This window comes from Juglans regia, chromosome 14, assembly GCF_001411555.2.
Source record: "Juglans regia cultivar Chandler chromosome 14, Walnut 2.0, whole genome shotgun sequence".
NCBI lineage: Eukaryota > Viridiplantae > Streptophyta > Magnoliopsida > Fagales > Juglandaceae > Juglans > Juglans regia.
Window position 1 is genome coordinate 18,533,869 of NC_049914.1, and position 72,089 is coordinate 18,605,957.

The window sequence follows — 72,089 nt, forward strand, 5'->3', positions numbered from 1 at the left end:
GAGGAAGAAGCTCGATACTCAATTTCCTACCGCTTGGATTAAAAAGATAATGCAAGCTGATGAGGATGTTGGGAGTTGGCGGTGCCCGTTTTAGTTTCTGAGATACTCAAATTTTCTCAGAAACCAGAAGTGTAGAGGAGAAAATAATTTTCTGCATATAATTGTATTGGACACTCTGCAGTGGAAATGGGCTTGGACGTTTTCCTTCCCGAAATGGGTTCTGTCTGAGGTCGAGGTCGAAGAGCTATTTGAGAGAGAGCTGTTTGAGAGGTGGTGCTGCTGCATTCACTAGGGTTTTCTCAAAGCCTCTTGCTTCTGCAGCTCTCTCCAATTTCCCCTCTCGTTGGGACATAGAACAAGATCATGGGACACTCTAACGTATGGAATTCTCACCTCAAGAACTACGACCCTGGCTCTCGCGTTTGCCGGGTTTGTGGGAATCCCCATGGGTTGATCAGGAAGTACAGCCTCATGTGTTGTAGGCAATGCTTCGATAGCAACACCAAGGAAATTGGCTTCATTAAGTATCGCTGAAGGGTTTTGTCCATCTGTTCCACAAGAGCAAAGGCTTTGGCTGAATCATGATATGATTTGTTGTTTTTTAGTTTGAAGAACCTCTTGATTTTCAGTTTTAGTTCTATGTAATGTTTAAACCTAAGTTCAATGACAAGAGTATGAATTCTTTTGCTTAAAATGTTTGAAGATCATTTACAAATTATCATTTTCTGCTTGATGCCATTGTTTTTCGATCTCATATGTTAGATTTTTCTCATGAGTAATGTAATACTTCTAATTGAGTATAAAAAAAAGAGTGAGTTGTTTGAGAGAGTCGAGGTCACTAGAACACTACAGAGAAGAATGACTAGTGGGTGACGAAGCATAGAGACTTGGAGCCCATCTTGTAAGAGAGAAGCACTAAATTAGGTTCCTATGTTTTTCATCGATAGACTGAAAAATGAAAGGGGAGAGAAAGAGGGAGGAAGAAAGGGAGAAAGTGGGACCAGCTATGTTAGCCGGTTACACAAAGGTTGCACACGCTGGTTGTACGTAGCATTATTGTTATTTATATCCATTAGAACATCTTCTCCTGCCTATCATTAGTGGAAACAAGCCATGCATGAAATTTTAGAAGATCCTCAGCAGCTTGATCAAAGAGATTCTACTGGAATGGTAGGACAAGTTCTCAGTCATAACAAGCACATCAAGCTCATTTATGGAGGTAAACGAGCCGAGCTCGAGCTAATAGTTGGTAGTCAAATCTGGTTTGTTTAATTTTTATTCAAATGCAAGTCCAACTTGAATTTTGCATCGTGTTAGAACTTATGTTCATTAACAACATATTTAATAGAGTTTTGCTACAAATTAGCAACTGTTCACATCATACACCTCACACATCACGTGAATTTTTTTTTTTTTTCGTAAGGTGTGAGATATGGGATGGTGAATAGTAGCTGATAAGAAGAATTTTTCTATTTAATATTGGAGTTAGTTCCAAATTATTCATAAGCTATTTTATTTAGATGAAATAAATTATTTATATTTATTTTAGAACATTATCTACTAGTTTTGACAAACAAATTTTAACTTTTTACTAATATCTTTATAAAGTATATAAATCATTACATTCATAAGGACTCAAATAACATATTTAGTACAAGGAACATAATTTCTTCGAATCTTTTGACATATTATAAAAAATTAAAAATACGAAGTTATTCAAGCTCGTATGAGTTGAGTTGAGTTTTATACGAACTATATCGTTTAATAACTATCATAGTTTTATGTTTACGAACAACTCATTTAATAAACGAATCGACCCCAATTTGAATTTGACCAATCCGATCCTGACTTGTCAAATAATGATTCTAGGGCGAATCATATATATTGGATGTCTTGGATTTGAAACTTCATATTTATAATACTCTTGTGCTCATCAAAGTGGAAAATTTGCTCTTAAATTACTCTTGATTCACTTGCAAGAACCTTCTTGCCAAAAATCTATACACCCATGAGATTAGTCAGAATTTTGTTCTTGGATATCTGTTGGCAATTAAAAATGAATAATTCTACTTATCATTCTCACACACCACAACTATTTTAATTTTTTCATTTTTCATATAACAAATATGTGGTGTATAGATGATATAGTAGAGCAACTCAATTAGTTTAATAAGAAAAAAATAAAAATTTTAAAATATGTAAAATATATAATGTGAGATGATGAGTAACATCCCTCGTTAAAAATACCTCAAGCTCATTTATCATGTGCATCCCTTTGAGTTGAGATTTTGTTTCCAAATAGCTGGTGCTAATTAAAATAAATAAATAAATTAAAAAAAAAAAACTCAATCTCATCTAAACTAAGGACAACAATATCCACCTTTTTTTTTTTGAATCAAAAACATCGAACTTGTATTCATTCTTCTTCAACTGTTACATCTTTATCCTTTTGAACATAGTATTGTATGCCTAAAGGGCCTTCTTCTATACAAATTGTTTCCTCATTTACAAGTAAAGAAGATTTAGCTAGAAAGTGAGCTACACTATTACATTCCCTATAAGTATGTGTGACTGTCCAGTTTGATCTATTCTTCGAATTCCCTTTAATGTCCTCAACCAATTGACCATGCCATTCCCAGCTAGCTTCAGTATCATTCACTGCTTTAATCACACTCAGAGCATCCCCTTCAAAGACCACTTTCAATAGGTTCAAATCTGCACACAATTGCATAGCACGCCAAAGAGCTTGAAACTCAGCTACTAGAGGGGAGGTTACTATCCTCTTCTGAGCACACAGTGAGACCAACAGATCTCCATGCTCATCTCTCATCACTACACCAATCCCCATCCTTCCTTCATTAACTTTTAGTGCAGCATCCCAATTAACCTTCACTTGGTCTTCTATAGGAACCTTCCATCTACATAACTCTCTCTGAGACCTCTCAATCTGGCTCCTGGGATCTTTTTGTTGAGCTTCCTGAAACTGAAGCAGAAAGTCAATGGCTTGTCTAAAAATCACATCAGGCCCTTCAAATTTATTTTCAAAAACAAATATGTTTCGCCTCAACCAAATCCTTCTCAGCACTACTGCCATTAACTCCAAATCTTCTCTTTTCAATTTATTACACCTGTCTGCCCATAGCTCTTGTATATCCTTCTCAGTAGATGCCCATTTCTGCACAGGACTAAGATTATCTGCCCAAACATCCATAGCTCCACCACAGCTCGATAGAGCATGAGAAACTATTTCCTTCTGCATTTTACAGATTTGACAGAAGTAATCTTTAACAATCTTCTTGCAAGACAAGTTAAATTTTGTAGGAAGACAGTTATTCATTACTTTCCAAAGAAACATTTTAACTACACCAGGTACATTTAACTGCCACAACACCTTCCAGTTCTCTGTACAAGCTTTCGATACCTCCCCATTTTCTTTATTTTTCCTGCACAACTCCAGATGATATGCACTTTTGACATCAAACTGACCATTCTTAGTATGGGCCCAAATTAATTTGTCAGGCAAACCTGATGAACTAATAGGTAAACTGCAGACAAGAATTGCCTCTTCTTCATTAAAAATGTCTTTAACCAAATCTGTTTTCCAAGTCTTAGGGCAGGTTTGGGACCTCAAACAAAACACAAAATTCTCATCTCATCTCATCTCATCATTACACATTTTTCAAATCCCCATACAAAATATAATAAACAATTCAACTTTTTTAAATCCCAATACACATTTTTCAAATCCCAAAACAATAATAATATTAAAACTTAATATTTTAAACTTCAAAACAAAACACAAAATTCTCATTTCACCCCCTAAACCTACCCTTAGTAACCCCATCAATAAGTTCTTTGACCTTTGCTTCAGCTACTAGTAAAGTTCTGGGCGTTTGAATTCTGAAAGTAGTCAGTTTTGGTATCCACTTATCTCTCCAGATGTTGATATTCTCCCCATCACCTACTCTCCACACCAACCCCTCCTTTAACAACTCCAAAGAATCCCATAAACTCCTCCAAATAACTGATGGCCTAAACCCCAGCTTTGAAACCAAAATGTCAGAATGCCTAAAGTATTTATCCTTCAGGACCTTTGCAGCCAAGGAGTGAGGATTTGTCAACATTCTCCAACATTGCTTTGCTAGTAAAGCCTTGTTGAAGCTTACAAGTTCTCTAAAGCCCAGTCCTCCACTAGCTTTTGCAACCCCCAATTTTGCCCAGCTCCTCCATTGAATTTTATTCTCGTCCTTTTTGAAGCTCCACCAAAATTTAGACATTTGAGCAGCTATTTCCTGGCATAATTTCTTTGGAAGCTGGAAAACAGTCATATGATATGTTGGGATAGCTTGAATTATAGCCTTTAACAGCACCTCCTTACCTGAGGGTGATAGAAATTGATTTTTCCAATTACTAATCTTCTTCCACACTCGGTCCTTAATGACTCTAAAAGAGTTATATTTTGATCTGCCAACCATACTTGGCAAACCCAAGTATTTTTCACAATTGTTCTCCTGTCTTGCTCCCATTTCTTTCATCATTTTTTTCTCTCATAGAAACATGGACTTTGGGACTGAAGAAGATTGTAGTCTTATGCTTGTTTAAACTCTGACCTGAGCCAGCTTCATAAAGCTCAAGAATGTCATTGACCTTCTTCCATTCCACCCAACTTGCCTTCTCAAAAATAATGCAATCATCTGCAAAAAGTAAGTGAGTGACCCTTATACCCCTTCTAGCAACTGACACCCCTCTCAGTTCTGATCTTCTCTCTGCATTGTTGAGCATTGCACTTAGACTTTCAGCACACAAAAGGAAGAGATAAGGAGATAAGGGATCTCCCTATCTCAGTCCCCTTGTAGGGAGAATAGTCTCACCTGGTCTACCATTTGTTAAAACAGCATAAGATACTGAGGATATACACTCCATTATCAAATCATTCCACCTATCCCCAAATCCCAGCTTCTTCATCACTGCTTCAAGGTAAGACCATTCTACTCTATCATATGCCTTTGAGATATCCAATTTTAAAGCCATGCTGCCATCCTTACTCTTTTGCCTTGTTTGCATAGAATGCAACACTTCATAGGCTGCTACGATATTGTCAGAAATCAACCTCCCAGGAATGAAGGCACTCTGATTTTTTGAAATAATAACATCCATAACTTTCTTCAATCTATTGGCAAGAGTTTTTGCTGCAAGCTTATACACTACATTGCATAAACTTATTGGTCTAAACTCATTAACATTTTTGGGGTCACTCACTTTTGGAATTAAAGCTATATAGGTGTGGTTTAAAGAAGAGACCATCCTTCCACCATTGAGAAAATGAAGCACTGCCCCACACACATCATCACCCACAATATGCCAAAAAGATTGAAAGAAGTATGCCCCAAAACCATCTGGTCCTGGGGATTTTAATGGCCCCATCATCTTCAGAGCCTCCTCTACTTCCTCCCTCATAAAAATCTTCTCCAATGATTCATTCATTTCAACGGTTACCCTTCTCTCTACTGCTTCAAGGCACTTTTCAATCATTTCAACTCTCGGACTAGCAGTTTTATACACCTCAGCAAAATGATCTTTAAAGGCTTTTGCAACTCCATCTTGTTCTAATCTCAAGGTTCCTTTTCTGTCTACAATTTGAGATATTTTACTTCTTTTCTTCCTTTGATTTGCACACTCATGAAAGAACCTTGTGTTTCTATCACCAAGGTTGTACCAGTTTCTCTTGGCCCTTTGTTTCCACATAATATCCTCCTGTTCCATTAACTCTCTCACTTGCTTTTGTAAGCTTTTCAGCTCCTCTACATTATGAGGCCCCAACTCTTCTTGCACTTCCTTAATCCTTCTTGTAATCTGTTCAATCTCTTTTGCTCTCCTTTTATCTTTGCTTTTAAAAAATTTCATCAGAGTCCTGCTACAATAATTCAATCGAGCTTGCACCCTGCTCCCATGGTCATTTATCTGCTGTCCTCTATCCCATTCTGTCTTTATTTTGTCCTCACAGTCCTCCTCTTTAATCCAGCTGGCCTCAAATCTGAACAAAGCCTGCCATCTCCCTTGCATATTGACAGCCCCTTCTAATGACATCAATATAGGCAAATGGTCTGAAGTTCTTACTGGCAAGCCTTCCACTCTTACTTCTTGGAACAACTCCTTCCACTTATTGTTTGCCAAACACCTATCTAACCTCTCTTTTGTAAAGGAGAGGTTAGCATGCCTATTGCTCCATGTAAAGAAACCATTACAGCAGCCTAAATCAAACAGTTGATTATCTTTAACACTTCTCTGAATTGACTCAATTGTGATTCAGGTCTTGGCCTTCCTCCCACCTTTTCATTTTGGCAAAGAATCTCATTGAAATCCCCTACCACACACCAAGGTTCCTGCTCTCTTGGCCTCAAACTTCGTAATAAGTCCCAGGACCACTTCCTTTTTACTGTCTCAGCATACCCATAGAACCCAGTAAATAACCATTTCTTGCTCTTTCCTTCTATTCTGACCTTTGCATTGATGTGCCAAGTAGAGTAATTTTTTATTTTCACTTCCTCATTATTCCTCCAGAACAATGCCAAACCCCCCTTCCTTCCAACAGAATCTACTACAAAACATCCCTCCATCCCAAGTCTTCTCTTCAGAATTTCTACTCTCCCAGCTGTAAGCATAGTTTCAATCAAGAATATCATGTTTGCCTTCTTTTCCTTTGCCATTAAGCAAAGGTCATGAACTGTCCGAGGGTTGCCAAGCCCTCGGCAGTTCCAACTTATAATATTCATAATACCAGGCGGGGTTGCTCAGCAACCACGGCCCTAAATTTCCTTCCTCAACAACTACCTCCTCCATTCTAGCTTTTTTCATTACACCCTCCCCTTTATTCCCTTCCATACTAACAGCATCCCTTTTGTTCAAAGAAAGGGAGTTAGAGATTTTACAAGTATTTGATCTACCTCTGGCTCTTCTCTTCCAACTGCCCCTCCCTCCCCCACGAGAACTCTCCTTATTCTGTACTTCCTCCATAGCCATCACTAAAGTCACATTTCTTTCATTTGAGAAGATGTCCAGATTACTATTGTTTATTTGAGAGTTCTTTTCAACTTCCTGATTTAAATTACCTTCATCAGTCTCACCTATTTGACACACCACATCATTTTCCCCTTCAATCCCAATTCGCACTCCTCCCTTCTCCTCCTCATCCCCCACTTCCACACCTTTCCCCTTCCTCTCCCCATCTCCAAAAGATTCCTCCCTATCCTTTGACCCTGTAAAAGAGCCTTCTGAATCTTCTTTACCTGTTTCACTATTCTTATATTCTTCCCTTCTTTCAAACCATCTTCGATTCCTTGATGGAGCTCTTAGCCAAGTACCATATTGCAATTCCCCACCCTTCATCCCCTGTTTACTCATCTTCCCCTCTCCACATCCTTCCTTATCATGTACAATTCTACCACAATAATAGCAAAATTTTGGTAGTTTTTCATATTCAAAAGGAACCCACATTCTCTTCCCCTCCACTTCTATGGTTCGTCCCCTTGCCAGAGGTTTTTTCAAGTCACAGGAAATTCGAACCCTTAAAACTCTACCCCACGCCAAACCATCCTCATGCACATCAACATCCTTCACAGTCCCAACAGAATCATCAATCTGTTCTCCCATCCCCTTTGTCATACAGCTTAGCGGCAAATTTAACATCTGTATCCAGAAGCATTCTTTATCAAAATTCATCAGATGCAGTTGTGTTTCACCATCATAGTCCTTAATCACGAACAGAAAGTTATCAAAGAGCCATGGGCAGCCACTCATAACTCTCTCATTGTCATTCACCGAAGCAAAGGTAATGATAAAACAGTTTGCCCCAAACTCTTGAAATTCCATTGGTCTCCCTACTGTCCATATTTTCTCCAATGTTGATCTCACAATTTCCTTCCCTATCCTTCTCTCCGAGCAAATTTTCCCAACTACACTTCTCTTTCCTTTATTTTTTATCTTTTCCACAAACCTATAGTTCACACCTATGGGCATATTTTCTTCCTCGCTCAACTTCAATCGTTCCCAAATTCTTGTCACTTCTTCCATACCTTCACCTCTATTCGCCATAGCGTGTAGATACAGCCCTCGCCTCCTTCAGCAGCAGCCCGGAGCAGTAGCAGAAGCAGAAAGCGGACTAACAATATCCACTTGATAAACGGCTTAGATTGCAAATGAACCCCACAGGCGGTCTTTAGCGCCTATCCAAGAAGATGGAAATTTTGAGGAAATGTACGTTTTGATAAGAAATACACATAAATATAATCTCCTCAAATTACCACACCATGCATTTGCGAACACCCTTTTAAATGATAGATTTTAGTAATCACTCCCTTAAAGTTTTTAAAAAATACGCTGCACCCAATTTTTTTCTTGAGAAAGACTAACTTAACCCTAACAATTAAAAAAAAGGAAGTATAAGTATATTAAGTTAAAAATAAATTTAAAACGTAGGAAAGAAAAAGTGACCCAAAAGATATAAAATACTTTATATTTCCTTTTCTATTTATCTATTTTTTTTAAAATTTTTAATGAAGGGTTTTGTCATCCTATTAACGTAAATGATTTTCGATATCACACCGCAAGACAGTAAATATTATTATTCTATTGTTTTAGAGTTTTCAATATCACTCAATAATTTCCCCCAAATCAATTGTCTACTTAGGTACGGTTGAATAATGAAATAAGATTAGATAATTTTAGATGAAAGTTAAATAAAATATTATTATTATTATTTTAAGATTTGAAAAAGTTAAATTATTTATTATATTTTGTATAGAAATTTAAAAAAATTATAATGATAAGATAAAATAAGATGAGATGAGACGAAATAATTTTACTATCAAAACGGAACCTAATTATTTTGTGCTATCACTTGGCTGCTGCTCGTTGGTTAAACCAGAAAGATAATGATAGGCTACTACCCTCTTATTACATTTTTGCTACTTTATAATTTATTTGAAATTTTTATTTATTTTTATTATTTTTTTAAAATATTTTTAATATCTTTAATTATTAAAAAAATTAAAAAAATATACAATTTTATAGATAGTTACAGTAAATAAAAATATATATATATAGTAAGAAATAGTAACACGACCCGTTAACACGATTTAATACTCTGAGGCTCAAACCAGAAGAGAGAGAGGAGGAAAAAAAAAAAAAACCATCCGTTAGGCCAAAAAAGGTTAAACCACAGACGACATTATGTCGCAGACTCTTATCTGTTTCTCCACGTCCATCTTTCTCTTTTAGAGTTCCGTCATAAATTAGCATATGTCGAGAGAAACAAACCCGACAGACGACTCCTTTAAAAAGTTTGCTTTATGCTTGGAAACAGCGTTGTCTTTGTTCCGTTTATAAGTTTGTCGACGTAATCGACAAACACTGAAATTACTTTTTGATCCGTGTCCGCAAGCTTCGGTCATCGCGTTGACGGATTAGGATTGGGTATCGGTGGAAGCATTTTTATTTATATTTGAAGTCGAGAAGAGAAGAGTAAAGAGCACCAAAAATGGCGGAGGGCGGGGATTTCAAGTGTATCCCAGTAATTGATATGCAAGAATTTGAAGGTGTAGAGCAGTATAGGAAACTGAGAGAAGCGTCTGAGGAATGGGGTTGTTTCAGGATCGTCAACCACAATATCCCTGTAGGACTGATGACAGAAATGAAGAAAGTGGTGAGAGATCTGCTTGACCTTCCAATGGAAATCAAAAGGCGCAACACCGATGTGATTGCCGGCAGCGGCTACATGGCACCAAGTGATAAAAATCCTCTTTATGAGGCCTTGGGCCTCTATGATTTGGGATCCCCTCAGGCTCTGCGTGACTTTTGTTCTCAGTTGGGTGCCTCTCCTCACCAAAGGTTTCTTTCATTTCCACCCCATCTTCTGTCTGTTCCGTTCCTGCTAGATAGATGTTCATCCGAAATATCTCTCTGTTTTTTTTTTTCTCAAGTCAACTCAATCGAATATTATATTGGTAGGGAGATACTAGAGATGTACGCTCAAGCAATACATGATTTGGCGCTAGATTTGGGACGAAAGTTGGCAAAAAGCATGGGGTTGTTTAGCGATTTGTTCAAGGATTGGCCTTGCCAGTTTAGGATAAACAAATACAACTTCACTCCCGAAACTGTTGGATCGTCTGGTGTACAAATTCACACAGATTCTGGGTTTCTAACTATACTTCAAGATGATGAAAATGTTGGTGGTCTTGAAGTAATGGACAAATCTGGTGCATTTGTATCGGTCCATCCATGGCCAGGCACCCTCCTAGTCAATCTTGGGGACCTTGCTAAGGTAATCAGGCGATCCCATCTCATATTCCTTTCATTGATCAGCTTGTATAAATTTTAATTCAGAAAACTTATCATTAATACTGTTGGTTGATATGTTGATCAAGGTATGGAGCAATGGAAGGTTTTGTAACTTGAAGCATAGAGTACAGTGCCAAGAAGCTAGCATCAGAGTGTCTATTGCCTCTTTTCTCTTGGGACCGAAGGAGGCAGCGGTTGAAGCCCCACCGGAACTTGTGGATGCCGAACACCCTCGTCTCTACGTCCCTATTACTTACGAAGATTATAGAAAACTCAGAATTGCAAAAAAATTGCAAGCGGGTGAAGCCCTCGAACTGATGCGCGCCCACTCTTGATCGATCATGGCATGCATGCATTCCACCCATAGGCTACCTCTCCAACGCAGGTTCCAGCATGTGCCATGCAGGTTGGGCTAGTGGAATGCCCACCAGGCATGCCATCCAGCGCGTGGCTCCAGCCTAATGCCCAGTCCATCAGCCTGGGCCATGCAACACGCACACATGACTCACCATTAGTAGGCCTTGCATGGCACCAGATCATGCCCATTAGCAAGCCCGTGCATGGCACCATGCCATGCCCATCAGCAAGCCATGTGGTGCCATCGAGCCATGCACCAACCCGAAGACCACCATGCACCATCCTAGCCCATCCTGGGCTCATACATGCCACGACCAACTTGGTCCATGCCACTATGTTATTTCATTTATTTATTTATTTATTTCAAGAGATCTATTGGGAGTTTCCAAATTGTAACTCTTATTAATAAGACCCTTAGTATCTTTTACATCTTTTGGACAATTTCCTTTTGGACGGTTTTGTTCTTGAGATCAATAACTTCGGTGCTTAGCACTTGGGCTCTTTGGAGTGCAATTCGTGAATCCCCAAGGAGAGGATCACACTTTGCAATTCGTGAATAAGTGTGATCCAGTTTATCAATCTTATGAGTATTTTTCATCCATCATCTTGTCTTCCATTTTCTATTCATTGTTCTTATTAATTTGTGAACTTTGTTATTAAAGTGTTCTTGGATTGTTCTTGAGATTGTTTGTGTTGATTTTATGTTCATTGCCGAGACCAGCATAGTGCCTCATTTGATCCATTTAAACACCTAAGTGTCGCCACCTTGAGTGTTTGCCCTAGCCGAAACACACTCATGTTTGAATTCAAATCCAATTTTCGGCTATCACTTGCCTTAATTGGATTTGCCCTAGCCGCCCACCTCCCTTTCCATATTGGGGTTCCTATAATTTAGGAACTCTGGTTGATCATATCCTCTTCCATAACCGGCCATATCCTTTTCTTATTGAAGTTCCAAGATTTTAGGAATCATTCCTAAAATCTCTCAACCAATCAATCAAGCCATCACTTGTGGCCGTCCAACCCTAGCCGCCCAACATCAAACCCTAATCCCATCTTCCATCATCCAACCCTAAACCTAAACCCTAAGTGGCGCCAACCCTAAATTCCATCATTGCCGTGCGCCTCCTTCATCCATTGTAGCCCACACACTCCATCATCTTTCCCATCATTCCACACGCCAATTCAACCCTAAACACTTAACCTCACCTTACCAAAGTTGCCATCTTTGTGACCTTTGTTCGAGAACCAAGCAAGAGAGGAACATGCATTCCGTCATCACAAAGACATCTTAGGCGTGGAGATCATATTGTTTAGGGATTTGACCGAGGTCCCTAACATACCCATAAGCCTCACATTTTGCACACCCACTTAAAAACATATCATTTTACCTTTTTATCCTGTTTTACTTACAAATATGTTTGGAATCATTTTCATCACATGGGTAAAAAGGTAAAATGATATATTTTTAAGTGGGTGTACAGGGTGTGAGACTTATGTTTATAATTTTTCTTTATACTATTATACTATATTTATGTTCGCAGAATTGTTAGATTTGCGAGTTATGTAACTAGCTTGGAAATGAAGGTGAAAAAACAGAGCTTAATTAATCCCGAGCTAAGTTATGTGCATGCATCTCTATGATGGATGCTTGGTGTTAATGGTATTAATAAAACTGGTACAAGGATGATTGGAACGGTTTGGATTAATGCTCAAGTAGTATAAGGCCCGTTTGGATTTGGAAAATGTTTCATCTTATCTCATCATTGCAACTTTACTAAATTCTCATATAAAATATAATAAACAATTCAACTTTTTCAAATCTCAAAATAATAATAATATTAAAAAATAATATTCTACCAATATTTTTTTTAACTTTTATCTTTCATCTAAAACCATCTCATCTCATCTCTAAATCCAAATCTGCCCTAATTCGAGTGGTCGACACTTTGTAATAATTTAATGTATGTGTAAATATAATTTATGATTGGCTAGGATTAGATGAGTCTGCATTTAAATTTGAATTATGGATAAGTATAATTTTAAATAGGACTTTAGGATTGCATCCAATAAAGATGAGTATTTATTCGATAAGGATAAGTGTTTGAATTGTAACTCTTATCAAATTTTGTTTAGATTATAATATAAGAGTTTACAAGAGTCATATGTATATTTTGAGTCTAAGAGTCAGTTGAAGAGATAAAGATGTAAACTTTATTGAAGAAACTGAAGCTGCTTTGCACTTGATGCAATCCAGAAGAAGTGATTGAGTCCGATATGTTCGCAAATAGTGAGCAACGTATCTGACTGAGATTTTGGATAAACCTGTTAACAGAGTCTTCCTCCAAACCAATCACAACATTGCCTATTTGTAGAAGAGTCGGCCAAGCATTTCAGAAAACATACTTGAACAACACATATTCATAAGTATTGAGAGCTTGAAGATCTGGGTAGAACTTCAAGAGAAATTCTTGAGAGAATGATTTTCCAAAAAGCTAAGTCCGTGGGATTAAGTGAGAGCATACTTTAAGGGAGAGTTGCCGTATTCAAATTCCACCACTGAAGGTTCCAGTAGGAAAGAAAAAAATTGGAGAGTATCAGAAGTTCTGACTACCTATTGCAGTAGAATATATGTGGGTCCCTATCTTGGGTAAACGTGTCTAGTTACAAAAGTTTTGTAAACATTTTACTTGTAATACTCTCAATCAATAAAATTGGCTTTCCTGACTTTGGTTGCTCTGTAGAGTTTTACCTTTGAGGAGTCTTTCAAAGGGTTTCCCTTCGTAATTAAATTATTGTGTTAATACTCTTAATATTTTATATTGGTTTCTAATCCGTGCTAATAGCTTTTGTTTAGCATTAACGTGCATAATCAGGGGTACTTGGGTAATTTCAATTGACATCAAAGCGTGGTTCACTCAATCTTGATCCATTCCCCTAGAAGATCATGGCGTCACTGTCATCACCACCACATTTTGATAGTACTATGCCTACTGGAAGGTAAAGATGAGAGCGTTTCTAAAGTCGCTTGATGAGAAAGTCTGGCTAATCGTGAATTCATAATGGACAAGGCCAACAATACCTATAGAAGAGTGGACCAAAGAACAATCAAGCAGTTGTAATTGGAGCAACAAAGGTCTAAATGCTATTTTCATGGTAGTTTCTCCTGATGAATTCAATAGAATTTTCATGTGTGAGACATCCAAGGATGATTGAGATATTTTGGAAACCACATATTAAGGGACCAAAATGGTGAAAAATTCCAAATTTGAAATGTCGACCTCAAAGTTTGAGGAGGTAAAAATGCTGGAAGGTGAGACTCTTAATGAGTTTCATGCTACACTAAATGATATTGTTAATTCTAGGTACAATCTCGATAAGAAGGTGGAGGAGGAGGCACGACTTTTAATGATATTCTCTGCCTGAAAGGTTTCGACTAAAGGTGACAGCCATAGAAGAAAGCAATGATTTAGATACAATTTGGGTAGAAGAACTGGTAGCACTGTTTAGAATTTTGTACCGTACCGGCCGGTATTACCGATATTTGCCGTACCGGCTGTTGGGCCGGTACAAGTACCACGTACGTTTCGTACTGGCCAAAATACCGGCCGATATCGATCGTACCGGCCTCAATTTCGGCCTTCATTTTTTTTTTCAATTTTTCAAACTACAAGCTTATTTTTTTTATCCCCAATTCAGACTAGACTATTTATAATTTATATATATATATGTATTTATATATAATTTATTCATATGTAGACTATTATTTTGGAATATAATGTATATATATATGTATATAGAATTTATTCATATATAAACTATTATTTTGGAATATAATTTATATATATAATTTATTCATATATCGACTATCCTGAAACGGTATCGGTACCGAAATATTTCGTTCTAGTACCTTGACCGATACGACTTCCGGTAGGGTATTCAAAACATTGACTAGTAGGTTTTTTGCAAACTTATGAATCTACTATTCCACAACAAGAGAAAGGTAAATCCATTGCACTCAAAACTACTAAGAAAGAAAATTAGTCTGATGATGAAAATCTGTGTAATATTGACATAGCTCTTGTAGCCAGAAAATTAAAAAATTCATGTTAAATAAAAATAATTCTGGTAAGTTAAAAAAAATGTAAGAATTTCACTAAAAAGAATGAATTTGAAAAGTGGAATAAAGACAAAATCGAGTTTAAAGATAAAAGTCCAATGTCATAAATGCTTTGGTTTTGGTCACATAAGAATGAAGTGTTTAAATTTTAAAAGAATGATAAAAGTTTTGAATACTACTCTAAGTGATGATTCTGACTCTAAAAGTTCAGATACATCATCTGATAATGAAACGATCTATATTGCTTTCTCTGTCTCTGTTACTGATTGTGCTGACACGAGCAAACCACGTGCTGACGACATCGTTGTTGTTTGTGATACTAACTATGATATTGCCACATAAGTTACTGATTATGAATTAATTGTTCATGAAGCATATGAGTACTTATATGAAGAGTTTGTGAAAATCTAAAAGGTAAATAAAAAGCTGTACAAAAACCTAACTAACATAGAGAATGAGAAAAACAATTTGGTGGAGGCATTGAAAGTGACGGAACTAGAAGTGACAAAACTACGCACACAGAAAGAGGTACTGGAAAAGAGGTTGGCAGCTTGTCAGGAAGTCAAAGAAAAGACTTCCACTCAAAAACTTAATGAACTACTGAAAGTTCAAAGAGATAGTTCCGATCGCATAGGGTTAGGATACAATACTTCCAAAGATTCACATCATTAAGCATCTAGTGCCTCTACCTTGGTAAAATGAAGTAATGTAGAAAATGTCTCAAAAAAACCTGTGAACAAAGACAAGTCAATAATGACTTCTCTAGTTAAGCTCAAAGGTATGTTTGCCCCTATTTATCATTATTGTGGAATAATTGAACACACTAGAACAAATTACTTTAGACTTAAAAAAGAGAAATAAAAAAGAAATAGAAATAAGTTTTCGAGCAATGATACAAACCTAAAAATTAAGGTGGACAAATTGAGCAATCAAATAAACACCCTAGATAAGAAGCTTGGTGAACCATTCGAATTGTGTTTTCCTACAAACATGAATAAAACTAATATCAAGACTAAGTGGGAAGTGAAAGAAAATGTCGTATATCTAGTAGCACACACAACACTCAAAGCTATGGACACTAGCATGTAGTATATGGACAGTGCTTGTTCCAGACATATGACATGAGACAAAGGGTTGCTTAAGAAGGTTGAGTCCATCAGTGGAGCTTTTGGTGATGGAAGTACAATAACAATGGAAAGAAAAAGAAGTGTAGATGTTCCGGATTTACCTACTCTTCATAATGTTCTTTTTGTTAATGGTCTCAAGGTCAATCTGTCAAGTATTAGTCAGTTTTGTGATGATCATCTTTCTGTGAAGTTCTCAAATAATAAATTCAAAGTCTACAATATGATGGAAAATGGATCTTGAAGGCACCAAGACTACTGACAACTGCTATGGAGTTTTTCCTATGAACACGATGCATTGTCACAGAGTAGAGCTAGATGAAACTGAGTTGTGGCACTACCGTCTAAGCCATATCAACTATAGGGACATGCAAAAAATCTCTAAGAAAGAAGTTATATGTGGACTACCCAAAATTTTAAAAAACAAGAAGATGGTGTGCGGAGCCTATCAGGAAGGAAAGCATACCAAGGCACAACACAAGAAAATAGTTGATATTCTGACCTCAAGATAACTTGAGCTGTTATACATGAATTTGATGGGTCCTACTCAGACTGAGAGTCTCGGCGGAAAGAAATATATAATGGTCATCGTGGATGACTACTCAAGATATACATAGATTATTCTGTTGAGAGACAAAACATAAATCTTTGACTGTGCGAAGAAACTGTTCAAATGACGACAAACAGAGAAGAATTCCTCTATCTCCTGTATTTGTAGTGATCATGGGAGAGAATTTCAAAATACTAATTTCTCTTCTTTTTGTGATGAACAAGGGATACATCAAGAGTTCTCAGCCTCAATCACTCCACAACAAAATTGAATTATGGAGAGGAAAAATATGGCAATATAAGAGATGGCCCGCACCATGCTGAGTAACAAAAAGTTGGCGTTATACTTTTTGTGGAGAAGCTGTCAACACTACTGAATACATAATGAACCATGTATGGTACGTTTGGATAGTGAGAAGTCTTGAGAAGTGTTGAGAATGTTTGTGAATAGTTATGAGTAGCGATTGGAGTGAGTTTGTAGGTCCCATTGAGAGTATTTTGAGTTGTTTGGATGTGTGAAGTATGTTGAGTTGTTGACTTTTGAGTAGGTAGTTGAAAAATGTGTGGGTCTCATAAATATTATAGTGATTTTATTTTTAGTAATAAATATTATAATGATTTTATTATAGTGATTTTTTAATATTAATAAATATTGTAGTGATTTTATTTTACTTTTATATATAATAATGATAAATATTATAATGATTTGATAAATATTATAATGATTTTATTTATATATAATAGTGATAAATATTATAGTAATGTTATTTTTTATTTATATATTATAGTGATTTTATTTTTAATTTATATATAATAGTGATAAATATTATAGTATTTTATTTTTAATTTATATATAATAGTGATTTTATTTTTTATTTATATATTTTAGTGATTTTATTTTTTATTTATATATAATAGAGATAAATATTATAATGATTTTATTTTTTATTTATATATTATAGTGATTTTATTTTTTATTTATATATTATAGCGATTTTATTTTTTATTTATATATAATAGTGATAAATATTTTTTATTTATATATTATAGTGATTTTATTTTTTATTTATATATAATAATGATAAGTATTATAGAATGTTTGTGAATAGTTATGAGTAGAGATTGAAGTGAGTTTGTGGGTCCCATTTAGAGTATTTTAAGTTGTTTGGCATGTGAAGTATTTTCAAAAGTACGAGAATACTTGAAAAGTGTTGAGAGTAGTTTGGTACCCAAACATACCCGTAGTCTTTCGTCCAAGCACCAAACTCACTCCCTATGAGTCATGGAATAAAAAGAAACCCACGGTAAAGTACTTTAAGGTGTTCAGGAGTACTTGCTACATTCTGAAAGACAGAGAGAATGCCCACAAATTCGATAGCAAGAGTGATAAATGAATATTTCTGGGACATTCATCAAATTTCAAAGCCTACAGGGTTTACAATCTATGAACTAAAACAGTGATGGAGTCAGTCAATGTAGTTGTGGATGACAACTCTAAAGAGATGACCAAGACGAAACTTGACAACCTTATTGAGAAGGCTGAAGAAAACTCAACCGATCAAAATGACACAGATCCAGTAGAACCTGCTACACCAAGCTCAGTTTCACACTATGAAAAAGAGCCATCTACAAGAATCAACCACAATCATCCAAAAGAGAACATTCTTGGAGAATTGGATGAAGGTATGAGATTAATAAAACGTGTTTTAAATCAAGTCTCATACGTTTGCTATTTGTCTTAAGTTGAACCTAAAAATGTGGAAGAAGCCTTACAAGATGAAAGCTGGGTTAACGCCATGCAGGAGGAATTGCACCAATTCACTCGAAATCAATTATGGGAGCTAGTTCCAAGACCTAAAGATCACAACATCATTGGAACAAAGTGGATCTTCAAAAACAGGTCAGACAAATATGGAACCATTGTTCGAAACAAGGCCAAACTGGTAGCATAAGGATACACCCAAGTTGAAGGAATTGAATTTGACTAGACCTTTGCATTAGTAGCTCGTTTGGAATCTGTTCGGAAATTGTTAGTAATTGCAAGCCATTTAAATTTTAAGATTTATTAAATGGATGTTAACAGTGCTTTTTTAAATGGCAAACTCAATAAAGAAGTATATGTAGAACGACCAAAGAGATTTTCTAATCACTTGTTTCCTGACCATGTTTTCAGGTTGAAGAAAACTCTTTATAGATTGGAGCAAATACCTCGAGCATGGAATGAGAGACTAATGAAATACTTGCTTGAAAATAACTTCGTAAGAGGTCAAGCTGATGAAACACCTTTTTTAAGAAAATTTGGTAAGTATCTACTTATTGCTCAAATTTATGTAGATGACATTGTGTTTGGTTTCACTCTTGACAAACTCTCACAAGATTTTTCCAAAGAAACGAAAAATGAGTTGGAAATGAGTATGATTGGAGAATTAAATTCCTTCCTTGGGATTCAAATTAAACAAACTGAAGGTGGGATTTTTATTTCGCAATCTAAATATGCCAAAGATCTTCTTAAGAGATTTGGCATGAAAGGAAAGACACATGCTCGCACTCCGATGATCACCTCGGTTAAAATATGTTCGGATTCTATAGGTAAAAATGTTGATCCTACTTTGTATAGAAGCGTGATAGGAAGTCTTCTTTACATTACTGCTAGCAGACCTGGCATTACTTTTAGTGTAGGTGTTTGTGCACAATTTCAGGTTAATCCTGAAGAATCACACCTCACGGCAGTAAATAGAATCTTGAAATACTTGAGTGCTACTGTTGACTATGGCATATGGTATTCAAAAGATTCAAATCTGAGTTTGGTTGGCTATTCTGATTCTGACTGAGCTGGTTATGCTGAAGACAAAAAAAGCACCACAGGTGGTTGTTTTTGTGTTGATAGTAATTTGGTAGCATGGATGAGCAAGAAGCAAAACTCCATCTCTTTGTCCACTGTTGAAGTCGAATACATTACGGCTGATAGTTGTTGCACTCAACTTCTTTGGATAAAAAAGATGCTTGAGGACTATGGGTTCTCTCAAGTTATTATGACTGTCTATTGTGACAATTCAAGTGCAATTAGTATCTCGAAGAACCCTGTGCAACACTTAAGAACCAAGCACATAGATATAAGATATCACTTCATAAGAGACTAGGTTGAAACAAATGTAGTGTCTCTGGAACACGTTAACACTGAACATCAACTGGCCGATTTGTTCACTAAACCTTTAGATGGTCTAAGTTTTGAATTTCTAAGGAAAGCCATTGATGTGTGTGACATTCCCTAATTTTTTTTTTCTAATAATAATAAAAAAGGGTGCTTGTTTTGTTTGTTTCTTCAAAAACTTCATATTGTTATCATTCTGCAAGGTACAAATATTATGGGTGTCCTGAATCTTTGAGCTTTGTGACTCCACCAATTCATTTGAGTCTATTTGGCTATTTTTCTCGATGTTGTCATCTTCCACCCTATGTTGTGTTGGTCCTGTGCTTAGGTTTAGATATTTTCCTCATCTGGTAAAAATCTCTCAACATTTATGTGCTTTATGGATAATTTTCTAGAAACACGTGTGTGATTAGATTAATTTTTTTTAGGAATTATCTTCACATTCTTGGCCCTGTTACGTCGATATTTTGGGAGAAAAGTGAATCTGGTTACCTATTTATCATACTTAGAAAGAATTTTTTTTGCAGATGAAATACAAGTTGATTGCAAAGAAAGCTAAATTTGATAGCAAAGCACCTCCAATACATTCCTTTAGTGAGGAAGAATCTGACTCTCATGTGAGAATTCCAAAGAACTCTCCTAAAAAATTCAAGGCAACAGATAAAAGATCTATCACTTCTAAACGAGTGGGGAGTGTATCAAAGACTTCTACCAAAGGATTAAAACCACCAAAGTTTGTAAGTGAGGAAGCAGAGACAGCCTATAAGACTGTATTTTCAAGAGGTATGTTCTTTGAGAACGAGAGGTAACTCTAAGTGATATGAATGACTTTATATTTGAATTTATTGCTCACATATTTGCTGATAGAGGATGCGAGAAAATTAATAAGGGAGCTCCTGCCCCCTATATTGAAATTGAAAGGAAATTTTATGCTAACTCTTTACTGAGTATAGACAATAATTTCATTACATCCACTGTTAGGAGTGTTGACATGATCATAACTCCCGAGATTATTAGAGTTCTATGAACTCCCTAGTGTGGATAACCCAGGTTTTCCATACAAGGATATGTGGACCCCATCAAAAGTCCAAATGAAAGATTTGTTTGCTGGGTCCAACGCACCAGCATTGCAACCGAAGACTCATAGACTCTCTATGAAGTCAATGCTCCCTGAATATAGATTCATTGCCAAAGTTGTATTGAAAAATCTTTAGCCCATCACTAGGCATACCGAGCTGACAATTGAAGAAGCCCAGTTTATGCATGCTCTAGTTAAAGGTGTATCTATATATATATTTCCTCCCATATTATTGATGTTCTTTCCGTGTACCTATATATATTTCCTCCCATATTATTGATGTTCTTTCCAAGGCCAAGGCTAACATGGCAGATAAGGAAAATCTGTCATTTGGAGGTCTCATTACGTAGTTGGCCAGAAATGTTAAAGTTCCTTTAAGGAGCACAAAGGCCACAGTAAAGATGTACGGGAAGATCTCCTCTAAAATGGTCACCAAGTCAGAAGTTGTGGTTAGTGGAAAGAAAAAAAGCCACGTTGAGGCATCCACATCTTCCCATCCTGCCCTAGGACAATCCACCGAAGTGCTTGAACAACTTCAGATTTTGTAGTCAAAATTTGATTTTTTTGTAGATAAATGGGAAGAAAAAATGGAAAAAATGAAAAAAAATGCTACCAGACCTACAAGACGAGTCAAAGAAGGTGAATGATAGGCTGCAGCAAGTTGTTATGGAAGTGGATCAGATTCTGAAGACAGTAAATCCACCTGAAGAAGAAGAAAAATCAGATTCTAACTGATGCTGGCAACACATAGGGGATATGAGATGAATCTGTAAACAGAGGGAGCAGCTGGGCAGTGCTGACAGAATGCGGACACCACCACCACCTTTTATTATTTTTTGAAAAGTTTCTTTTGGTTTGCATATTGAACAATGATTTGCTTTTCTTATTTTGATTTCACTTACTACATTAAGTTGATATGTGTGTAGTTACGTTAAGACTCATTGTGATGCTTCAAATATTTTGCCTATGATGAATTTTTTTTGTTTGATATGAAGTATAACTTTCAATATGAGATTTTTGCTAGTGGTTTGGTTAGTTGTTTTTGCAGGTTTAAATCACATTCATCCAATATATGTTTTTGTCATCAATTAGCCAAAGGGGGAGATTGTAAATATAATTTATGATTGGCTAGGATTAGATGAGTCTACATTTAAATTCAAATTATGGATGAATGTAAATTTAAATATGACTCTAGGATTGCATCCGTTAAGGATAAGTATTTATTCGATAATAATAAGTATTTGAATTGGAACTCTTATCAAATCTTATTTATATTATAAGATAAGAGTTTACAAGAGTCATATGTATATTTCGAGTCTAAGAGTCAGTTGAAGAGATAAAGATGCAAGTTTTATTAAAGAAACCAAAACGGCTTTGAACTCGATGCAATCTAAAAGAAGTGATCTAGTACGAGATGCTCGCAAATAGTGAGCAACATATTTGACTGAGATTCTGGATAAACCTGTCAGCGGAGTCATTCTCCAAATCAATCACAACATTGCCTATTTGTAGAGGAGCTGGTTGAGGGTTTCAGAAAACATACTTGAACAACACATATTCACAAGTATTGAGAGCTTGAAGATCTAGGTAGAACTTCAAGAGATTGTGCAAGAGAAAGTTCTTGAGAGAAGGATTTTCCAAAAAGCTTAGTCCATAGGATTGAGTGAGAGCATATTCAATGGGGAGTTGCTGTGTTTAAGTTCAACCACTGGAGGTTCTAGTAGGAAAGACAAATATTAGAGAGTGTCAGAAGTTCTAACTACCTACTGTGGTAGAAGACAAGCAGGTCGCGTGTCTTGGGTAAACGTGTCTAGTTACAAAAATTTGTGAACATTTTACTTGTCATACTCTCAATCAATAAAATTGATTTTCCTAAGTTTGGTTGCCCTGTAAGGTTTTATCTTTGAGGAGTCTTTCAAAGGGTTTCACTTCGTAACCAAATTATTGTGTTAATGCTCTTAATATTTTATATTGGTTACTAATCTATGCTAATAGCTTTTGTTTAACATTAACGTGCAAAATCAGGGATACTTGAATAATTTCAGTATGTTAATGATATAAATATACCAGGAATTATAAACCACAATTCCTTATAACATATAAGTTCTAAGTTTACAGTCGGTGATAAAATTAAACATTTGGGTATACTTTATTTGTACTAGCGGTGAAGTTACGTGCAAGACACGTTTGCCCTGTATTAAATTGTTCTAAAATATAAACATCCAGTGTAGAAGAAGAGACTTGTTTGTTTTCGGATATAAGATGAGATGAGTTGAGATTAAAATTAAAAAGTTGAATAAAATATTGTTAGAATATATTTTTTAATATTATTTTTTTTTTGAGATTTAAAAATTTTTAATTGTTTATTTTATTTTGTATTGGAAGTTGGGAAAGTTATAATGATTAGATGAGATGAGATGTTTTCTGAAAACAAATGAGACCTTAAGAGTACGCAAGTGCTGTGTAGTCATTTTAAAAAATAGTGAGATCTATTAATAAAAAATTAATTTTTTTTCTATGTAAGTCTCATATTTATTTATTTATTTCAAAATGATTGCACGAAGTTTACACACGCACGACTGCAACTACTAAAAAGAGTATGGCGATTATATAATATTTTGAATAAAATTAGAAGAAATCCCTTAATTTTCTTCATGCCCAAATTTTTATATTTGTCTCGACTAACATCTCATAGTGATTTAAGATTAATCTCAGGTCTTCTATTCGAGTCAGTCAGACTTTTCCCAAAAAAAGAATAGATCCAACCCAGCTTTTTCTCTATAAAGCCCATGCTAAAAGCGAGTTAGGGCTCTAATCCACGCCTCGGGCTTATAAAAGACCAGCCCATGTATTAGGCCCAAAATAACCCGATCGGAGTTCTTTATGTTTAAAGTCTTCTTTGAGGTAGAAAGAGCAACTGACAAGGCAATCAAAAGCAATTTATACGGCGAGTGCTGTAGGGGTTTCCTGGGGAAGAAGCAAGTTGTGAAACTCGAAATCGAAGCAGAATGGATGTGATAAAGACGTAGCAAATAGTGGCGAGACCCATAGAGAAGGTGATAGTACATCCTCTGGTACTGCTCAGCTGGATTTTACTGTGAGGAAGTTGAGAGCGATGTAAGGAGTTTTTCTTTTTTCTTTCCTTTTTTTTTTTTTTGGTTGTTGTTGTCATTTTTGTACATCTTGTGTGATGATTTTGTGGCCTTTTTTTTGATGATTTTGTGGCTGTGATTTTGCTGGAATTTGTTGGATTTTGTTGTGAAGAAGTAGAGGGACGTAAGGAGAAGATTTTGCTGGAATTTTTCTTGGTCCTTTCTGACATTGGTGCTTTCTTGAATTTTTCTTTTGAAAACTGATTCAAAGCGTGCGTACATTCATTTTACTAATTGACTGATCTTTGTTGTCATTTTTGTACATCCAGTGTGGTGTTTTTGTGGCGTTGTTTTTGGTGATTTTATGGCTGTGACGAGGGACGTAAGGAGAAGATTTTGCTGAAATTTGTTGTATTTTACTATGAAGAAGCAGAGGGACGTAAGGAGAAGTAAAAAACGTAAAATGAAGTTTACTGTTCATACTATTCATTAGCGATAGGCGCTTTTAAGTATAAAGAGATATATTGCTCTAGTGAAGAGAATCCCATGATGGCGATTGTAAGATGGCTTGCTTTTGATTCAGATTCTCTTTATTTGGTCTTAAGGTGACTAGCAAGTGCTTAGTTAGATCTAAGTACTAGATGATATTGATATATTATTCTGAAAATACTGTAAACTTAATAATAGATTGACTATTACTAATAATGTTAGATTCTTAACTTTGATAAAGCTTTGGAATTAAATGCGACTTGTAAGTTGCTAATTTGATGTATTTTGGATTGGAGTTTTTCTACTTATAAGTCGGCTGTGTGGAGAATACACCATCTGCACTGCTTATATGACAAGTTTTCATTTGTAAGAGATTTGTTAGAAATTTTAGATGAAAATAGAGCGGAAGCAATATTACCTCTAGCGATAACCCTTGTATCTAGTACGGTTGTTCTATAGACTTTTCCACCATTGTTGTTCGTCTGACTTCATAATTCTCAATAGTGGAGTGTGCCACGTGATAAGAACCAAAGCAACACTCACGAACTCAATAACCTAAATGCCGAGATTAAAAAGAATTAAAACACTTTTTTCCCTCTTCATATCTATGAAAATGGCAATTGATATTCCAATTTAAGAAAGTGAATAATTTTTTAACCTTCGAGCATTCATAATGGTGTGGGTAAAAGTTCCGGAAGCCAAAATTTGCGTAAATATAGATAAAAACAAGCCTGTATTAAAGTAGCCATACCTTTTGTTTTTTCGATTTTAAAAATGGTGGTTCAACAAATATATAAATGATCTAGGACTTAGCCATTTCTATTTTTTAATATTATTTTATCTTTAAACTCGTCAAACAGTAAAATTTTTCGAATATTATTTGAAGGACTTTAAACCACATACCAAAAACGTAGCATGATTTGATTTGTAACATTTAAATTTTAAAATTTATATTAAGATTTGAATCTCACAAATCAAATTATGTCATATAGATGATGTGTTGTAAAAAGTTTCAAATAACACTACTCCAAAGAAAAATTAAAAATTAAATATTACAAATCAAATTATGCTACGTAAATGATGTGCAGTGTAAAGACTTTCAAACAAATTTATTCAAGTTTTTCTCTCCTTCATCATCTTTTCCCTCTCGTTCAATACATATAACCTTGTCTCCATACCATTCTCTCTCTTTTTCTATTTTTTTTTCTATTTTTTTCTCTCTCCATCTCCAACCTCATCTTTATTGTAAATCATCCATTTAATTTTTATTTTCAAATCTCCACTCCAAATTATTTTATCATTCATAGATTCACATGAACTTGAATTCTTTTATTTATATGTTGGTGAAATATACAATAATATAATAAAAATTATAATAAAATTAACATTCAAATAAAATCAGTTTGAACTAAGGTATATAAATCTCACTCTCTTTAAGGAAATTCAAGCCCTCTACGATATACAAAATTTCAATTTAACTAGTGGAGCATACTTCCTCATGATTTGTCTCCTCCTGAATACAACAACCCAACTGATCATCGTATAGTTCGAACCAATTCTGTACAAGAGGTTGAACTCAAAACTCCACTAGTAAAAAACCTCTCTATTGTCTGGAAAAATCTCAAAGGTAGCTACACACTTTTTCCTTCTCTTTTCTCTATTGTACGTACAAAAAATAGATCACAGTAGGGAGGTTTGGACATAAAAAGCATTTTAGCTCGTCTCATTTCATTTTATCTAATCATTACAAAATTATCAAATTCTCACACAAAATACAACAAACAATTCAACTTTTTCAAATTTCAAAACAATAATAATATTAAAAAATAATATTTTAATAATATTTTATTCAATTTTTAATTTTCATTTCAACTCACTATCCGATGAAATGGCTGCTGAGAAGGTGGCGAAGACCGGCTAGGCTGATCATTCCTCCATTTCGTATTATATGTATTGGAGAAAGACTGATTTTGTGCTCTATTAACTCATTTTACTGATTGCTTTTGCTCAGAGCAAATCTCTAGAAATACTGGCATAATCGGGCAATCTTGGGTCTTGTGGTTTAAATCAACACATAAAGAGCATGCTTTTACTGCTTTCACGGCATTCACTTTTTCCATCTCCATGACCTATAATCTTCTAGTCAATACAGCTATTCGGGCTTGAACGTCAGTGTCTTCCTTAAGCTTATATCTACCCCCAACAACAATAGCGCCTAGTGGCTGTGTTGTCAATGAAACTCGATATGTCCGAGTGTTCCATTGTTGTGCGCTCTCAGCAAGATAGTAAAAAAATGGCAATGTTTCATCAGGTTCCTTGCTAAAGAATTCTCCATTGCACATAGTTTGAACAAATTGCTTGCATTCTGGAGTGAGATTAGTATAAAAATAATTCAGCAGCCTCTAGGATTCAAAATTGTGATGTGGACATATGTTCACAAAATCCTTAAACCTTTCCCAGCTAACTTGGAAAGTCTCATCAAACTGGCTGATCTGTTCTTGTAAATACTGAGTTCTTTGAAAAGAAAATGAAATTTTTTTTTGTAAGAACTCACGCTACATATCAGACCAACTAGAGATAGAATTAGGTCTCAAAGAATTAAACCAAATCTTCTATTTATCCTTTAAAGAGAAAAGAAATAAACGAAATCTAATAAATTCATCAGTAGTGGCTTTATTGATAAAAGTAGTGCAGGCCAACTCAAAATCTATCACGTGCTGATAAGGACTCTCGGAATCCATCCCATGGAACTAAGGTATCACTGACATCATGTCATGCTTAATAGAAAAATCAAGTGCATCATCAGGTAAAATAATGCATGATGATGTAGTGGTGCGAGTGAATTGCAAATAATCCCTAAGAGTGCATGGTACAGGTGCAGCCATGGTTTGTTCAATTTCAATATCCTCGTCTGTAGAAAAAACAAAAGAGCTATCTATCTCTGAGTTGTGTATACTACTCTTAGTGCTCGATGTAACTCTAGGCAACATATTTGAATTATCTCTCACCCATGACATTAAACATCAATCTAAATAGCATAAGTAATGTTCAAGCGACTGAGTAGTAGGTAATAAGTGAAATGTGTAATCAGAGATAAGATATTGAAAGAAACATTAAATATAAAAATGAAAATAATAAGTTTAAATTTACGTCAAGCAACTATCCCCGACAACGGTGCCAAAACTTGACTCTCTAAAAAATGAGCAGTACAAAAGTTGTTCGAAGTGTAGGAGGATATTGCGTAATAATTAGAAATAAATTCCTAAATTGTCTCCTCAGGGAAAATTGCTTAAAATCAAAATCGTTTAAAATGGTGAAAATATTAACAAAGAGAAAACAAATATTGTGGTATGTGCAATAAATGGAAGTGTGCAACGAGAATAAAAAGGGTACTAGTCGTGGACTAGATTCATACTTTTCAAATTTTTTTGAGTGTCGGAATGAAATGCAAAAGACTAACAAATTAAAATTAACAATCAAGGAACCAACTAAGCTAAACAATCTCGATTAATCAGAAAATTAATTAATAAAATTGAAATTAAATAAGTCTTAATTAACCTAATATGCAATGAAATTAAAAAATTAACAAAACTAAACTAAGAACTAAGCTAGACTAGAAAATAATTATTAATGCAATATGAACTAAAAATTGAAAAGTTCTAAAATCAAAATTCTAGGATTCATTCTTGTCTTTAAATTATAAATTCTCAAAATCAATCTATAACAATTATAATGTCTATTTAATGGAAGCTTAAAGAAAGAAGAAAAATAACTAACATCAAGTAATTAAACAGTAAATAAAATATCTAAAGGTTTAAGTTAAATATCTCAAAAATATATCATAAATTTTAAATTAAAATTAAATAAATAGTGAAAAGTAAAAAGTGAAAATAGCAAGTCAAATAAATAAAAATAGAGGTAATAGAAACTGGAAGACGGCTGTGTACTTCAACCTGTGGCGATCTCTATTCTTGTTTTCTTTTCAAAACATGAAAAACCCCAATGTATAATAATTCTCCATACGTTGCATCCGTCCGTCACGAAAAAAAGAAATCTTCTCTTTCCAAATTGCCCAGAGGTCTCGCGTCCGTCCCGTGCATAGTTCCCTCGCTCGCTCTCTCTCTCTCTCTCTCTCCCCTCGTGTCAGTTGCCCAGTATGAATATTTGAGAAGGCCTTTTTTTTTTTTTTTTTTGGCCCGGCCTTTTCTCCTAGCGTGAGTTTCAGCCCTGCTATTTTTTTCAGCTTGCGTTTTTTGTTTATCTCAAAAAATAGAAAATAGAAAATAAATTAAAAGGAAGAATAAAAATATATCAAAGATGTATTGTGCATGTGAGAAATATTACCCAATTAAATCAAAAGTTAGAAAATTAAACATAAACCATGCTATAAATCAATTTAAATCACAACTTGGATTTAGTCTTCTTAACTATTTTTTCATCTAAAACCAATAATAATGTAATGAAATAATTAAAATATAATAGTTTTAGATATATAAAATATGCAATAATTCAGCTCAATCAGTATGAAGTGATGCCGTTGAAACAAAAACTTTATTTTTGGAATAAAATCTGAAAACTTTCGTATCTGATATGTGTTTTCGTGAATTTTATATGTCATGATAATGATCTTGATGATAGTAGGAACAATTTTGTGTTAAAAATTTCGATTCTGAATATTTTTGTGTTTTGCCTCAAATTTGACAACATGAGGAAGAAGCTTGATACTTGATTTCCTACCGCTCGGATTAGAAAGATAATGCAAGCTGATGAGGATGTTGGGAAGATAGCATTGGCGGTGCCTGTTTTAGTTTATGAGATAATCAAATTTTCTCAGCAACCAGAAGTGTAGAGGAGAAAATAATTGTATTGGACACTCTGTAGTGGAAATGGGTTTGGACATTTTCCTTCCCGAAGTGGGTTCTGTCTGAGGTCGAGGTCGAAGAGTTGTTTGAGGGAGAGTTGTTTGAGAGGTGGTGCTGCTGCGTTCTCTAGGGTTTTCTCAAATCCTCTTGCTTTTATAGCTTGCTCCAATTTCCCCTTTCGTTGGGACACAGAACAAGATCATGGGGCACTCCAACGTAAGAAATTCTCACCTCAAGAACTACGGCCCTGGCTCCCGTGCCTGTCCGGTTTGCGGGAATCCCCATGGGTTGATCAGGAAGTATGACCTCATGTGTTGATATGAACCCGCGAGAATGAATTCCCTTGAACCCACAATCAATTTGAAAACACCTCAGGAAAGTCAAAATCAAGTCAATGGATGGAGAACCTAGACCCGATGAGAACTCGTTTCAAGAACCTAGATTATATTAAAATCTAGACCCGTTGAAGAACCCTTCTCAAGAACCCAGATTACAAAGGAGGAACGCCACAAAGGTTGTGATTTACCTTTGATAAGTTCAAAAGTTCAATTAAGAACAAGAGGAGTAAAACTCAACTCACAATGAATAAATTCATCAAATTTCATAAACTTCATAACTGATTAGAATGAGGCTACATATAGTATTTAAAGCAAAACCTAATGAAACCCTAGCCAAAATAAAACCCCATCTTCCAAAAGTGCCCCTGGATGAACAGTGCCTCGGCTACAGTGCTACGTAACTCGGCTACAGTAACCCTAACCCTAGTTCAATAAAATAATAACTTTCCCAACGTGCCCTTGCATAGGCCCCCTTAAGTGCTTCCCATAATAAACTCAATTATTCTAAACTAATAAAATAAGTTCTTTAAATGAATTAAATAAGTTGTAACCCTTCAAGAGCCCAAAGCCTTTAAGTCTTGTTGTTGCCATCTTCCATAGCTGATCAAATGAATCAAAATTGGATCTTCATCCTTCAAGCCCCATCTTGAATGTTGGGCTCTTGCTAAACTCGTCCCAAGTGGATTGCATCAATCCTTGCATTTTCTCCGTGATCTTTAAGACTAGGCCCATCATGGTTCCCATCATTCCCCCTCTCCTCAAAAGGATTCGACCTCAAATCTCCACCTTGGTTCCCATCATTCCCACTCTCCTCAAAAGGATTCAACCTCGAATCTCTACCTGGATCAAAGGGAAAAACGTTAGTAACATTATCATTAATTTCATATGCAATATCATTAATTTGTTCAAGTAACACTTCATGCAACATGTTAATGAATGACAAATGATACTTCCACAAACGTTCATGTAACACTTCAATGAAAGGCAAATGATACTCCGGCAATTGTTCATGCAACACGTCAATGTATAGCAAATGATACTCCCACAAATGTTCATGCAATACATCAATGAATGACAAATGATACTTCCACAAACGTTCGTGCAACAAGTCTTTGAATGGCAAATGATATTCCCACAAACATTCATGCAACACAACAAAAGTCTTCCTTACACCAAGGTTACCCAACAAACCACCATGTCCATCACACACAAGCAACTTACGCATAAAACTAGTAGGCACACAAAATCTATTCTTTCTAAACAAGTACCAATCTAGTTTATAGAACTTACCAAAAGATGCTTTCTCACATGTTCCATACACACTAGCAAAGTCATCATCATTAGCATGCAATTCCTTATCATATTCAAGTCTCAACAATTTTGCATCTAAAATGAAGACAATGACATACCTTCTTGCTAAAGCATCAACCAGAAAATTTTTCATACCTTGTGTGTATTTGAATACATGAAGAAAAGTCTCAATACAATCCTCCCGCTTAGCATGCATTCTACTCAACAACTTATCTTGTCCCCTTAAGTGTGTCAAGGACTCATGTTCTTCAAATAAAGGTTAATTAAGAATTGTCGCACCTGGCACAAGATCAATGTAGTACTCTATCTCCCAAATAGGTGACAATCCACTAAACACACCGCTAGGAATCACGACCTCGTATCCCTGCAAGAAAGAAACAACAACACTAGGCAAAGAGTCGTTAAATTTGTTAGCATAAAAGCTTGCCTTAGCATAAAAACTCACTTTTGTCTTTTTATTTCTCTTTACAATCTCTCTTTCTTTTTCCTCTTGTGGCTCCACTCTTTTTTCTTGACTGTCAACCACCTCTCTATTTTCTTTTTCTCTCACTCTTTCTTTTGATATTTCGACCTCATTCTCTTTTTTCCTCTCACTCTCTTTGTTCTTTTCACTCTCTGTTTTTCTTTCAGTCTCTTCTTTTTTTGAACTCTTGGCCTCACAATTGTTTTTTAACTCATTCTCTATTTTTCTTGAGATTTCAGCCTCACCCAAATCTTTTCCCTTTGGTGGTTCGGACTTCCCCTTTGCTACAACTTGATCATTTTTGTCTCACTTAGATTTCCAAAGAGTACTAGAAACCGAAGTATACCTTGATGTACCCTTTCCTTTTAGCCGTCTCTCCACCTTCATAGCCATGTGCACCATGTCCTCTACCTCCTCATAATGTTGCAACTCAACTACATTAGCTATCTCCCTATTCAACCCCCTCAAAAATCTTGTCATCGTGGCCTCCCGATCCTCCACTACATTAGCCCGAATCATAGCCACCTCCATCTCCTTATGGTAGTCCTCTACACTCCTAGACCCCTGTATAAGATTTTGTAATTTTTGGTAGAAGTCTCTATAGTAGTGGCTAGGTACAAATCTCCGCCTCATGATAGCTTTCAACTCTCTCCATGTTTCTACAGGCCTCTCAAGATTCTTCCTCCTATTGGTCACTAATTGATCCCACCAAACAATCGCATAATCAGTGAACTCAATTACAACCAACTTCACCTTCTTCTCCTCAGAGTAATTATGACAATCAAACACCAGCTCTATTCTTTTCTCCCACTCTAAATAAATTTCAGGGTCAGTTCTACCTTGGAATGATGGTATTTTCATTTTGATACTCTCAAGGTTCTTATCTACTCCATCTCGACCCCCTGAGTTTGCCCTAAGGCCTCTTCCATGCCTAACTCCTCTATGTCCACCCAATCCAACTTCAGATGTTAAGCCTTCCTCATCCTCACCAAACTGTCCATTCTTATACCCATTCTCAATTTTAGGCTCACGTCGCCTCCTATCTCGCTCACCTTGCAGATTTCTAATCATTGCTTCTTGATTATCCATACTATCCCTCACTTCACCTAACACCAAGTTCAACCGCTCAAGCTGTTGTTGCATGGCTTGCAACACAAAGGATGAGTTATCTGCTCTCCCCCTTGGTGATGAGCTACTCCGATGAGATATTATAAAGTTCTGCACAAAATAATGTTAGTTGTAAAAAAGAAAACTTACACACTCCCTTACGTGTTTACACTCGAATAATGGCACTCCACTTGTATTTCACTCTTAATGGCTTTTTCTCGATAATAGTCTCACACCCTCTTGCCTTTCACCTCAATAGTTTTCCCGCTCAAGTTCTTTAAGAACTAGTTGAACTAAATCAAGACAATACAACCTTGTATTATTCCAACCAGTAATATAGATCAAAGAAATAAGGAATGAAACAAATGACACGAAACTCAAGGAATTTATACGAGGGAAAAAGTAAATATAAAACAAGATACCAACTAGAAAGATGTATTCAGCTCATATGATGATAAAAACTCAATCAACAAATACTTTCTTTCTCTTTGTTGTAACTATGTAGCAACGTTGAATACGCCACCTTCTCTTTTCTTCTTCTTCTTCTTTCTGGTTTTTTTTTTTTTTCGAATTTTCTTTTCTTTTCTTTTCTTTTCCTTTCTTTTCTTTTCTTTTCCTTTCCTTTCTTTTCTTTTCTTTTCACCAACTGATTTGATCACAACCAAGAATAAGCAGTAGAGAAAACCCTAACAATAACTCAAAAACCCTAGGGCAAGTGATATACGACAACCCCTAGAACAAGAGATTTCAGCCAACACAAACCCTAGAACAATGAATTTCAGCAACCCCAACATAGTAAAGAAATCTGCTAGCCACCACTTTTTTTTTTTTTTTTGTAATCAATCCTAGAACAATGAAGCCCTAGAATTAAATATGCTAGAAATAAAAGATAGAATCAGACCTGATTGGAAACCTTGCTCTGAATACCAAATGATATGAACCCGCGGGAAAGGAATTCCCTTGAACCCACAATCAATTTGAAAACACCCCAGGAAAGCCAAAATCAAGTCAATGGATGGAGTACCTAGATCCGATGAGAACTCGTTTCAAGAACCTAGATTATATTAAAATCTAGACCCGTTGAAGAACCCGTCTCAAGAACCCAGATTACAAAGGAGGAACGCCACAAAAGTTGTGATTTACCTTTGATAAGTTCAAAAGTTCAATTAAGAACAAGAGGAGTAAAACTCAACTCACAATAAATAAATTCATCAAATTTCATAAACTTCATAAACTGATTAGAATGAGGCTACATATAGTATTTAAAGCAAAACCTAATGAAACCCTAGTAAAAATAAACCCCCATCTTCCAAAAGTGCCCCTGGATGAACAGTGCCTCGGCTACAGTGCCGCGCTACAGTAACTCGGCTACAGCAACCCTAACCTTAGTTCAATAAAATAATAACTTTTCCAACGTGCCATTGCATAGGCGCCCTTAAGTGCTTCTCATAATAAACTCAATTATTCTAAACTAATAAAATAAGTTCTTTAAATGAATTAAATAATTAAGTTGTAACCCTTCAAGAGCCCAAAGCCTTTAAGTCTTGTTGTTGTCATCTTTCATAGCTGATCAAATGAATCAAAATTGGATCTTCATCCTTCAAGCCCCATCTTGAATGTTGGGCTCTTGTTAAACTCGTCCCATGTGGATTGCATCAATCCTTGCATTGTCTTCATGATCTTTAAGACTTGGCCCATCATGGTTTCCATTACTATTCACAACTCATCTTATTACTATTTACAATTCATCTCAACTCATCTCAAATCATCCTCAAATCCAAACATCTCCTAAGTCTGTAATTACCTCAAATAAGAAGAGAGATGAAAAAAAAACAAAAAAACCATCGTTTAGGCCAAAAAAGGTTAAACCACAGGCGACATTATGTCGTAGGCTCTATCTGTTTCTCCACGTCCATCTTTCCCGTTCAGAGTTCCGTCATAAATTAGCATATGTCGAAAGAAACAAACTCGACTGACGACACCTTAGCTTGTAATGGAGCTCTGAGGTGAAAGGCACCAAATCACAAAGTCAGTCTATGCTTGGAAACAGCGTCGTCTTTGTTCTGTTTATAAGTTTGTCGACGTAATCGACAAACAGAAAAAAGTTATAATGTAATTACTTTTTGATCGGTGTCCGCAAGCTTCGGTCATCGCGTTGATGGATCAGGATTGGGTATCGTTGGAAGCATTTTTATTTATATTTAAAGTCGAGAAGAGAAGAGTAAAGAGGCACCAAAAATGGCGGAGGGTGGGGATTTCAAGTGTATCCCAGTAATTGATATGCAAGAATTTGAAGGTGTAGAGCAGTATAGGAAACTGAGAGAAGCGTCCGAGGAATGGGGTTGTTTCAGGATCGTCAACCACAATATCCCTGTAGGACTGATGACAGAAATGAAGAAAGTGGTGAGAGATCTGCTTGACCTTCCAATGGAAATCAAAAGGCGCAACACCGATGTGATTGCCGGCAGCGGCTACATGGCACCAAGTGATAAAAATCCTCTTTATGAGGCCTTGGGCCTCTATGATTTGGGATCCCCTCAGGCTCTGCGTGACTTTTGTTCTCAGTTGGGTGCCTCTCCTCACCAAAGGTTTCTTTCATTTCCTCCCCATCTTCTGTCTGTTCCGTTCCTGCTAGATAGATGTTCATCCGAAATATCTCTCTGTTTTTTTTTTCTCAAGTCAACTCAATCGAATATTATATTGGCAGGGAGATACTAGAGATGTACGCTCAAGCAATACATGATTTAGCGCTAGATTTGGGACGAAAGTTGGCAAAAAGCATGGGGTTGTTTAGCGATTTGTTCAAGGATTGGCCTTGCCAGTTTAGGATAAACAAATACAACTTCACTCCCGAAACTGTTGGATCGTCTGGTGTACAAATTCACACAGATTCTGGGTTTCTAACTATACTTCAAGATGATGAAAATGTTGGTGGTCTTGAAGTAATGGACAAATCTGGTGCATTTGTATCGGTCCATCCATGGCCAGGCACCCTCGTAGTCAATCTAGGGGACCTTGCTAAGGTAATCAGGCGATCCCATCTCATATTCCTTTCATTGATCAGCTTGTATAAATTTTAATTCAGAAAACTTATCATTAATACTGTTGGTTGATATGTTGATCAAGGTATGGAGCAATGGAAGGTTTTGTAACTTGAAGCATAGAGTACAGTGCCAAGAAGCTAGCATCAGAGTGTCTATTGCCTCTTTTCTCTTGGGACCGAAGGAGGCAGCGGTTGAAGTCCCACCGGAACTCGTGGATGCCGAACACCCGCTTCTCTACGTCCCTGTTACTTACGAAGATTATAGAAAACTCAGAATCGCAACAAAATTGCAAGCGGGTGAAGCCCTCGAACTGATGCGCGCCCAGACTTGATCGATCATGGCATGCATGCATCTTCCCCCACTACCATTTATATATATATATATATATATATATGAAAAATTCTAAACATAAGCCTCACACCCTGCACACCCACTTAAAAATATGTGATTTTATTTTTTTATCCTCATATTTCATATTGAATTTAATATGAAATATGAGGTTAAAAAAGTAAAATCACATATTTTTAAATGGGTGTGCAGAGTGTGAGGCTTCTGTGTAGCACAACTCTATATATATACATATATATATATATATTTATATTTATGTTCGCAGAATTGTTAGATTTGCGAGTTATGTAACTAGTGTGGAAATGAAGGTAAGAAAACAGAGCTTAATTAATCCCGTGCAAAGTTATGTGCATGCATCTCTATGATGGATGCTTGATGTTAATGGTATTAATATGATGTTTGATGTCTTATCTTATTATTATAATTTTTTTAAATTTTTACACAAAATATAATAAATAATTCAATTTTTTCAAATTCTATAATAATAATAATATTAAAAAATAATATTCTAACGATATTTTTTTTAACTTTCATCTTTTATTCAAAATCATTTCATTTCATCTCATCTTTGAATCCAAACCAGGCCTGAGTGGTCGACACTTTATAATAATTTAATGTATGTTAATGATATAAATATACAAGGAATTATAAACCACAATTCCTTATAACATATAAGTTCTAAGTTTACAGTCGGTGATAAAATTAAACATTTGGGTATACTTTGTATATATTGCTCTAGTGAAGAGAATCCCATGACTGCGATTGTAAGATAGCTAGCTTTTCATTCAGATGCTCTTAATTTGGTCTTAAGGTGACTAGCAAGTGCTTATAAGTTAGATCTAACTAGATCATATCGATCTATTATTCTGAAAATACTGTAAACTTAATAATAGATTGACTAGTACTAATATTAATGTTAGATTCTTGACTTTGATAAAGCTTTGGAATTAAATGCGACTTGTAAGTTGCTAATTTGATGTATTTTGGTTTAGAGTTTTTCTATTTATAGGTCGGTTGTGTGGAGAATACGCCCTCTACAATGCTTATATGACAAGTTTTCATTTGTAAGAGGTTTGTTAGAAATTTTAGATCAAAATAGAGTAGAAGCAATATTACCTCTAGCGATAGCCCTTGTATCTGGTACAGTTGTTCTATAGACTCGTCCACCATTATTGTTCGTCATGATTTCATAATTCTCAATAGTGGAGTGTGTCATGTGATAAGAACCAGAACAACACTCACAAACTCCATAACCTAAATGTCGAGATTAAAAAGAATTAAAACACTTTTTCCCTCTTATATCTACAAAAATGGCAATTGATATTCCAATTTAAGAAAGTGAATAATTTTTTAACTTTCGAGCATTCATATATAGTGGTGTGGGTAAAAGTTCTGGAAAGCCAAGATTTGCGTAAATATAGATGAAAACCAGCCTGTATTGAAGTAGCCATACATTTTGTTTTTTCGAATTTAAAAATGGTGGTTCAACAAATATATATATATATATATATATATATATAAATGATCTAGGACTTAACCATTTCTATTTTTTAACATTATTTTATCTTTAAACTCGTCAAACGGTAAAATTTTCTAAATGTTATTTAAAAGACCTTACACCACAAACTAACGACGTAACATGATTTGATTTATAAAATTTAAAATTTAAAATTTATATTAAGATTTGAATCTCACAATTCAACTCATGTCATATAGATGGTGTGCTTTAAAAATCTTCAAATAGCACTACTCAAAAGAAAATTTTAAATTTAAATATTACAAATCAAATTATGATACGTAAATAGTGTGTTGTGTAAAAACTTTTAAATAAAATTATTTAAGTTTTTCTCTCCCTTCATCATCCTTTTCCCTCTCGTTCGATATATAAAACCTCGTCTCCATACCCTTCTCTCTCTTTCTTTCTTCTCTCTCTCCCCCTTCAGATTTTACTTTAAATTTGTTTTGCAATTAGATTATAAAATCAATAAGTTTGTTGTAAGCTAGTCAAAGGTAGGTTATGGATAATTTCTTGCAATTATATTAAAATAATAACAATAAGAAAAGAAATTATAAATGTGTGGTTAAACTTTACGTAGAATAGACAAAAGATTAATAAAAAAAAATTGTTATATTAGACAAAATTTGTTTAATACGGTACTGGACGATCCAATACTAATGCTAGCTTGTAGGGGTGTTCTAACTTCTAACCAATTATATAAAGGATTCCTTTTTCTTTCAACTCAGTTACCTTTTTTAAATCTTAATTTAAAAAAAATAAAATAAAATGATTTTATTTATTGATGGTTACTTTGTTTTTAGCTACACATTTACTCCTCTTGTCCTCACACTGCAGCCACATCATTCGGCGTATGAAACGGAAATTGTCTTGCTTTTCTGTAGCAAATAGACAAAGTGTTTTTTCTTTTTATTTTATGGTTCAGGTCGTACGTTCCCGTGACATGTTAGATGAATGCATCTGGAATTAAGAATTTATTTTTAATTAAAAAGATTACTTTAGATATTTTATCAAAATAAATTTATAAATTAATATGATATATTAAATTATCTCTATGTTGCAGAATTCTCTTTTAATTTTATTGCTTGGCTACACGGTAAACGAGACAACATTGAGAAGATAATTAAGGGAATGTTTAGATTTTTAGAGTATCTCATATTTTGTGAATAATTATAAAATAATTTAAATAAAAATGTTTTATTGAATTTTAGGAGAGTTAAAAAAAAATTTGAATAAAAATATGATATAAATAAAAATTTGTTTGAATATTATTTTTTAATATTATTTTTATTTTAAAATTTATTAAAATTATATTGATTTTTATATTTTGTTTCAAGTTTGTAAAAATTATATTGATTTTTGTGTTTGAATAATAATTAAATAATAATTAAATGAAAAAATAAAAAATTTAAAACCAAAAGGTATTGTGTCTAGTGATATTTGAAAATAAAATTATGAGAATTCTCATTTTTGTCAAACATCCCATAAATCTTTAACAACTTCTTAAAAATAAAAACAAAAAAATATCCATCAAACTAAATTCCTTACTCTTTCTAGTATGCTGTAAATGAAACTGAAATAAGATTTTTATTGTATATCATCGATTTAACTTTTGTTTTCAAATCTCCGCTCCAAATTATTTATTTGTTCATAGATTCACATGAACTTGAATTTATTTATTTATATGTTGGTGAAATATATAACGTTCAAATGAAATTCGAGGAGATTCAAGACTTTTACGATATATAAAATTTCAATTTAATTAGTGGAACATACTTTCTCTTGACTTGTCTCTTTCAAGATACAACAGTCAAACTAATCGTCGTATAGTTTGAACCAACTCTATATAAGAGATTGAGCTCAAAGCTCCACTAGTAAAAATACCTATCTCTTGTGTGGAAAAATCTCAAAGGTAGCTACACACTTTTTCCTTCTCTTTTCTCTATTGTACATACAAAAAATAGATCACAGTAGAGAGGTTTAGATACAAAAAAATATTTTAGTTTATCTCATCTCATCTAATCATTATAAAATTTTTAAATTCTCACACAAAATATAATAAATAATTTAATTTTTTTAAATCTTAAAATAATAATAATATTAAAAAAATAATATTTTATTTAACTTTAAATTTTTATTTCAACTCGATAAACTTTGTTTTTTCAAGTATATATATCACCTCGCACCGTTTTCAAAACCTAAATATTGAAGGCTATTTAATCCCGTAAATGTAAAAGTTCAAGATAAGAAAAACTGAATGAGATCATAAGGCCCTGGCTTTCGACTTTTCTTCTGTATATGGGTCCTTTATTTTTATTTTTTTTTATTTTTTGTAAAAAAAGAAATCAACAGGCAATTAATATAATAAGAGCAGCCACCAACGTCAATAAAAACTAAACCTTTCTACGGGCGTTTTATTTTTCAAAATAAAAACATACAGGCGTTTTTCTTGCTCATTAGTAGACATTAAACAAACTAATATTTATTAAAAAAATACCAACATTTATATAATTCCGATGTGCATTTGCTTTTTAAATCTGATATTTTTTTCCTACATGAAAAGCTTTCTTTGGTTTAATTTTACATGTATTTCATAATTTTCTCTACAAAAAAACATTTCATTAGTTGAGTTCACTTGAGTAGTAAACAACAGAAGATGCTATATACCATCCTTTTTTATCATCTTTCTACCATTCACTTGAGTAGTAAAATTCTACTACTATTCAATATATATCATCGCATCTCATTTAATCTTATTATCCAAACATAAGAGACACAGTTCATATGAGATGTGATGAGTTGCAAAAGTTTTTTAAAAAAATGCAACTCATTATATGTTTGCTCAGCATGAATACTGTTGTCCTTGTGGAAATGACCTTGGAATTCCTCCATATACTATTTTGATAGCTTTTGCACTTGGAATACTGATTTAGAAAGCCATCAAGTTTTTTGCGCCATTGTCGGGGACAACTGGTGTTTATCAGAGCATTCCCTTACTACTGAGAAGATATTTGTAGTGCTGTGAACCTCTTTACAGCTTGGGTGACATTCTTTTTATTTTATTTTATTTTTATTTGTCTTATGTTTTCCTTTATTTTATGTTCTTATTTGTATGACTGGTTGGACCAGAAACCAAACTTCTCTGTTGGTTAGGACAGAATCACTAACATCTTTTAACTCAACATCCCTTTCACTTGAATCATTTTCTGACACTCATAGCACCATGGCTAAAAATGAGAATCATGATAGGGAAGTTAAATTAGAACATGACACTTAGAGATTACTTACAACCTGTCAGAACTAGCACACCCTCATGCATAATCCAACATTTGAATGCAAATGCCTTTAATTTCAAATCTGGAATGATTCCATTGATTTCACATTTTCATAGCATAGAATCCGAGAACCCTTACCTTCATATCAAAGAGTTTGAAGAGGTTTGTTCTACATTCATGGACCGGACATGCACTAAGGAGGTTATTAGACTAAAGTTATTTCCATTTTCCTTGAAAGATAAGACTAAAACATGGTTGAATTCATTAAGAAAACAAACTGAATTTTTGAAGAAATTCTTTCCAATACATAGGATAAATGCATTTAAAAGACAAATCATGAACTTTATCAAAAAAGATCCTAAAACTTTTTATCAAAGTTGGAAAAGGTTCAAAGATCTTTTAAATGATTGTCCTCATCATGGTTATGAAAATTGGCGAGTGATAAGTTTCTTTTATGAAAGTTTGACACCTAAAATGCATCAATTTGTACAAACCATGTGTAATGGAGAATTTTTCGACAAATAGCTTGAGGAAGCATTCGAACATTTTGATTACTTTGCTGAAAATGCACAATCTTGGGACACAACTAATGTGCATGATAGGTCTAGGCAAGTTGAGGCTGGTCATGGAAAATATATTTTAAAGGAAGATGATGGTTTACGTGCTAAATTAACCTTACTGTCCATAAAAATGGAAGCCATAGAATTGAAAAAAGTAAATGAAGTGCATGTTACCCCTAAAAGTTCTTAGAAGTGTGGCATATGTGAGGATCATGGGCATTCAACTAATGAATGTCTCACGATCCCCGCTTTCAAAGAAGTATTGTCGGACCAATCTAATACTATAAATATGATACATAAATCATATTTTGGTCCTTACTCTAATTTTTACAACCCATGATGGAAGAGCCACCCAAATTTCAGTTGGAGGAGTGACCAGCAGGTAGCTCCAGCAACCTTGGCTCCAGGAACCTCTCAACTCACAATTCGAGCACCTCCAATGCAAAAGAAGGGATTTGAGGAGACGATGCATCAACTGTCAAATACATTGCAACAATTTATGCAAGGTCAAACAACAATCAATAATCAAAATTCTCAAGCAATAAATGACATTCGGAGTACACTTACAAAGATGATTATGGCCTGGAACTCCCAAATAAAAGGAAAATTTCCTATACAACCTCAACCCAATCCACAAAGTCAGCCACTTCAAGAAGCAGTTGATAGTTCAAATGTAAGGCAAGTGAAAGCAGTCACTTCTTTGAGAAATGGTAGGGTGGTGAACATTCCAACTCAAGGTTCAGACAAGACTGGTAAGGTCTCTGAATGTGTGCAGAATGAAGCTGAAAAGAGTGAGGTGGAACAAACTGAAACTGAAAAGATTTCATGTCCTGTACCTGCTCATTTTCCTCAAAGATTGGCTCCCCTACACAAAGACAAACACCAATCTAAAATTTTAGAAATATTCAAGCAAGTTAGGATTAACATCTCTTTGTTGGATGTTATTCAACAAATTCTCACATATGCTAAGTTTCTAAAACATTTGTGTACTGTTAAAAAGAAATTAAATGTGCAAAATAAAGCCTCTCTTACAGAGCAGGTCAGTGCCATAATTCAGAGTAATATCCCACCAAAATATAAAGACCCTGGTTCACCTACAATTGCTTGTGTTACAGAAAGTTTAAAAATTGGTCAAGCATTGTTAGATCTTGGTTCAAGTGTGAATTTACTACCTTATAATGTATATGAGCAGTTTGGTTTGGGGGAATTAAAACCAACTCCAATAATGTTACAACTATCCGACAGATCAATCAAAATGCCAAGAGGGTTTGTTGAGGATGTCTTTGTTCAAGTGGAAAAAGTTTTTTACCATGTAGATTTTGTAGTGTTGGATGTTCACTTGACACCAAAATCTTCTTTATAAGCACCTGAGATTCTTGGGAGGCTTTTTTTTGCTACTTCAAATGGATTGATAAACTATAAGAGTGGTGTTTTAAAGCTGAGTTTTGGGAACATGACTCTCGAACTAAACATTTTTAATAATTGTAGGCAACATCAAGACTTGCAAGATGTACAAGAAGTCAATTTGCTGGAAAGTATCCTTGAGGAAGAGGCTTATTTGGCATATCAACCCACTAACCTGCTGTTTGAATTTGAAAATATTTGTGATCTCATTATTAATGACACCCCCATTGATGTTTCTTTTTTTTTTTTTAATGCAGAAAATAAATTTGAAGCTAAATGGAGGCCTAAAGTTGAGCAGCTCCTACCATTGATAGCAAGTTTAAAGCCTTCAGCAGATGAAATTTCAATACTAGAGCTTAGGTCATTGTCGACTGACCTAAAGTATGCATTTCTGGGTCCTGACAGCACATTCCTAGTGGTGATTTCTGCCTAGTTCACTTATAACCAAGAAGGGAAACTAGTGGAAGTTTTGAGGCAGCACAAAGGTGTTATTGAATGGACAATTGTGGATATAAAATGTATAAATCCTCTTGTGCACTCATAGGTTAAATGCTAAGTCTCTAGAGAGATGCACATGAGATTGGTAGTTAAAACAGAGGTTTTGATGTGCGAATTATCTACCCTATTACGGGCAACAAATGGGTAAGTCTCATTCATATAATTCTAAAAAACTCTAGGCTTCCTATTATGAAAAATGAGAAGAGTGAACTAATTCCTACTGGGATTTCTATTGATTGGAGAATGTGTACAGATTATAGGAAGTTGAATGGCACTACTAGGAAAGATCATTTTCCTTTTCCCTTCCTTGATCACATGTTAGAAAAAGTTACTGGCCATGATTTTTATTGATTTCTTGGTGGATTTTTTGGTTACTACCAAATAGAAATAGCACTTGAAGATCAGGAGAAAACAACGCACCTGAAGATCAGGAGAAAACAACTTTTACCTGCCCATTTGACACTTTTGCATTTACAAGATTTCCTTTTGGATTATGTAACGCACCAGCTACTTTCAAAAGATGTAGGCTTAGTATTTTCAGCGACATTATTGAAAACAGTTTGGAAGTATTCATGGATATTTTTCAGTATTTGGTAGTTCTTTTGATGCATGTTTGACTAACTTACAAGTTGTTTTAGTCAGGTGTGAAGAGAAATATTTTCTTCTCAATTGGGAAAAGTGTCACTTCATGGTTCAAAAATGCATTGTTCTTGGTCACATAGTCTCATCCTAAGGCATTGAGGTTGACAAAGCTAAGATTGAGCTTATCTCCAAGCTTCCTATACCCAAAACAGTAAAGGAAATCAGGTCTTTTCTTGGACATTCTGGGTTCTATAGAGGTTCATTCAAAATTTTAGTTCTATCTCTAACCCTTTGTGTGAGTTACTTAGGCATGATGTTGTTTTTGAATGGACCTGTTCTTGTCAAAATGCTTTTGATAACTTGAAGATTTTGCTTACTACAGCCCCTATCATGTACCCCCTGTTTGGTCTATTCCTTTTGAGATAATATATGATGCTAGCGATGTAGCCAAAGGAGCTATACTTAGACATCATAGAAATAAGTTCCCACATGTCATTTCTTATGCAAGTAAAACTTTAATGGAGCCTAAAGAAATTATTCTACCACAGAAAAGAACTGCTTGCTGTAGTTTTGAATTAGACAAGTTTCAAACTTATTTTTTTGGTTCTCCTGTGGTTATTTTCACTAACCATGCAGCGTTAAAGTATTTATTATCGAAGAAGGATGCTAAACCACGATCGATCAATCTGATGGATTCTTCTTCTCCAAGAATTCGACCTTATCATCAAGGACAAAAATGGTGTTGAAAACATAGTTACCGACCACTTGTCTCGGCTAACATTTGCTAAAAATAAGCACACTGTTCCTATCCTTGACTTTTTTTTTTATGAACAATTAATGTTAGATGGAAATTTACCTTGATTTGCTGACATAGTTAATTTTTTAATAACAGAACAAACTCCACCCAATTGGAGTGCTCAAGACATACGAAAATTCAAGTATGAGATAAAATCATTCTTCTATGATGATCCTTATTTGTTTAAATATTATAATGACTAAATCATAAGGAAATGTGTGTTTGATCATGAAATACAAGCTCTTCTTTCTTTTTGTCATACTGAGGCTTGTAGGGACATTTTTTTTGCACATAAATTGTTGAAAAAAATTTATAAAGTGGGTTTTATTAGCCGCATATGTTTAAAGATGCGCATAATTTTTGCAAAACTTGTAAGCCATGCCAAAAACTAGGCACAGTCACTAAGAGGAATATGATACCTTTACAACCCATTTTGGTAATTGAGATTTTTGATTGTTGGAGATTGATTTTATGGGGTCATTTCCATCTTCTTTTGGTTATCTATATATCCTAGTAGTAGTTGATTATGTTTCTAAGTGGGTTGAAGCTATTCCATTTAAAACAATTGACCATAAGGTGGTACTTAAGTTCTTGAAAGAAAGCATTTTTACTAGATTTGGCATACCTAGAGCTATTATTAGTGATAATGGAACCCATTTTTGCAACAAACCCTTTGCTGCCCTCATGAAAAAATATGGTATACATCATAAGGTTTCCACTCCATATCACTCTCAAACAAATTGGCAAGTTGAATTAGCTAATAGGGAGCTTAAACACATTTTAGAAAAAATAGTCAACCCCAACCGAAAAGATTGGTCTCTAAGGCCGACTGATGCACTTTGGGCTTATAGGACAGCTTTTAAAACATCTCTTAACATGTCACCTTATTGCTTGGTATATGGAAAAACATGTCATCTTCCCGTTGAGCTTGAACATAAGGCATATTGGGCTATTAAACAATTTAATTTTTCTATTGACCATGCTGGTTCTGTGAGAAAGTTTCATATTTCAGAGTTGGATGGACTTAGACGATATGCATATGACAATTTTAAATTGTCAAAGGAGTGTATGAAGATGTTTCATGACAAGCACGTTCAGAGAAAGACTTTTGAGTTTAATGAACAGGTTTTACTTTACAATTATCGCCTCCATCTATTTCTAGGCAAATTAAGATTGAGGTGGAGTGATCCTTATTTGGTTAAGGTTGTGTTTTCACATGGAACTGTTGAGATTACTAATCCTCAAAATGGAAATACTTTAATAGTAAATGGCCAACGACTTAGATATTTTTTGGCAAAAATTTCACCTGAGGACACTTCCATTCATTTGCAAGATCTTAGTTATTCTAATAATCCTTAGTTCATTTCTGTTTTGCTTTGATTTTTTTTCTTTCCCTTTTTTTGTTGTTGTTCATTTCACTTCTATGTTCTTTTTCTTTCTTTCATTTCTTTTGTTTTCTTTTTCTTCATTTTATCTTTTCAAGTTCAGCATTGTTTTTTTTTTCTTTTCTGGTTTCATTTTTACTTTCATAATCCCTTAAGCCATCTCAGGTATTTCGTTCGGCCCTATTTATGCCTTGTTTTATTCATGTTTTGTAGTTAGGGCACTGCTCATTTTTAGTTGGGGGTAAGGAGAGTCTTTTACCACTTTAGTCTTTCAGGATTTATAATTGTGGGGTCTGGATTTTTTGTGCTTTGCTGCCAAGTTATTGTTTTCACACTTCTCTACTTAAGATCAAATAGTTGCAGTCTTGGACTACACTAATTCTCACTAGTATAGTATAAGTTCAACACATGACCTTATTATCAGTCTTGGCAACTCAAACTTAGGCAATGTATTTCAAAACTATTGATTGATGATCTTAATAGACACAAACAGATACTTTTGTTGTTTGTTTGATGTCAATCAATGGTTTCATCTAAGCAACTAACAAGAACTACTATGAATCATATCATAATGGCCTAAGAAAAGTGAAAGAGATACTCCATAAATAATAATAATAATAATAATAATAATAATAAATAAATAAGAGGTAAAAATATTTGAGAAAATGGACAGACCAGAGATCAAGGAAAACAATTGGTGCAAATGCATTGCAAAAATGCTGCCCATCACTGGGATTCTTAAAAGTTGCAAGTACATTGCAACTTCTTTTTGGTTTTTCATTTGGGTTTTCATTTTCAGATTTTTGGGCCATTTTTATTCTTCATTTTCTTTTGGGTAGATTCAAAAAAAAAAAAAATGTGGATGAAGTGTTTGGATTAGTGATGTTAGGCTAAATTTCTAAGCCTAGTTGGGTGAGTAACCCATAAACAAATTGGTTTGATTTGCTCTATTTTCCAATGATTTCCAATTCACAACTTATTGAGTTGCAATGTTATTATATTTGGAGAAGCTTGGAATTCTTTCTCATAAATCCTGATCTGTTGTAGACAGTAGGCACAATTGATACTTGAACTGATGCAAGATTATGATAGACTTCTTTTATTGTGCATATAGTTTTGTAACTCAATAGGGAATTTGGGCTAAGACATAATTTGTGCATGTTTTATTATATTTTCCAACCATAATCCTTACGAATGGGTTGGTGGTTGAGTAAAGAGGGATCTGAGCATTTTTCATTAACAATCTGTAAAAGGGTTAAACCTGCATCCTAGGCGTTTGATATTTTGTTTCATTGCTATTTATGTGTCTGCAATATCTAATTTTCCTGCACACACCCCCTCTAATATTCATTTGTTTCACTTCCTTCAATTTACAAACACCTGTAAAACCATTTTATAATAAGATCATAACCTTCGTTTCCTCAAATACCATCCACACCGGTACATAAACATATATTCTTGCTTCTCTCCTTAACTATTTTAAAATCCATTTCTCAAACGCGTTCATTGCACAAAAATACAACTCATTATATGTCTGCTCAACATGAATTCTGTTGTCCACGTGGAAATGATCTTGAAACTCCTCCATGTACTTTTTTGGTTGCTTCTGTCTTGAAAGCCATCATGGTTGCGTAACCTAATTTCCCACGAGTTGCCGATAGCAGGGGCCCTTTGATAAGAAATACAATGAACATACATAGGAATGTAACGCTGAATTGTTGAGTCCAAAGATTCTGTCAAGATAATTGACTACGTACGTGCCGACACATTCATGGAACTAACCATCATAGCTAGCTTAAGCACGTGGCTGTTCTAATTATTCAATAAAAAATAATATTTTGAAAAAAATAGTAAATATGAAATTCATATTAAAATTAATTTTTTAATAAAAAATTACACTTTTAAAAAAAAAAATATGTGACACTTATCCAACCCAAAATTATATCTAGCATCTACTCAGCCAACTCAGAAAAATTTTTAGTGCTACAAATAAAATAACTATTTTGATCAATCGCATTAGTAAAATATACAAAGAGTACATAAAAATGATTGTATGTAATAGAACTAATATATAAATCTCAAACACAAGGTGAAAATGTGAAAAGAATGGGCATCTTTGGCCAAGTTTGTGTGTAGAGCACACCATCCATACTACTTGAATAGTAAGATTTGATTTGTAAAATTTAAATTTTAAAATTTATATTTCAAAATAAATTATGCTACATATATAAACAGACTGGAGTGTAAAATTCTTAGAATAGCAGTACTTAGAAAAAATTATAATTAAATAGAAAGAATTATTTGAAATGTGAAAGGAATATTTTAATCTATTCATCTTTATTATAAGGATGAAGTACACAAACTAATTGTGATATTAGGTTAGAGATCTTTCCATTTCTATTTAGAGTAGTGTCGTTGGTACTTTTCCATCAAGGGATGAAGTATTGATATATTGTAAGAACTCTCTTAAGTCTGGTTGTATGTAATTAACAGGACTAGAACAATAAGGATGAGATTGATGCTGATGAAAACTTACCTCATAGATTCATACGTATTGGGGTATTTGAGGTCCCCAAATTCCTCCATAAACGAAATACAAGTAAAGATAGAAATGCTCCAGAATGAATCACACATCCATTCGGCGTGGGACTTAACTGACTCAACAAGACTTTACTCAAATGCCCCTACAATGACCGGTTCCCAGGAGAATTACTACACGCACCGCTTTATACTAAACGGAGCACTTAACCCGTAACCCCCCTTACACATCTAAACTACACCGTTTCTTTATTACTTAAAGTGATGTCGTTCCAGCGTTCACTTTGCTGAAGCTACGTCGTTTGGCTAACACCCGTAAGCCTTAATTCCCAATTTGCACTCCTGTCTCTCCATTTCACAATCTGCTATCAATCTGCCCCTCTTTCGAACCCTAAAGCTTCCTCCTTTACTTCCATGGTTCTTCACACCGTAGCTCCCTTACATTCCCCCACCCTTATAAGACCTTGTCCACAAGGTGCGGATACAAAGCCCTAAGTTTCCAGAGATTTTCCCAAGAATTTTCCCCCTCCGAGAGTCCGACCCATTTGATCAATACCTCTGTAGTAGCTCGTCCTCCTTGTTGTCTCATGCGTCGATCACGCACAGCTTCAGGCTCGGGGATCACTTCCCCTTCGCTGTTGGTAGGTGGCAGCGTCGCAAGTGGTTGAGTCCGATCTCCTAGCTTCTTCTTCAAGCAAGACACGTGGAAGATTGGGTGGATTTGAGATGAGGGAGGTAGCTCGAGTCTGTAGGCCACGGATCCGAGCCTTTGGAGCACTTTGAAGGGCCCATAGAAGCGAGGTGCAAGCTTCATGTTTTTGCGAAGTGCCACTGTCTTTTGGCGGTACGGCTGCAGGCAGAGGTATACCCAGTCCCCAACACTAAACTGTCTTTCAGTTCTCTTTTTATTCGCATAATATTTCATCCTATCTTGAGCTGCCTTAAGATTATTCTTTAAGAGTTGTAGATTTTGTTCTCTGTTTTGCAATAGTTGGTCAACTGTTGGGTTGTTCGATGTGCCTGGAATGTAGTCAATTTACCTTGGGGGAGGGTAACTGTAGAGAGCCTCAAAAGGTGTTAACTTGGTTGAGCTGTGGTAGGCGCTGTTGTACCACCACTCGGCTAACGGTAGCCACTGGCTCCACCCTGTGGGTTTAGATCCTGCGTAGCACCTCAGATAACCTTCTACGACTTTGTTCACAGCTTCCTTCTGGCCATCGCTTGTGGATGGTACGCTGAGCTATAGTCTAGGGAAGTGTCTTGTAGGGCGAATAGTTCCTTCCAGAAGGAACTCAGGAATATCGGATCCCTGTCGGATACTATGGTTTTTGGAAGACCATGCAATTTGAAAACAGATCCGAAAAACACCTTGGCCACTTCTTGAGCTGTATAGGGATGGGATAGGGTCATGAAATGCCCGTACTTAGTGAAACGATCCACTACGACAAAAATTACAGAACACCCCTTAGACTTTGGCAGCCCTTCCACGAAGTCCATCGAAATATCTACCCACGCTTGTTGAGGTATGGGCAGTGGTTGTAGGAGCCCTGCTGGGGGTAGCGTTTCATACTTAGAAGCCTGGCAAATTTCACACTCCCTCACCTATTTTTTTATATCCTTTTTCATCCCTGGCCAATAGAAGTCCTTTTTTGCCCTTTGATAGGTTTTTAAGTACCCCGAATGTCCCGCCATAGGGTCGGTATGAATAAACTGAAGGACTTTCAGTTTGAATGGCGAGTCTGGAACTATAAAAATTCTGCCATTCCTCAAAATTATTCCCTGCTGTAATGTTGTCCCCTTAGGAACCTCTAGATGCTTCAACAACCTTTCCAACTGATCTGAGGTTTCTGTACTATTTTTATAGCTGAGTTTCAGCTCTTCCACCCAATCTGAAGTGGGGAAGGAAATCTGGGCAAGCAAACCCCACTGCTCATTCTCAACCTCCCCTCTTCTCGACAGTGCATCTGCCACGACATTCTCTCTTCCACTCTTGTACTCAATCTTAAAATCATAGCCCATCAACTTGCTCACCCATTTGTGCTGAACTTCTGTCCCAATTTTCTGCTCAAGCAGAAATTTCAGTGCTTGTTGGTCCGTTTTAATAATAAATGACTGTCCCAAAAGGTAGGGTCGTCATTTTTGCACTGCTGTCACAATGGCCAGAAATTCCTTCTCATACGTTGATAGTAGTAGAGCTATTCCCTTTAACATTTTACTCAAAAAAGCAATAGGTTGCCCCGACTGCATAAGGACAGCCCCTATTCCTTTCCCACTAGCATCGCACTCCACTGTGAACGGTTTTGAAAAATCTGGTAAGGCAAGTACGGGTGGCCTAGTCACTGCTTCCTTTAACTTTTTGAAGGCCAGCTCTGCCTCTTGGGTCCAAACAAACCCATTTTTTGTCAACAACTGGGTAAGAGGGGCTGCTAACAGCCCGTAATGCCTTATAAATTTTCTATAATACCCCGTCAAACCCAAAAAACCTCTCAAGGCCTTAGATGTCTTGGGAAATGGCCAATCCAATATGGTTTGAATTTTTGAAGGGTCTGCTTTAACCCCTTGGCCAGAAATAATGTGGCCCAAGTAATCGACTTCCTCTACCGCAAAACGACACTTTGATTTTTTTGCATACAAACAGTGCTGTTTCAGCACCTTCAAAACCTCTCTCAAGTGAATTTCATGCTCCTCCCGAGACTTACTATAGACCAAGATGTCGTAAAAAAAAACAAGGACGAATTTCCTCAAAAAAGGTTTGAATACATCATTCATTAACCCTTGAAATGTGGCTGGAGCGTTGGTGAGGCCAAAAGGCATCACTAAAAACTCGTAATGCCCTTCATGTGTTCGTAACGCCGTCTTGCGAATGTCACTAGGCACCACCCTTACTTGGTGATAGCCTGACCGTAGGTCGAGTTTAGAAAAGATTACCGCTCCAAAGAGTTCATCCAGCAACTCATCTATCACTGGGATTGGAACCTTTGCCTTTACCGTTTCCTTATTAAGTGCCCTATAATCCACGCAAAGCCGCCAATTGCCATCGGCCTTACGAACCAGCAAAACAGGGGCAGAAAAGGGACTAGAACTAGGTCTAATCACTCCCGAACTCAACAACTCAGCCACTATTTTTTCAATTTCTGTTTTCCGGTAATACGGGTAGCGATATGGCCTATTTGTGATGGGCTGAGTGCCTTCCTTGAGCACTATGTGATGGTCATGGGAACGGGGTGGGGGTAGTCCTTGAGGTTCCTCAAACACCTCCTTAAAGTCTTCTAACAGTGCTGGAAATGGTTCAGCCAGCTTCCCATGTTCTTGGTTCACTTCCCCAACACATATAATCTGTAAGAAAATTTCCTTCCCTTTTACCATAGTGGCTTTGCAAACTTTTTCACTCTCCTCTACCATTGAAGGGTTTAATTTCAGCCCTTTCAACTCAATTGCCTTTCCATCCAACCAAAAGCTCATCAATAGCTTAGAAAAATCCCAAGTAATAGGGCCCAAGGTTTCTAACCACTGGACTCCTAAAACAATATCACAACCAGCTAGGTCTAATAAATGAAGAGGAAGCTGGAACAAATTACCTTGCACCTTTAGCTTGACTGATCTACACAGCCCTTCACTGTTTAGGCCTTCCCCGTTAGCTACTCGCACCTTCAAGTTGACTAGGTAATCCGCTGGCAGCTTCAACTTGGAGGCCACTGTTGAATCAATAACATTGTGTGCTGCCCGAGTCTAGCAAGATCACCACTTGCTCCCCATTGATACTTCCAATCAACCTCATAGTTCTCACGGTATGAGTGCCAGCTATAGCAGCCAAAGAGATCTCAAGTTCAGCGTTGTCGCTGGTTGCTAACTCTAAAGGCTTGTGCTCTTTTTTTTTTTCATAAGGTTCCTCTTCCTCCGTCTCTCCTGCTTCATCCACTTGTAAGAAATAAATTCAAGGATTTTTGCAAGTATGTGTGGGATTCCATTTCTCATCGCAATGGAAACATAGGCCTTTTTTTTCTTTTCTCATCCATATGAATGGATGTCACTGGCTTAGTAAAACTCATTGGTTTCTTCCATTTATTGTAATTATCATTGGAATAAGCATGCTGGCCAGAATTACCCCCTGCCATTGGCATGGTCCTTTCCTTCGTCGGTTTGCTGTACTTTCGAGTACTGCTGTGATACTCTTCTTGCATTTTTGCCAAGCCATACGCTGCGTTTAAATTCACTGGATTCAGCATCCTTACTGGTATGCGGAGTTCATCTTTCAGGCCGCTGAGGAAACAACTCAGCTTATGGAGGTCCGAGAGGCCCCTCAAGTGATTAGATAATGTTTCGAACTGCGCCATATAACTAGCAACAGAGCTGGTTTTGCTTGAGTCGTGTCAACGCTTCCATCGGGTCGTTTATGCAAGCATCCCAATCCCTGCATAAGCCCCCATCTGCTGCATTTTGGAACCACACGAGAGCATCCCCTTCCATGTGGTACGATGCCATCAACAACTGCTGTGGTAGTGGTGTTTGATGGAATTCAAAGTAATGGTTAACCTTGAAAAGCCATGCTGCCAGGTTAACACCTTGAAAATGAGGGAAGTCAAGTCTGACCCCCCTAGGATTGAATCTTCTCGGGTCTGCCTGTTCATTTTCGGGAGGAATTTCATGGTTGAAGGGTGGAGGGGGTGGTGGTGGTTGGATCTGTTGCTGGGCAAAAAGTGTACGTAACATGTCTTTGATTTCCTTTACATCTACTTTCACCGTACTCACATCAGTTTGCACATTACTGACATCTGATTTTAATTCCAGGATTTCTTATTGTTGGTGCTCAACTTGAAGCTGAAGTTGCTGGTGCTTAGATCTGGTATTTTCGGCCATGGTAAATGAAATTGTGTGGTACTGTTTGGGTGAGTGTTTGGCTTGTAAAATGGGAAGTGAAAATGTAATGTCTGGATAATGCAATCCGATGTTAGCTGGATTGGTTCTGTGGAATGTAGTGTTTGGCTGGGTATGGAATGGTGATTTAATGGATCTGTTTGGATGAATTGAGTAGGATCGGTGACTTGATACCACTTGTAAGAACTGTCTTAAGTCTGGTTGTATGTAATTAACAGGACTAGAACAATAAGGATGAGATTGATGCTGATGAAAACTTATCTCATAGATTCATACGTATTGGGGTATTTGAGGTCCCCAAATTCCTCCATAAACGAAATACAAGTAAAGATAGAAATGCTCCAGAATGAATCACACATCCATTCGGCGTGGGACTTAACTGACTCAACAAGACTTTACTCAAATGCCCCTACAATGACCGGTTCCCAGGAGAATTACTACACGCACCATTTTATACTAAACGGAGCACTTAACCCGTAACCCCCCTTACACATCTAAACTACACCGTTTCTTTATTACTTAAAGTGATGTCGTTCCAGCGTTCACTTTGCTGAAGCTACGTCGTTTGGCTAACACCCATAAGCCTTAATTCCCAATTCGCACTCCTGTCTCTCCATTTCACAACCTGCTATCAATCCGCCCCTCTTTCGAACCCTAAAGCTTCCTCCTTTACTTCCATGGTTCTTCACACCATAGCTCCCTTACATATATTATAGGAGACACAACCCTTGATCATGAGTAGTCATCTTTATCTATCAAGTATAAATTTATAATAAATAAATACATCGTTATATTCTGGCCACAATAAAGCTTTTCATATTAGAAATGTGTTCATATCCCACAAATTAGTTAATGTTATATGAATTGCATATGGTCATAATGATACTCATTTTGCTGTACTCCCACTCGTATAAGAAGCACAACACAAAGAATCATGACCATAGATCTCTTTATATATACAGCGAGCACTCCCTTCCATATATTACAAGAAAATTATTTATTTATTATTGGTTATTTTTTGTCAAAATGATTATTTTATGTCAAAATGAGTTTATTCTATTTACAAATAGTCATTTTCATCGCAAATAACTCGTCATAAATAATTTTTTTTTTCTTGTAATAATATTATATTACATTGTAGGATAGTTCTATAAGTGAGTACCTTTTGAGCAAAAAATCTCCAAAGACCTAATACCAATTAGTCATTTGGCTTCATTTTTATGTTTATATCCCAATGAATAAACTCAATACTCTATCATGTGGGTCACAATAGTACCATAATTATAATGGAATATTCATAAAATTCTAACATATTTATAAATCTTTATCATAAAATTCTAAACTTTATCATATTTAGCTTGTTGTAATTAATGTAAATCAATTATTATAAATGATTTATGTTGTAATTGTATTTCCATTCTTTATATGGCCTCAGTAAACAATAAATATGACTTTTTATTGTATAGATTGGTAAGCAAAATTATAAGGTTTTCTCTCTCAATTACATTTCAATTTGTTATTTATCAATGTCAACAAATAAATCTTCGTTTCTAATGAATTACTATAAGTTTACGTCTATATAACATTTAAAAAGAACTATTCTCAACTCATCTCATCTCATTTCATCTCATCTAATCATTATAATTTTCTCAAATTTCCATACAAAATAAAATAAACAATTCAACTTTTTCAAATCTCAAAATAAAAATAATATTAAAAAATTATTCTAACAATATTTTATTCAACTTTTAATTTTAATCTCAACTCAACTCATCTGATCTCATCTGCGAAAACAAACGATACGAACTAATGAGCTTGTCTTGTATGCTTCACGTGACTTTTATATGGTAAACTAGTACACATGAGCTTAGTCATGGCGTAGCCTTCATTAATTTTGTGCTTATATATACTTTATGTCTCTTAATTTTTCCTCTTACAATGAATCACTTTAAGATTATGTTCTTTCTTCTGCCTTTTTGTTCTAAGAGAATTTAATTAAAATAAATTTAGTGGAGAAGACCTTTATACGTCTCACTATATTATTTTCAATCTTGAAATATTGTCATTATGATAATTCAGAATGTACTATAATATTTTCTTCATGCCAATTTGTAATCTTTAGTTCTTTGGAAAACCCAATTATGACCTTATTTGCAGCTTATTTAAATACTATTTTATAGTTCCTACGCTTTGTTAGCCCATTAAATGGCTCAACCCATTTTGTTAAGCTCCAAGGGGCCCTTAAAAAAGTCAACAAAAAATACCCCCAGAAAACTCGATGACCCACGGGCCGAACCCATGAAAGGAGAACTAACTCATTTATGTCTGTGTGTGTAAAGACCAACCACAGACGCAAAAAATTCCTCACCCAACATTTTAGACCCGACCCACACACACAAGCCGACCGCACGTCTATAAAGTTCCTCGTGCACGTATACCTCAAGAAATACTAGGGTTGTCGCACTATGCACACTTTTCTCCACAAAAATTTACGTTTCAACGTTCATCCACGACAAGGCACGTCCAACACCCAGTCAACAAGCCTCCAAGTTGCACAATTTGAAACCACCATAAGAGTTCAAGCCGCCAGCCACCCAGCCTTGAACCATCGCAATTGGGCCAGCCGTCCACTCTTCCACGTCGCCTCCCATGTATGGTAGCAAAGCAGGAAAAGGAAAAATGGACAACTCAGCAACACACACGGGTACAGCCCATGGCCAGCTATCCGTGCACGGCTTTCGCTTCCACCTGATGCCAAACATCGTGCAGCACCAAGCCCACTACCTTGCATAGGGGTGTAACAGATCCAGTTCGGTCCCGTTTTGTTAATTTTTTAGAATCGAATTGGTATATATCCGTTTGAAAATTTAAGAATTGATACCGGAACGATTTATTACTGAAACCAAAACTTTTAATTTTTTCGGTTTTGGTCCAATCCGATCCGATTTTACGGATGATCTATGTTAGTAATAATATGATGTCTACATATACTAAACTATTAGTTTATTTATATTATAATATAAATACATTATTTTATAATAAATTAACACATATGATCAAATGTGTAAAAATGTATTTACAAATAGAATATATATGTATACATATTCTAATTTATTATGGCAAAAATGTATTTACACTACAAGAAATCTGGCCTTTTCCAGCGCTTAAAATCGTCACAAATACCCTTCAGAATTGCTGCATTTGATCCTCTTTGACGATTTATAAATTGCTGCAGGTTCGCCAAAATCCTAAAGCTATTTTTGATCAATTTCGGCGATAGGCAAAAATCGTCACAAAAACTACTATTTCCGGCGATTTTAGTCTGCCGCAAAAGTTTAAAAAATCGACAGAAATGGACTTCTGGTTTATCTTTAAAATCGCTGAGAACTACTATTTCCGGCGATATGTATCGTCACAAAAACTTAATAAATCGCCGCAAATAACTTAAAAGGATAATTATCCTTTTTAACTTAATATTGATGTTTATGTTTAAGATTAAAATTTTATGTTACATGAATTTTATATTATAACATTAAAATTTATGTCTTATATCAAATGTTATACTAATAATTATAAGATTAATAGACTTAAATAATAAGATTAGAATTTTATGTTATATTAATTAGCAACTTAGCATATAATATATATAATATAATATAAAAATTATATATAAAATTACAAATTACAAATATATATACCGGTCTAGTAAAGTTTAAACCGGTTTATAAAATATGAAAACTGAAAAAGATTTGGGGTATACGGAGAGAAAACCCTATGAGAGAGAAGACCAGCCACCACTGTGCAACCACCTTTGACTGGTGAGTGACCCCTCACCACCGGCACAGACCCCCGACGACCTTGTTGAGGGCCGTCGGGCGTAGGTCTTGGTGTTGACGATCTGGTTTTCGCAAGCTTTTTCTTTCTCATAGATGACATCGACCACCGGCGAGTGACACCTCAGCTCCAGCCTAGACAAAGTCAATGGCCCCCGGTGAACTCGCTGAGGTCTTGGCACCGACGACCTAGTTTTTTCGTAAGTTTTCTCTTTGTCATTTCTTGGAGACGACGTCGAGAACCGGTGAGTGACTTCTCACCACTGTCTCAGACAAGGTTGACGGGCTCCGGTGACTCCTTTGAGGGCCTTCCAATGTCGGTCCCCCTCCGACTTCAGGGATTTTTTAGTTGCACTTTAGTCGGCACAGATATGGTTTCTGATCTTTTTTCTATCCCTGAGATGACCATTGGTTTCTAATTTTTTTCACGACTGTGTTTTGGGGCTATCGTGCTCAATATGGGTTTTTCTATGGAGTTGGACATAAAATCTAAATCCTTTACATTGTTGAAGGAGGGGAGCATGTTGGTCATTACTAAAAAGAGTCGAAGGGTGATATCTAAGTTGGTTTCGGGTTCAACAGTAGTACAGTGGCTGGCTAAGGCCATGGATGCGTGCACAAAGGATGAGAAATATGGTTTTTTCTCCACTGTCCGAGAAGGTAGGCGCAATTTCACAGCGCATTGCTGCTCAAATGCTCGAGTACATTATATGACAGTGGAGGAGTATGGTGGTGGTGGGAGGAGGAGTTTTATTTTCAGTCTTGAGGAGGGGGGCAGTGGCTAGAGAAGGATGGGGGAGGTGTTGCGTGATTTTTCCTTCAGCAAGAGAATAGCTCACAAGGAGGCGTTGCTAGTGGATCAATCCTATGGGCGTCGTTTTGGGAGTGACAGCTTGGAAGGAAAAAGAGGTGCTGTAGGACATGGCTCTGTCAGGAAGTCATGCCCAACTTAGTGGTAAGGGGGCTGTAGCAGACATGTAGGTGGCGTGTCAGAGAGGGAGAACTTGGAGGTGAATCATAAAGACCCAAGTTCATCCTTGGTGGGGAGGCGATCTTATGCAGCAGCTCTAAAGATGGGTCATACTTCGGGGGTTCAGAGTGAGAGGGGTTTGCAAATCACGCATCAAAACCAGCTTGTCGAGATGCACAATTCTTTAAAGGAGATGGAAACCCAACTTATTGAGCTAAAGGCAGCGATGTCTTTCTTATTTATGAAAATGGACCTGCTTTTAGCTAGAGGCAACAAGGTTGTAAGAAACAAGATAGGCCCGAATCCCTTAAACTTAGATAAAGGAAAATGAAAAATCAGATTCGGCCCTGTCCCTATAACCAGATCCAGAAGAGTATGGCGGGTCAAAAGGAAATCTGGGTTATTTGAAGTTGGGTCTACATCGGGTATTGGCGTAGAGACATCAGTAATGGAATGACATTCACCTCATGTAACACAAGATAGACTGATGGTCGGTATTACACCTTTGGTCCTCAAAGAAACTATGGCTCCCTCATTGAAGTTGAAGGAAATTTGTGTACTGCCGAGATCTAAAGAAGATGTAGGATCCGCTATCACCCCAGAGGTGAAGGGACTTGCTGTCACCCCAAAATCTCCAATGGAGATCCTAATACCATTGGAGAGAACCAATGGAGTTGCTAGAGAACCAATGGGTTTGGCATTGGTGCCTTGTGTAGAGGAATGTCTAGAGTCGGGAGTGTAGTTGGATACTATGTCTGGGGACAATGTTGCTCCCCTGGTCTCTCTCCCTCCAATAGCAGATTGGATTCTACCTAAAGTTAACGAGATTCAACAGTTTAAGGGAATTTCACATGGAGAATGTGAAGAACAATTTAAAGAACTAATCACTACGACTGAGGCAAACCACACGCTTGAAACCAAATCAAGTTTCAAGAAAAGCAGAGAGTTACAACGTCTTTCTTGGACAATTAACTATGACGCTAAGGGTGGTAGCTCAACTAGATAGATGTCTAAAGGGAGGGCATTGTGAAGACAGGAAACAAGGAGTTGGGGTTGGGTTTTCAAATAGAGTTTTAGTTCTACAGGAAATAAGGGGTTGGGGTCGGGCTTGGTGTATTTTGGGTTATTTTTTCACGGGCTTTTTGGGTCATTAAGGGCTTCTAATATGGGCAATGTGTTTTCTTATATACATTCAGCGTACTTAGTTACTTCTTTTGATATATATAATATTTTTACTTATAAAAAAAAATGGGTACCACAACGGTTTAGGACTTGTTTCGGTTCTTAAGAATTGGTATCACACCAAACCACTTACAAATCGGACCGAACCAAACCAGGACCGAATCCATTGGTTTGGTTCGGTCCGGTCCAATCCGGTTTAACCGGTTTATTTCTTTTTGGCCATCCAACCAGTCAAAATCTTTTTGGCTACCTTGATGGATTAATCCCCTGCCTGCTACCCTCCCACACCTCATCTTCATTTTCCACACCTCCTCTTCATCTCTCCTATCCCTCCAATGATCACTAGATTCAGGAAGACCAACTTATCCTTAGCATTATCCTATCCTTTCTCTCGGAAACTATACTTACTCAGGCAGTAGGTTTTACCACCTCCCGGGAAGTATCATTAGAAAAACTCTTCTTATCAGCCTTATCTGCTTGTATTATGAGCACTCGATACCAACTCTCCACATTGAAGAAAGGATCTCTTTCTATTGTCGACTTCTTAACAAAAGTAAAACAGTTAGTTAATGTCCTCCCTACTATTAGTCAACCCCTAAGTGACTTGGGAACTATGTCCTACCTCCTCACAGGTCTGCCCTCTACTTATGAATCCCTTGTCATTGTCACACCAAAGGGTGAACCCATATCTCTAGAGGACCTTTATGGCTATCTTCTCACACATGAGCTTTGTCTTGACCAGCAATATGAAACTCACTTTGCCAACTTAGGTACAAATTTCCCCTCCTCACGCCGTTTCCCTTTCCTTAACAATCGACAGCCCTACTCCAATTCTGATTGTGGATGTTCCAATTCTAATAATCACTATAGATGCAAGGGACATGGCCATAATGGTTCCACAACAGTTAAGTCTCTTTTACTGATTCAACCTCTCGGCCTCAATGCTAACTATGTTCTAAAATTGGCCATGTTATTGCTGTCTGTTGGTGCAAGTTTGATCAAAACATCCAAGGAACTTCTCCACCTCAAGCATATGTTGCTTCATCTCCAACATCTTCGTATCAACAATGATATCTTGGCACGAGTGCCACCACCCATATCATATTTGAACTTGGCAAACCTACATGCAGAACAATACATTAGTTCTAATTAGGTTCGAGTAGGCAACGAGCAAGGTTTGACAATTCATCACATTGGCTCCTCTCTCTTATATTCTTTATCAAAACTATTATTTCTCAACAATATTCTTCATGTCTCTGAAATTAATCTATCAGTTTATCAATCTACCAAAGACAAGAATTTACTAAAGAATCTGTTATTAATCTATCAATTTACCAAAGACAACAATGTTTATTTTGAATTTCACCCTTTATTAGTATATGTTAAGGATCCATCATTGGGAGCTACCCGTCCCAGCTAGGGGTGTAAACTCAAACCAGAAAATCGGACCAGACCGGACCGAACCGGACCGATTTTACCGGTTTTGAACCGGTCCGGTCCGGAACCGGTTTTTAAAACGTAAAAACTGGCTGGTTCCGGTCCGGTTCCGGTTCCAGGATTTTTTGGACCGGACCGAACCGAACCGGACTGGACCGGTTGATTAAAAAAAATAAAAAATAATATTTTTATATATAAGTTTTATACAAAATATTTTATATATATTAAATATTAATATATATAAGTTTTATATATAATGTATAATTATAAATTTTTATGTGAAATTTTATATATAACATATATATGAAATAATTTCTTATTATAATTTATAAATTATTACATAAAATGTTAATACTAAATCACTAAAAGTTTATAACTAATACTAATATATAACTTATAACTATACCAATAGTCTAATATTAATACTATTATATAGTCTAATATATTAATAAAAGTATAAAACAGTTTTTTTTAAATCATTTTTTTTTTTATAAACAAATTTTTAATGACAAATTGTGAAATTTACATTTTAAAAAAACAGGAAAATCGGACCGGATCGGACCGGAAACCGATAAAACTGGAAGTACCGGTTTAGGAGGGTAACCGGTGCGTAATCGGTTTTGAAAAATACAAAACCGGTACATACCGGTTCGGTCCTAGATTTTATCCAAAACCGGACCAGACCGGACCGGTTACACCCCTAGTCCCAGCGGCAAGAGTAGAAATGGACTCTATCCCATGGATGCTCTGTCATCTATGTCTCCATCTCTGACTGTCTATATGGGCGAAAAAGCCTTGGTTGCCCAGTGACATGCTCAGTAGAGACATCCTGTCATCTGTATTATCCAAATTATCATATCTAAAAATTATTTAGCAGTTACAAAAAATATGAATTTCGCCATTTGTAATGCCTGTTAAATTGGCAAAAGCCATAAACTCCCATTTTCCTCGTCAATATCTCGGTCTTCTAGTCTATTATAGTTACTGTTGTGCTAAAAAATATCTGCAAGTGCATAGAATCGTAACAAGTAGTAAAGTGTTTTCAAGAAAACGGATGTCGAACCCATATGGATTAATTATGCTATTGAGTACTGAAATTTACTAAATTAATTACTATTTGAAAAACCGAAATTTAGATTATCTAAATTAAACTGAAGAAAAATAACATTAAAATTAAGATTTTAAAGATAATAAGAATAGATCTAGAGCGTTTGATTTCACCTAGCAAATCCCACACAATTTATTCTTGTTATAGAATTCTAATTATCCCAAGTTGATGATAAAAATCCCTTAACTATTCAATATTTTCTCTCGAACAATACCAAAAATATCTCCAACTAATAACTCCATATCTCTATGTGAATTTAACTAATTGGAGACTCATTAAATTTTTTAAATTTTTCTTAAAAATCACATTAATCAAGGTAAAGTATCTCTACTTTCGCTCAACTAATGGTGCTTAATCCTAGAGCTCCAATCACAAATCACGTTGTGGTCTCATTATGATTCAATAGATCGAATAATAATTAGCTAGAAAATTACAAGCATTAAGAATAAGGAATAAACACTCAATCATGGAAATATTGAAAATAAAATAACTTGGAATATAAATTGTGTGTTCAATGCTAGATTACATCAAAACTTTAGAAAATAGAATTAGTTCATAATGAAATTGAAAAGAAAAACAATAAAACTAGTGTTCTTCATTGGAGTCAGTTGATGAAGCATGTAGCTCTCGCCTCTGCTCCCCAAATCCATCTCCTTCAAAGAAACTTCAAGAATAAACTCTGAAATATTTTTACTCTAAAACTCAAATTCTCTCCCCTATTCATCCCACAAGACGGGATTAAATAGATGTCAAAACTCAAATCCAAACACAAAAATAAATACAGCTACAATCTAGCCTAAAGATCTGGAAAATAGTTTCTAAAGATATATGTTAACATAGAAGAAATCATCTCAAGAATTACGAGATTATCTAAAATGGAAGATTCAGTGATATGCGACTTGAATTGCGGAGATCGAGAGGATTTGGTGGTCAGCAGATTGATTGTGGAACTCGGAAGGGTCACACCGGGTAGATGCCATGTGCTCTGAATATAACTGGTCTCCTTGCCTACTGAGAGAAAAGACTCCGGACTGGGATGATAAAACCCTCTCGCCAACCTACCGAATGTTAAAGCTGTACGCCTTTTTTAGTTGTTGCCCACGATGTCGTTTAGGTTGATTGCTTAAGTCAATCATTTAGATTGGTCGCAGTTGGGTCTTCTCACATACCAAGAGGAAAGACTATTCACCTACTGAGGGGTAGGTCTTCTTGCTTTTCTAGATCTCGTCGCCTCTCATTGGTCTGTCTCTATAGTCTCTTCTTTTGTACCAAAATGTTCTCCTTTTGCACTAAATCTTTTTTTTTTCCCCTTCAAATTCAAGAAATAAAGAAAAATATATAGGAATAAAATAAAATCAATAGAATTAAAAGAAAACTAACATTTTTCATAAATAAAAGAATAATAAAAATCACATATATCAAATACCCCCAAACTTTAGCTATCCTCGCCCTCCAGCAAAGAAGAAAAGAAAGACAATTAAAACAAGCATTGGTTTGATTATTAAAATTTATTGTTTCAAAGATTGTCTAAAGTCTATAATTCAAATGAATCATTCAAGACCAAACAAGTCCAAAAGTTAATTCAAAACTCAATTCCACCGCATTATCCATCCCCACATTCATGCCTACCCATCATTCTCAATTCATCATTAGCTCCCCGGATAGTTATGTGCAAACAATTAAATAAATACTAGATCTCTAAACAGTCCATAGACTTCCTCTTCAAATCATTTTACACTAATGTAGAACAGAAACTATCACCAGGGATCATTAGGTCTTTATTAAGCATGTAATGTAAGGCTAGGGTGAGAGTTACAAAGAAAATGTAGTATTCAAACAAAGCAAGAGAACTTAAGTTTGAACACCAACAGACAAATAGAGCATTCTCACTTCTAGCACAAACATATCTTCTCAATCATTGTCAATCTCTCAACATACCTCTCTTTATTGTTCTTTCAAGTATCTCTTTCTTTACCCCTCTATTCGGCAGGTCTTTCTGTTCTATTCTTTTTGTTTCTCTCTCTCTCTCTCTCTCCCCCTTTTTTTTTAATTTTTTTATGGAAGTATTTCATACCTTTTCGAGTACCTTTGTGGATGACTCTCGTCGGCCTTTTCTTGTTGGTCACAAAGTAGATGAGTTGACTTCACCTCCAAACTTATGACTTTGATCATATTGCTATAATTAACTTTACTTGTAGACCTTCTACCTCTCTTGTCTTTCATGCTCATGTGAGTCTGTGACTTTGTGTAAACTTAATTCTCTTGAAAGGTAAGGAAATAAGTGTTTAAGCTCAAATAGAGTAGAGAATATGAGGTTTACAAGAAGAAAAAAAATATAAGGCCAAAATATAATTCAATAAAACTCAAAGGGGTGACTAGAAATAAAGAAATTAAACAAGTAAGCTTGAAAGGCTCAATCGGTTAAAAAAAAATGCCTTAATCAGTTCCTTAGTTATATTCTATTTAGGATTTCACCTTGAGTGTAATCAAACAAGTTCTAGAGTAAGTTGTAACCATACAAATTTACAAAATTCACATAAAATTTCTCTCGGTATGCAAAATAATTAATGATCATAAGAAACATTCATTGAACATAGAAAATATCAAATTAAGTAATATCAAATAAAGAATTAACAACTAAACTTAAGTAATGAGAATTTTTCCTAAAAATTGTAATTAATTTCAATCATCATCATCATTTATTTATTTTTTTAAATAAATAAATGATATAATATCATTTCCCTCAAATTTAAGTATCACATTATTTTCAATGGGAAGAATGAAGAAAGAAAGCAAAGAATGAGAGAAGGTAAGAGATGCTCCCTTGTTTGTTTCTTTTTATTTTATTTTTTATTTTTTATTTATTCTGGTCTTCCAATTGAATATATTCCTTGAAGGTGCAGTTGTGTAACCCTTGGAGACCACCCCGACCTCTTTGTTCCTTAAATTTGATGGAAGTTATTTGAGTTCAAACTTGAGTGGTTCCTTAAGTGGCAGCATTGGAAATTCAGCTCTAGAAGTCTCGGTTGTTTATTTGAAACCAAGAATGTACTCAGAAGGAAATTCCATAGATTTAAATACGTCAAAAGTGACATTCTCCTCGCCGACCCTCAAAATGAGTTTTCCTTATTGGACATCAATTAAAGTTCTCCGTGTCGCAAGGAAAGGTTGGCCCAGTATTAAAGGGATCTCCTTGTCCTCCTCCATATCGAGTGCAATGAAGTCTGCAGGGAAGATCAACTTATCAACTTTCTCCAGAACGTCCTCAATGAGTCCTCTCCGGTATTTAATAGATATGTCTGCCAACTGTAGAGAGATGGTGATCGGCTTTGCTTCACCAAGACCTAGTATCTTAAGCGGCAACTTCTTTTGTAAAATTACACTGCCCTCCTCAGTCAGCAATATAGTCTAATGCTACTCCAACTTTCGCTTGTTTGATTATATATCCTTAAAATTTTGCATATTTACGCATTTGCTCTAAAGTTTCAATGAGAGGAATATTAATATGCAATTGCTTAAATATACTAAAAAATTTAGAGAACTGATTATCAATCTTATTTTTGCCTAATCTTTGCGGAAATTGAATTGGTGGATCATAAACTGAAGAAGAATAAGTTTCAGATATAAACTCCCTGGATTTCTTAGGTTTTGCAACCCTTTTATTCTCTTTAGTCTTCTTAGCTTGTTGATCGGTCACATCCTGCTCTGCTTGTTTCACCTAGTACTACGTTTCCTTCTTCTCGGACTCCACGTTTTCTACAGCTTCTACATCTCGCTCGGTATTTACTGTCTGTGGCTCGTCATATGTCCGCCCACTTCTCAATGTTATGGTTTTCTCAATGTTATGAAACTATCACCAGGGATCAATATGTCTTTATTAACCCTGTAATGTAAGGCTAGGGTGAGGGCTATAAAGAAAAGATAGGATTCAAACAAAACAAGAGAACTTAAGTTTGAGAATCACATCTAAAAATTATTGCTCCATGAAAATTTATGGTGATTTATGAATTATCATATCTAAAAATTATTTAGCAGTTACAAAAAATATGAATTTCGCCATTTGTAGTGCCTGTTAAATTGGCAAAAGCCATAAACTCCCATTTTCCTCGTCAATATCTCGGTCTTCCAGTCTATTATCGTTACTGTTGTGCTAAAAAATATATGCAAATGCATAGAATCATAACAAGTAGTAAAGTGTTTTCAAGAAAACGGATGTTGAACCCATAGGGATTAATTATACTATTGAGTACTGAAATTTACTAAATTAATTACTATTTGAAAAACCAAAATTTAGATTATCTAAATTAAACTGAAGAAAAATAACATTAAAATTAAGATTTTAAAGATAATAAGAATAGATCTAGAGCGTTTGATTTCACCTAGAAAATCCCACACAATTTATTCTTGTTATAGAATTTCAATTATCCCAAGTTGATGATAAAAATCCCTTAACTATTCAATATTTTCTCTCGAACAATATCAAAAATATCTCCAGAAATTATTGCTCCATCTAAAAATTAGAGACTCATTAAATTCAAACAAAGGTAGGATCTACTCACAAGTATATCTCTCTTAACATACAATTTTGTGAAAACTGTTGAGGTGGTCTAGCCGGCCCTTAATTATTGCTCCATGAAAAGTTAGGGTGATTTCTCCATCCGGGATTAAACGTGTTTGAATAAGGAATATTTTGACATTTAAAATTGGACACATAATGGGTTTGTTCGTAACTTAGTTGGGCAAAAGGATTCCCTACTTGGTAATATACATTTGAATGATTTCCTACGCAATGATCACAAATAACTTTAGTTGCATTAACCTTCATCTTACCTAGTTATTGTGATAGATTTGCCATCTGCGCACCCAATGTGATAATATCATAGTCTTTTAACGCCTTGTGCTCTTGGTTGATCATATTAAATTTAGAAGGAGCGACCTCATTCTTCTTCTTTTTATTATTCTGATGTATGATTCTTTCAATCTGAGGATTGAAAAGTGTATGCTCTAATGATTAAGATCAGCTCATGCACTTTTGATTCCTGAAAACAAAAACCAAACTAAGATCTAATTTAAACCAAATATTTTTTTTTTCTTAAACTAAAATAAATCCAAAGTAATAAAAATTTAGCTAGTATCAATGTCAATAACAAATAACTAACGCTAGGCACCGGTGCCAAAAACGTGTTGTGCTAAAAAATATCTACAAGTGCACAAAATTGTAATAAGTAGTAAAATGTTTTAAAGAAAATGGATGTTGAACCCAGAGGGATTAAATATGCAATTGAGTACTGAAATTTACTTCATTACTATTTGAAAAACCAAAATTTGAAGAATAGATTATCTAAATTAAACCGAAGAAAAATAACAATAAAATTAAGATTTTAAAGATAATAAGAATAGATTTAGAGTGTTTGATTTCACCTAGCAAATCCCACACAATTTAGTTTTTCTTATTATAGAATTTCAATTTTCCCAAATTGATGATAAAAATTCCTTAATTATTCAATATTTTCTCTCAAACAATACCAAAAATATCTCCAACTAATAACTTCATATCTATATGTGAATTCAACTAATTGGAGACTCATTAAGTTCTTTAAATTTTTCTTGAAAATCACACTAATCACGGTAAAGTATCTCTACTTTTGCTCAACTAATTGTGCTTAATCTTAGAGTTCTAATCACAAATCACCTCTCAGTCTCATTGCGATTCAATAGATTGATTGCGGAGCTCGTAAAGGTCCCACCAAGTAGATGTCGTGTGCGCTAAATATAACTGGTCTCCTTGCCTGCAGAGAGGAAAGACTCCCGACTGGGATGATCGAACCCTCTGGCCAACGTACTGAGCGGTAAAGCTACTCGCCTTTTTTAATTGTTTCCCATGATGTCATTTAGATTGGTTGCTTAAGTTGGTCGTTTAGACTGGTTGGTTTGCCACAACTACCTACCTCATAAACTGTTTACCCATTCTTGTATTTCAACACAAATATCCTCTTGAGCTTTTATACAAGCAGCTACCAAACTACAACTTCCTCAAATCTTTCATGTGTGCTTGCTAGTCGTGCCTTCACCATTATAACTCCCGCAAGCTCGACTTTCGCTCCCAACTCTGCATGTTCATGGGCTACAACATCTTTCAAAAAGGGTATCGTTGGTTAAATACTGACTTCTTCCCAACGACAGATCCAATATCCTCCACCTAAAGCCTTGCTAACATTTATTGATGATCCTTAGGTTCGGCCCACATATTTCTCATCTACAACTGGAAGAAAAGCAATGAATGGAGAGTTTTAGGCCTTCTCAACAATGGGATGTGGGTCCTTGTTCCACGTCGACCCGATATGAATTTAGTTGAATGCAAATGGGCCTTTCAAATTAAGAAACAAGCTGATGGGTCTATTGAACTTTACAAGACCTGTCTTGTTGCCAAAGAATTTCACCAAATTTCCAGACAACTCTGACGATACCCTCAACCCATTAGTAAAGCCCACTACCATCCATATAGTTCTATCTCTTACAGTTTCATCTAATTGGCCCATATGCCAACTTGGGCTAAAAAACGCAGTTTTGTATGCCAACATCTTTCATGATGTCTATATGACCAAACCTCCCGATTACTCAAATCCATCTTGTCCAAACTATGTCTATCATCTATGAAAATCTTTAATTGAGCTTAAGCAAGCCCTTTGGGCCAAGCTTTCTCGGCTCAACTACAAATTGTCACATATTGGCTTCAATGGTTCCAAGGTCGACACATACTTATTTATTCTTATATTTGGATCAAACATTGTTTTTTTCTTAATTTATGTAAATGACATTCTAATCAATGGACCCAGCTCAACATCTCTTCAACATATAATCACTGCAGTCTAGACTAGGGCTGTGCAGATGATCCAAAAACCCGTTAGACCCATTCAAAATAACCCGACCCTACCCGACATTTATCGGTTCATTATCTGATCGGTTTCCAGTCTGACTTGTTACGGGTTGGTGTCAAACCGTCCAACTATAAATTAGAAACTTATCAAACCCTAGCCGCCCAACTCCAAAGTCCCATGAGCTTTCTGCAACTTTCTAATCTTTCTATCGCAATACCCAAATCCAAATATTCAACAATTATGCACATACAACAGCAACCACAACCACCCATAAATGCCAAATCATAATCTCAAAAGCCGAGCCTTCTATATCTTCTATGAGATACAGACCGAGCCTTCTATTTCTTCTTCTCTGAGAGGTTACTTGGCATGGGTTTCTCCAAGGATGCTGTAACTTGGGTCTCCAGACAGATTGTATTCTGGGTCAGATCATTCACTTTCATAGTAGACTTCCTCTTCTTCAGACTTGTAATCGTCGGATAGCTCAGAGAAAGCCATTGTTTGTTTCTCAGCCTATTTTGCTCAAAGAAATTTCCTCTTTTTTTTTTTTCTCTTTTATTTGTCTCTTGTCGGTAGTGTAAGAAGAGACGACTGAAATGCTGCTATCTGAGATTCCGAATGACTCACCACAGCGAAGCCATCGACAATTCGACGACTGCATTGAGTTTTTGCATCGAGATTCCGAATGACTCACCACTTTCACATTATGTGGATCTTTTCATTTTTTGTTTTCTGGGGTTTTTTCTTGAGATTGAGAAGAATTTGAGATAGAGATTATATTTTCATTTTTCCTCAGATTTGAGATAAATTGGGGTTTTTTAATGTTTTTGTTTTTGTAGGACAAGATGATAAAACTTAAGGAAACTACTGTGGATCCATCTGATGCATCATCTGTCAACGATGCTCAGATCCTTTCTCAAGTTCTTGGATCACGTTCTGGATATTTGAGGGGTTTAGGATGTTGCGTAAAACCATCGTCATCATCATCATCATCATCTTATTCTCTAGCCAAATCGAATGACGACAAGACTAAGGAATTGGAGGAAGCAGCACTTGAGATAGAACGATTGAGGTTCGAGAAAAAAGAGTTGCTGGCCCGATTAGATCAAGCAGCGGATTTGGAGGCGAGATTAGAAGAGATGATGTAGTTGAATAATAAAAAAATGTTTGAACAATTCCAGTCAATGATGTCCCAAAACTCTATGCCACCACCATAGTCTTCAAATTTATCTTTTCTTTAATTACATTTATATTATGAAGTTTGCACTACTTTGAACAATTGATGTTTGAATTAGAATATGTAATATTAGTATGGTATTTTTAATTAAATTGTGATCTGTATGATTAGTACAGTTTGAATGGTAAATTACCATTAACACATTCGAACCAAAACAGACCCATTCGAACAACAACTAACCCATTCGAACGACAAACAAGATATACGGACGTTCGAATAATAAATTATTTATTCAAAAAACCCCGTTCAAACGGATATAATTTTTGAAAATAAAATTTATGTTCGAACTGACATAAGTTTTGTTCGAATACAAGTCGTTTGAAAAATTTATTAATTTGAACGTCTAAAATCTGTTCGAATACCCATTTCGTTCGAACAGAATCAAATATAGACATTAGTTCGAATGAGTATTTCATATTGTTCGAATGTACGTCTCCGTTCGAACGAATAAATATTCCGTTCGAACGAATAAATATTCCATTCGAACAATATATTGAGATAAAATCGGGTCGTCTAAAAAAAAATTATCCATTCAAACGGTTTCGACTGGATCCGCCAAATTTCATCTCTAAAAATGATTTTTTGAGATGAAATTTGATTTTCGTCTCCAAAAACTTTTTGAGACGGTCTTTTTGAGACAAATTTGAGAGGAAATTTGTTTGTCTCCAATTCTAATTTGGGATGAAAATTGTGTTTTTTGAGACAATTTTTTTGTCTCAAAAACACAATCTGTCGTAGTGTTACTTCATTAACTATTAAGTAAAAGGAATTAAACAAAAAATAAAATTTCAATTCGTCACTTTTATCGGTTCAACTAGCATTATCCTTATAAATATGCATAGATTTCCTCGTGATCACTGACATTGAGGAAAACAATATTCAACTCAACCAATATCTGTGAAGTTTCTATAATTGAGGATCTGTACTTTAGCATGCATTCAAGATACAAGCAACAAATAGGTGTTGGTTACACGTGCATATATATGTGTTACAAGTATAGATCAGGGTCGTGGTGTTAAAATGAGAGTACGTGTTACGAGTTAATGCTAATTAATTATATTTAGAGGTTGTGTTTTTTGGGCTTGTAGATGTATATTAGGATTTAAGGTGATTTTAATTAGAGTTAAAAATAAAATGAGGATGAATTGTTTATAAATTGGACGGTTAATTTATGAGGATTTAGTTATTTAGTTGAAATGACTTTTTTTGGGTATGAATCGTATGATCATGTGGTTATATATTTATATTAATGATGTAAATTGTTACGAGTTCTGAATGGCTAGTTAGTTTGAATATTACAGATCATGATCAAAGGTTTTAATTAATGACGTGTCTTGGAGTCAAGTTAGGGTTTTGTTTATGTATTGTATGTATGTTTGAGGAAATGATAAATTTCTTTCAGGAAGATATGTTATTTAGGTCAAGATGATGATGAATTTTTAGTATTATGGACTTGCATGAAATAATTACGAGGTTATGTACTAAATTATGCATTTACGTGTTCAAGGTTAATACGTTACATTAATACGTTTGACAGATTTTAGGTTAATATTTGTTATAGGTCAATTTTACTGGCTTAATGTTGAATTAAGATAGGTGATCACTGTCATCATGTTATGTTACGATCGAGTTGATACTGACTGATTTTTGGGAATTACGTACGGTCTTAAGGTTGATAAAAAATGAAAAGGACTTGGATGAAGGATTTGATGTAGAGCCATTAGTTAATATTTGAGTATATATAATTAATGAGGTCATATGGAAATGATTTAAGGATGCTGTAAGCTGGATCTAAGGTCATCGGTAGCCTGATTAAATAAAGTTCTAAATCTTCAAGATTTACGGTGCCTCAAGAAGGAAATTAACCTGATGATCTATGTACGTTATATGTAGGTGACAAGTGACATCATGATAATGATTTAACTGCATGCGTCAAAGTTATTTTTTGCATAATGGTGATTTTGCACAAAGATCAAGGTAAATAATCATATTCATAATTGTAAGGGGATTTTCTCCTCAAGTTAGTCTACATATAGTCCATGCAAGCCTATACAATTATGTTTTAAAAAAATTTTTAAATTACAATAACATCCTTTTTAATATGATATTTTTTCTCTTTTACTCTCATTTTATTAATGAGACTATACATGCAATCTCTTATTTAAGACTGCAAATATAATTTCTCTTTCTCCTCACTCATAATCCCACTAGGCGCTTGGTCGAGAGTAATGGGCTTTGCCCCGA

At 35.4% G+C, this 72,089-nt stretch overlaps 4 protein-coding genes across 4 annotated transcripts; all 4 read left to right on the forward strand.

The window, feature by feature from the left end:
• The first annotated feature begins 363 nt into the window (after nucleotides 1–363).
• Nucleotides 364–559, forward strand: LOC109014058 (40S ribosomal protein S29-like). Its single transcript, XM_018996362.2, has one exon. It carries the CDS (start codon nucleotides 364–366, stop codon nucleotides 532–534), a length of 171 nt encoding a protein of 56 aa, XP_018851907.1. The 3' UTR covers nucleotides 535–559.
• Nucleotides 560–9,247: 8,688 nt separating this feature from the next.
• On the forward strand, nucleotides 9,248–11,295 carry LOC109014013 (2-oxoglutarate-dependent dioxygenase DAO-like). The gene is made up of 3 exons (XM_018996314.2): nucleotides 9,248–9,885; nucleotides 10,006–10,321; nucleotides 10,425–11,295. Exons 1-3 carry the CDS (start codon nucleotides 9,536–9,538, stop codon nucleotides 10,671–10,673), a joined length of 915 nt encoding a protein of 304 aa, XP_018851859.1. The 5' UTR covers nucleotides 9,248–9,535; the 3' UTR covers nucleotides 10,674–11,295.
• Nucleotides 11,296–34,341: 23,046 nt separating this feature from the next.
• On the forward strand, nucleotides 34,342–35,790 carry LOC109014014 (2-oxoglutarate-dependent dioxygenase DAO-like). Its single transcript, XM_018996315.2, has 3 exons — nucleotides 34,342–34,967; nucleotides 35,087–35,402; nucleotides 35,506–35,790. Exons 1-3 carry the CDS (start codon nucleotides 34,618–34,620, stop codon nucleotides 35,752–35,754), a joined length of 915 nt encoding a protein of 304 aa, XP_018851860.1. The 5' UTR covers nucleotides 34,342–34,617; the 3' UTR covers nucleotides 35,755–35,790.
• A 5,909-nt stretch (nucleotides 35,791–41,699) lies between these two features.
• LOC109014037 lies at nucleotides 41,700–42,485 on the forward strand. Its single transcript, XM_035685591.1, has one exon. It carries the CDS (start codon nucleotides 41,700–41,702, stop codon nucleotides 42,483–42,485), a length of 786 nt encoding a protein of 261 aa, XP_035541484.1.
• The last annotated feature ends 29,604 nt before the right edge of the window (nucleotides 42,486–72,089 follow it).

Coding starts and splice junctions, on each gene's coding strand:
- LOC109014058 (XM_018996362.2), top strand. CDS start 364: ATGGGACACTCTAACGTATGGAATTCTCACCTCAAGAACTACGACCCT.
- LOC109014013 (XM_018996314.2), top strand. CDS start 9,536: ATGGCGGAGGGCGGGGATTTCAAGTGTATCCCAGTAATTGATATGCAA. Junction 9,886..10,005: donor GGTGCCTCTCCTCACCAAAG/GTTTCTTTCATT, acceptor TTATATTGGTAG/GGAGATACTAGAGATGTACG. Junction 10,322..10,424: donor ATCTTGGGGACCTTGCTAAG/GTAATCAGGCGA, acceptor ATGTTGATCAAG/GTATGGAGCAATGGAAGGTT.
- LOC109014014 (XM_018996315.2), top strand. CDS start 34,618: ATGGCGGAGGGTGGGGATTTCAAGTGTATCCCAGTAATTGATATGCAA. Junction 34,968..35,086: donor GGTGCCTCTCCTCACCAAAG/GTTTCTTTCATT, acceptor TTATATTGGCAG/GGAGATACTAGAGATGTACG. Junction 35,403..35,505: donor ATCTAGGGGACCTTGCTAAG/GTAATCAGGCGA, acceptor ATGTTGATCAAG/GTATGGAGCAATGGAAGGTT.
- LOC109014037 (XM_035685591.1), top strand. CDS start 41,700: ATGGCCTGGAACTCCCAAATAAAAGGAAAATTTCCTATACAACCTCAA.